Below are 72,089 nucleotides of genomic sequence, written 5' to 3'. Positions count from 1 at the left end.
ATTGGCCACAGATAAAATTACGTCAAATCACATTATATGTACAGTAGCTTTGATTGGATTTAGCTAACAGTCATCATGAATCAAGTTGACAATCTACTGGCAAATCCTTTTTAATCCTTGTGATATGAAGAGAAATAATGAAGAGAAATTATAGATAAAACGTATCGGTGCTCATCGGCCATTGCACATGAACATTACATAACAAGTTGGAAATCACATATTCAACAAGTAGTTGGAAGGTATCAGTGACAGTGGCTGTGAGTTCCAAAATCTGGGATTAAGGGGCTCTTTTCCAAGTTTAAAATTATAAACATTCAACATTGGCCATGCTGTCAATGAAGCATGATTTGTGCCGCGCACAAAACAACTGTTAACTTGGAGGTCCGCCACACCACCTTCCTGTTCAAGTGATCCGAGCACAACGTGAGTCCAAAAATGTCTTGTATGCTGCTTCATAAATGATGTAATATGCCAGGGAGATATGTATACTGTAGCTAAGAAAGTAATACTAAGTGTATGTTGTTTAGTAAGATGTTGGTAGCCCATGTGCTTCACCCTAATAATTTTATCTATTTACCCTTCTTAATTTTGCCTACTGTTCTGACTGTTCTACTGTAGCCTATAACCTGTTTTATATAAATGTAATCGTCGAATAATGTAAGAGCTTTCATTGTCTGCTTATAGTCCCCCTTTATTTATCCTACAGATCTAACTTGGTGTACTGGGAGAGCACTGAAAGAATGGCCCATGTTCTGAACTACGGATTGCCTCTTATCCGCTTGTCGTCCCCTTATGCCATAGTTTGTACATCTCAATTGTCAGTAGAAACCACATTTGTTTAAGCAAGTCAGCCATATTGGGGCAGCAGGTAGCCTAGTGGTTAGAGTGTTGGGCCAGTAACTGAAAGGTTGCTCGGTCAATTCCCTGAGCTGACAAGGTAAAATTCTGTTGTTCTGTCCTTGAACAAGGCAGTTACCTGCTGTCATTGTAAATAAGAAGTTGTTCTTAACTGACTTATCTGGTTAAATAAAAAAATATAGGCTTAACTGAATTAACTGTTTCGTTGCCAGACAAGGCTCCGCTGATAGCCAAGTTGTCACGGATGTCGTATGAAAGAGACCAAGGTGCAGCATGCGTATCGTTCCACATGTTTATTACTATGTGAAACTATGCAAGACAGACAATAAATGATAAAGAAAAACAACAAACCATGACGAAGAGGTGCTACATGTATAAACTCAAAATAGTCTCCCACAAACACTATTGGAAAAAACAACAACTTAAATATGACCCCCAATTAGAGACACCGATGACCAGCTGCCTCTAATTGGGAATCATACGAAAACCCCAACCTAGAAAAAAGAACCTAGAACACAACATATAAAATGTAAACTAGTGTCACGTCCTGACCAGTAATAGGGGTTATTTGTTATTGTAGTTTGGTCAGGACGTGGCAGAGGGTATTTGTTTTATGTGGTTCGGGCTGGTTGTGTTAGTTGTAGGGTGTTTGATTTAGTATTCCGGGTTTTGGGCACTGTTCTATGTTTATGTATTTCTATGTTCAGTCTAGTTATTTGTATTTCTATGTTTAGTTAATTGGGGGTTGAACCCTCAATTGGAGGCAGGTGTTTTCTCATTCTCTCTGATTGAGGGTTCTATAAATAGGTATGTGTTTGTTTTAGTATTTGTGGGAGATTGTGCTGTGTATAGGTCTGTGCCTTACCAGCCTGTTATTTGTCATTGTGTTTTTTGTGTACGTATTTATTTTGGATTACCTTTGTCCGTTTAAATAAAAGAAGATGAGTGCACATTTCCCCGATGCGTCTTGGTCCACTTTACCCTACGACAACCTTGACAACTAGACAAAAACCCCAACATAGAAAAAAGAACCTAGAACACAACATAGAAAATTTAAACTAGACAAAAAACCCAACGTAGAAAAAAAAAACTAGAACCAAACATAGAAATAAATAAACTAGACAAAAAACCCCAGTCACGCCCTGACCGACTCTACCATAGAAAAATACGAGCTCTCTATGGTCAGGACGTGACACAGGTGTAGCAGTGGTAAGGTGTTGGGACTGCTGTTGGGACAGCTTTATGTAGGCCCGAACAGTTTGTGGGCACTGTTTGTCACCGTTATAGTGCAATTAATGTATTGTTTAGTGTTGTGTAGTGGCTTTGCTGGCATGCATTCCACTTTTTAGTTTTTTTGCCCCACCAAGATTTACATGCTAAAATCGCCACTGAAATCACCTATGCTTAGTCTAATACAGTGACTAAAGATACCAAAAACAATTTAGTCCAATCAACGTAAACTAAATATGATTTGGCTGTCCATGGTTCTGATTTCTGTGTGTGTGTGTGTGTGTGTGTGTGTGTGTGTGTGTGTGTGTGTGTGTGTGTGTGTGTGTGTGTGTGTGTGTGTGTGTGTGTGTGTGTGTGTGTGTGTGTGTGTGTGTGTGTGTACGCACGTTCGTACAAGTATAAAAAACATGTTGACTCACTCTACTTGTAGAGAGACGCCAATGCCATCCTCCTCTCTTTCATGTTGACGATACGGTCTATTTCTCTGTCATACAATAAATGCTTTTATTTTTTGTTGTCCAAGGCTACCTGGCTAAAATGCTTGCTTGCTAGCCTAACTTCCTTTCATGAGCAACGTTAGTTAGTAAACATTAGCCTTCTACATCTAGCTACATTTCAACTTCCATCCTCTCAGGCCAGGGGCACAATGTATGAATTAATGGTTGGATCAGAATCGGCGTTATAAATATTTGCCAGTACGGAGAATTAAGTAAAACCACAAGTCCAAATCCCTATCTCCATCCATGACTAATTTAGGAAAGGGATAATTTTAGCTAACTAGCTAGCCTCTATGGGCTAGGTGGGACGCTTGCGTCCCACCTACGTAACAGCCACTGCCAGCCTGTGGCGCGATTTTCAAAACCTTAAAAATCCTATTACTTCAATTTCTCAAACATATGACTATTTTACAGCCATTTAAAGTCAAGACTCTCGTTAATCTAACCACACTGTCCGATTTCAAAAAGGCTTTACAACGAAAGCAAAACATTAGATTATGTCAGCAGAGTACCAAGCCAGAAATAATCAGACACCCATTTTTCAAGCCAGCATATAATGTCACCAAAACCCAGAAGACAGCTAAATGCAGCACTCACCTTTGATGATCTTCATCAGATGACAACCCTAGGACATTATGTTTTACAATACATGCATGTTTTGTTCAATCAAGTTCATATTTATATCAAAAACCAGCTTTTTACATTAGCATGTGACGTTCAGAACTAGCATACTTCCGGGGAATTCGCTAACATTTTACTAAATTACTCACGATAAACGTTCACAAAAAGCATAACAATTATTTTAAGAATTATAGATACAGACCTCCTCTATGCACTCGATATGTCCGATTTTAAAATAGCTTTTTGGTGAAAGCACATTTTGCAATATTCTAAGTACATAGCCCAGGCATCACGGGCTCGCTATTTAGACACCCGGCAAGTTTAGCACTCACCATAATCATATTTACTATTATAAAAGTTTGATTACCTTTTGTTGTCTTCGTCAGAATGCACACCCAGGACTGCTACTTCAATAACAAATGTTGGTTTGGTCCAAAATAATCCATCGTTATATCCGAATAGCGGCGTTTTGTTCGTGCGTTCCAGACACTATCCGAAATAGTAAAGAAGTGTCGCGCACATGGCGCAATTCGTGACAATAAAATTCTAAATATTCCATTACCGTACTTCGAAGCATGTCAACCGCTGTTTAAAATCAATTTTTACGACACTTTTCTCGTAGAAAAGCGATAATATTCCGACAGGGAATCTCCTTTTCGGGAAACAGAGGAAAAAATCCCAAAGGCGGGGGCGGTCGGGGTCACGCGCATAAGGCCAGTGTCCCTTGATCGGCTACTTGAGAAAGGCGATAATGTGTTTCAGCCTGGGGCTGGAATGACGACATTCTGTTTTTTCCCGGGCTCTGAGCGCCTATGGACGACGTGGGAAGTGTCACGTTAGAGCAGAGATCCTTAGTAAATGATAGAGATGGAAAAGAAGTTCAAGAAATGGTCAGACAGGCCACTTCCTGTAAAGGAATCTCTCAGGTTTTGACCTGCCATTTGAGTTCTGTTATACTCACAGACACCATTCAAACAGTTTTAGAAAATTTAGGGTGTTTTCTATCCATATGTAATAAGTATATGCATATTCTAGTTACTGGGTAGGAGTGGTAACCAGATTAAATCGGGTATGTTTTTTATCCAGCCCTGTCAATACTGCCCCCTAGCCCTAACAGGCTAGCCACCGGAGGACCACAACACAACGAGATGCAACAATTCAAGTTAATATTTCCCTTCACTGGAACTAAGGGGCCTAGCCCGAACCATGAAAAACGGCGAGCTTTACTCCACTCCAGCCAACACTTGGCATTGCGCATGGTGATCTTAGGTTTGTGAGCGGCTGCTTGGCCATTGAAACCCATTTCATGAAGCTCCTGACGAACAGTTCTTGTGCTGACGTTGCTTCCAGAGGCAGTTTGGAACTCGGTATTAAGTGTTACAACCGAGGACAGACGTTTTTTAGGCGCTTCAGCACTCGGCAGTCCTGTTCTGTGAGTTTGTGTGGCCTACCACTTCACAGCTGAGCCGTTGTTGCGCCTAAATGTTTCCTCTTCCCAATATCAGCACTTACAGTTTACCGGGGCAGCTCTAGCAGGGCAGAAATTTGACAAACTGACTTGTTGGAAAGGTGACATCCTATGACAGTGCCACATTGAAAGTCACTGAACTCTTCAGTATGGGCCATTCCACTGCCAATGTTTGTCTATGGAGATTGCATGGCTGTCTGCTGTATTTTATACAACTGTCAGCAACGGTGTGGCTGAAATAGCCCAATCCACTAATTTGAAGGGATGTTCACATATTTTTGACCTTGTAGTGTGTATATATACAGTATATATACTAAATAGCCAAAAGTAAGTATATTCAATGTTTACTTTTCCACAAAATCCTCCAACCAGGGGAGAGGGGGATAGGGGCTTAATAAAGTAATAAAAATTTTTAAAAAAGAGGATTAGAATTTATTCAAGTAAAGCTATTTGATAGACTTGAATTCTATCTGCTAATTTCATTAAAAAAACACGTCTCCCATGGTGAAGCCTTTGTTCTAGTTTGGAGACATGAAACTTCCCTCTCCACAATAAAACCCTTTCATCTTAATAAACAACACACAATCACGCCATTCTCTACATCTAACAAGGAGAGAAGTGAAGAAAGTGACGGAGCCCCCCTCACAAGCTGTAGGCGTTACGAAAAAATACATTCTGAAATAAATTAGAAGAGATCACATTATATTACATTATATGAACCTGCTAACCATGTGTATGTGACCAATAAAAATGTATTTGATTTGATGTAGTTTACCCATGCAATGTCCCCTGTGTATGCCAGGAGAATGTAGTGAGTGACACTGAGATAACATGTTGGGCTGCTATAGAAAGGGGGTCAAGTCTCTCCCTGTGGGTATGAACAGTTCAGTCAGTAGAGACACACTGGAGAGAGAGAGAGATTTTCCCTTTTTTACTTTAACTATTTGCACATTGTTACAACACTGTATATAGACATACTATGATATTTGAAATGCCTTTATTATTTTGGAACTTTTGTGAGTGTAGTGTTTACTATTTCACTATTGTTTACGATCTATTTCACTTGCTCTGCAATGTAAAAATATGTTTCCCATGCCAATAAAGCCCCTTGAATAAAATTTAGTTGAGAGAGATGGACATTTTATTTATTTTTATTTTTATTTAACCTTTATTTAACTAGGCAAGTCAGTTAAGAACAAATTCTTATTTACAATGACGACCTACCAAAAGGAAAAAGGCCTCCTGCGAGGACGGGGGCTGGGATTAAAAATACAAAAGTAAATAAAATATAAATATAGGACAAAACACACATCACGACAAGAGAGACAACACAACACTACATAAAGAGAGACATAAGACAACAACATAGCAAGGCAGAAACACATGACAACACAGCATGGTAGCAACACAACATGACAACAACATGGTAGCAACACAACATGGTAGTTGCACAAAACATGGTACAAAGGGCAAGAAAGTAAAGACAACAATACATCATGCAGACAACTATACATCATGTTGGGGGGGTTGGTCTCTCTCTCACCTTCTCTGATTGATCTTGCTGTGTACTGTATATACAGTGCATTCAGAAAGTATTCAGACCCCTTGGCTTTCTCCACATTTTGTTACGTTACAGCCTTATTCTATAATTCAATTAAAAAAAAAAAAAATCAACAATCTACACATAATACCCCATAATGAGAAAGCAAAAAAGGTTTTTAGACATTTTTACACATTTATTAAAAATAAAAAACTGAAATATCACATTTACATAAGTATTCAGACCCTTTACTACAGTGAGGGAAAAAGTATTTGATCCCCTGCTGATTTTGTACGTTTGCCCACTGACAAAGAAATTATCAGTCTATAATTTTAATGGTAGGTTTATTTGAACAGTGAGACAGAATAACAAAAAAATCCAGAAAAACGCATGTCAAAAATGTTATAAATTGATTTGCATTTTAATGAGGGAAATAAGTATTTCACCCCCTCTCAATCAGAAAGATTTCTGGCTCCCAGGTGTCTTTTATACAGGTAACGAGCTGAAATTAGGAGCACACTCTTAAAGGGAGTGCTCCTAATCTCAGTTTGTTACCTGTATAAAAGACACCTGTCCACAGAAGCAATCAATCAATCAGATTCCAAACTCTCCACCATGGCCAAGACCACTGTACTTTTCTGTACTTTGCTCTGTTCATCTTTCCCTCGATCCTGACTGGTCTCCCAGTCCCTACTGCTGAAAAATATCCCCACAGCATGAGGCTACCACCACCATGCTTCACTGTAGGGATAATGCCAGGTTTCCTCCATACGTTACACTTGGCATTCAGGCCAAAGAGTTCAATCTTGTTTTCATCAGACCACAGAATCTTGTTTGTCATGGTCTGAGAGTCCTTTAGGTGCCTTTTGGCAAACTCCAAGTGGGATGTCATTTGCCTTTCACTGAGGAGTGGCTTCCGTCTGGCCACTCTACCATAAAGGTCTGATTGGTGGAGTGCTGCAGTGATGGTTCTCCTTCTGGAAGGTCCTCCCATCACAGAGAAACTCTGGAGCTCTGCCAGAGTGACCATCAGGTTCTTGGTCACCTCCCTGGTTAAGGCCTTTCTCCCTCGATTGCTCAGTTTGGCCGGGCGACCAGCTCTAAGAAGAGTCTTGGTGGTTCCGAACTTCTTCCATTTAAGAATGATGGAGGCCACTGTGTTCTTGGGGACCCTCAATGCTGCAGACATTTTTTGGCCCCCTTCCCCAGATCTGTGCCTTGACACAATCTTGTCTCGGACCTCTACAGACAATTCCTTCAACCTCATCGCTTGGTTTTTGCTCTGACATGCACTGTCAACTGTGGGACCTTATAAAGACAGGTGTGTGCCTTTCCAAATCATGTTCAATCAATTCAATTTACCACAGGTGAACTCCAATCAAGTTGTAGAAACATCTCAAGGATGATCAATGGAAACAGGATGCACCTGAGCTCAATTTCGAGTCTCCTAGCAAATGGTCGGAATACTTATGTAAATAAGGTATTTCTGTTTTTGTTATGTTATACACTTGCCAAAAATTCAGATAAAACTGTTTTCGCTTTGTCATTATGGGGTATTGTGTTTAGATTGATGAGGAAAATGCTTTATTCAATCAATTTTAGAAGATTACTGTGACGTAACAAAATGTGGAAAAAGGGAAGGTGTCTGAACACTTTCCGAATGCACTGTAAGTGGAATTGTGTCAAAAAGGTCATTTTTAAAATTACAAAAGTAATTTTCTCTCCTCTTCTCTCTCTGTCTCTCCTCAATTTCTCTCTTTCCCTTTCTCCTCTCTCTCTCTCTTTTTCACTCCACACTGTCCTCAGTTGTCCTGCTGGGTGGGCTGGCTGACTGAGCATCAGACCAGGGGCATTACTAGGATTTGAAGACATTTGGGGCTTAGCACAAAGCCAGTAGGTGGGTGCAGGGGCATTCTCCCCTGGAAAAAAATGTAGGAATTTCAACATCTAAATGCATGAATTTGGTGCATTTTGAGAATAACATTGATTAGATATTTTTAAGGTAACTTGCACCTTTCCACCTGCTACAGTAGACACTGCCAGTACTCAACTATAGTTGCAACTGTGGATCTCTCTACACTGGAATCATCTCTACTCTCTAACAAATAAAACTACAGTGTATTGCCAAGAACCACTCAACGAATTCAAACATACTCTGACCTGTCCAATGAGCCAAACTGATTAAAGAATCCCACAGTACCAAAACACACTTTCTCTCACAAACATACATCATGCAGTAATTAGAATTCTTAGAACAGCTTTAATTAATAGTCTACTGTGTGTTTTAATAGTAATTTCACAGGCTTTTTCACCTCACGTGTACATTCATTGTAAATAATGTTTTACATTTTCACTGTGTATTTCACTTCTTATAATTTGTGGAAATAAATAAAACGAATTGGAATCTATAGAGCTACTTGAAGTGACACAACTTGAAGAGATAGTCTATTGTGTTCTCACCCTACCTCTCTCCATCTGCTCTCTTCTGTCACTTTCTCTGTGTCTTGTCTGTTGCTGTCTGTGTCTTGTCTGTTGCTGTCTGTGTCTTGTCTGTTGCTGTCTGTGTCATGTTTGTCACTGTCGGTGTCTTGGCTGTTGCTGTCTGTGTCATATCTGTTACTGTCTGTGTCTTGTTTGTTGCTGTCTGTGTCTTGTCTGTTCCTGTCTGCATCTTGTCTGTTACTGTCTGCGTCTTGTCTGTTTCTGTCTGCCTCTTGTCTGTTGCTGTCTCAGGTTCTTGTCTGTTGCTGTCTCAAGTTCTTGTTTGTTACTGTTTCCTTTCTCTATCCTCTTCTGTTATGGCCTGTTATGTTCTCCTGGTGTCTCTCTCCATCATATCCTATTATTCTGTTACTGTCTCTGTGTCTTGTCCGGTGTCTCTCTCCATCACCTACCCTTTTGTTACTGTCTCTGTGTCTTGTCTCATGTCTCTCTCCATCACCTACCCTTTTGTTACTGTCTCTGTGTCTTGTCTCATGTCTCTCTCCATCACCTACCCTTCTGTTACTGTCTCTGTGTCTGGTGTCTCTCTCCATCACCTACTCTTTTTTTACTGTCTCTGTGTCTTGTCCGGTGTCTCTCTCCATCACCTACCCTTTTGTTACTGTCTCTGTGTCTTGTCTGGTGTCTCTCTCCATCACCTACCCTTTTGTTACTGTCTCTGTGTCTTGTCCGGTGTCTCTCTCCATCACCTACCCTTTTGTTACTGTCTCTGTGTCTTGTCTGGTGTCTCTCTCCATCACCTACCCTTTTGTTACTGTCTCTGTGTCTTGTCCGGTGTCTCTCTCCATCACCTACTCTTTTGTTACTGTCTCTGTGTCTTGTCCGGTTTCTCTCTCCATCACCTACCCTTTTGTTACTGTCTCTGTGTCTTGTCCGGTGTCTCTCTCCATCACCTACCCTTTTGTTACTGTCTCTGTGTCTTGTCCGGTGTGTCTCTTTAATTTTGCAATTCAAAATTGTCAACGGCATACTGGAGTAGCGTAACTTGTTTTGGGCCTGTGTCTGAGTCAACTAAATCATCCTCTTCCCTACCAATTGCCCATGGCTGCTGCTGCTCTACTGGCCTGCTGTTCTCATCTGTCCTTCTCCTTGGCTCATCTGAAAGGTAGCAAGGTAGAGGTGCAACATGTCATTAGTTAATTTTAAATGACTGTACTGCCTGATTTTGCCTCGTTTTAGATTTGGCTCATTAAGAAATGCTAGCAACCATGACTAAATTAAAATGTGAGTTGGTTTCGGGGAATGGTTTGATGTGGTTGTCTCGTGTGTGTGTTCGCCGGTGGGACAAGCTAGCCAAAAATATTTAGCCAATTAGTTTCAGCCAGCTGGTGTGCAACCTGACTTTGACTTTGGATAGCGTATCTCCGGGGCTAGTTAGGGACTGTCAATAAATTACACAATGTAAATGAAACAATATTTTCATGATTCCAACCGTCTACTTTTGTCATTAAATGCTTTCAATATTTGTGTATGAATTTCTAGTTTATAGATGGTTTGAGTTTTTTAAACTACTGGAAGTTTTACATATTTAAAAATAAAAATGTATTTCACCTTTATTTACCAGGTAGGCTAGTTGAGAACAAGTTCTCATTTACAACTGCGACCTGGCCAAGATAAATTGTCTCATGTACATTGTGTAATTTACAGATTGTCCCAAACTAACCCCATACGTATATACAAAGTCAACCCAAATTTACCACAGGCATTACGATTGGGTTTTGTGCAGCTGCACTCCGAATTGATGACTACTTGTGTGCTGCCAGCTGTGGGCATGTGGGCAGGATTGAAACAAACCCAACCTTACATTGTGATGAAGTCACGACTATGGGATTATAATGATGACAGAACTACGTGAGTTTGGATTTAGAATTTTGTGGTCGCACATTGCGATTGGTGGTTGCAAATATGATTCGCAAATGTGTCATTTTATTTTGCAAGCTTGTATCATGATGTGTGAAAGATTTAACAATGGTCGCAAACTTGTAACTTCACATTTTAATACATTCTAATACATTCTATAAGATTTGCAAGAATAATTACTTTTCGGAATTATTACAAGTCCATTTATGACTATGAATATTCTGCTGTGACTACAAATATACACTGATTTTGAATCTGTGCACCCTGAGTACTGTCACTGTTACTAAGAGATTCGTAAGCTTGTAGAACGTTTTGTAAGTTTGTAGAAAGACATTTGCAAGTAAACATTTGATTTGAGCCTCTCTGGGTTCATGAGCAAGAGACGATGAGGTAAATAAAACCAAAACAAGGTTTCTAGGGTTCTAGAAATTAAAAACTTTATTTGCTAGCTATATTTTAAAGACTTGATACTGACTTTTGAACACTTTATGTCAAACTACTTCATTCCACTGCCTGTTTATTGATTAATTGGTGCATGAAAAGTTGGCAAGAAAAATGCCCCTCCCAATTTCACTGCAAAAAGACTATTGGTTGAGTATCATTTGGCTGATGTGCACATTTACATTAGTGTTTAATTAGCCAAGTTACTGACTGACTAGACTCATTGTTATTCATGTTTTTGTTATTGCATTTCAGGTGGAGAGGGAGTAAGATCACAAGAAAGCTGCCATACCACCACAGGACCCGAGAGGTATTACAGTCAGTGCTTATCAACTGGATATTGTATGTGAATTGCCCATTTATATCAATGACACTAACAAAATGGTTTGCTTGTTCAGGAACATGTGCAGTAAATGCTAACAAGGCGTTGGTGATGAAAGGTATATCATGTATGTATTGTCATCTCCCTAATAGACCACTGCATGCTGTGACAAGGGCCTGAATGGTGACACACATCTGCTTCAAGCTGCCTGACTGAATACTGCGACCTTCAGTGGTACATTCCCCTTTGATCACAGCATAAGTCTCCTAGTCTCTGTCTCCTAGCCATTTAACATGTACTATATGTAACCACTCACATTCATACAAACTGCTACGAACACAGAACTGACTTATATTCACTTGTCCCTGGCTGCGTTTAGACAGACAGCCCAATTCTGATATTTTTTCACTAATTAGTCTTTTGACCAATCACATCAGATCTTTTTACATAAGATCTTTTTCAGAGCTGATCTAATTGGTCAAAATATCAATTAGTTAAAAAACGATATCAGATATCAGATATCAGTCTTTGACAATTTTTAGGGTCTTCCTCTGACACTGCCTGGTATAGAGGTCCTGGATGGCAGGAAGCTTGGCCCCGGTGATGTACTGGACCGTACGCATTACCCTCTGTAGTGCCTAGCGGTCAGAGGCCGAGCAGTTGCCATAACAGGCAGTGATGCAACTCGTCAGGATGCTCTCGATGGGGCAACTGTAGAACCCTTTGAGGATCTGAGGACCCATGCCAAATCTTTTCAGTCTCCTGAGGGGGAATAGGTTTTGTCATGCCATCTTTACGACTGTCTTGGTGTGCTTGGACCATGTTAGTTTGTTGGTGATGTGGACACCAAGGAACTTGAAGCTCTCAACCTGCTCCACTACAGCCCTGTTGATGAGAATGGGGGCATGCTCAGACCTCCATTTCCTGTAGTCCACAATCATCTCCTTTGTCTTTAGCCCATTAAATGAATCATCTGACTCCATAAGATAAATAGCAATATCCAAGAACACTATAGTTGAGTTACAGTAATATAACACTAGGGTTGAGTTACAGTAAAGAACACTATGGTTGAGTTACAGTAAAGAACACTATAGTTGAGTTACAGTAATATAACACTAGGGTTGAGTTACAGTAAAGAACACTAGGGTTGAGTTACAGTAAAGAACACTACGGTTGAGTTACAGTAATATAACACTACGGTTGAGTTACAGTAATAGAACACTAGGGTTGAGTTACAGTAATAGAACACTATAGTTGAGTTACAGTAATAGAACACTAGAGTTGAGTTACAGTAATATAACACTATGGTTGAGTTACAGTAATAGAACACTAGCGTTGAGTTACAGTAATAGAACACTAGAGTTGAGTTACAGTAATATAACACTAGGGTTGAGTTACAGTAATAGAACACTAGAGTTGAGTTACAGTAATATAACACTATGGTTGAGTTAAAGTAATAGAACACTAGCGTTGAGTTACAGTAATAGAACACTAGAGTTGAGTTACAGTAATATAACACTAGGGTTGAGTTACAGTAATATAACACTAGGGTTGAGTTACAGTAATAGAACACTATAGTTGAGTCACAGTAATAGAACACTATAGTTGAGTTACAGCAATAGGCAATCAAGAAATGTCTGAGAATGGAATCCTAAAGTATATTTAATTACTTTGTAAAATGAATGGATTGACATACAAGCCATGAAGCTTAACATACAAAGCATTAACTAACATGCATTACAAAGCATACTTCTAGGCATATAGTTCCTAAGGTTAACTTAGAAGACAAAGCATGAACAAAGTGATGCCTATTCGGCCAGAGGCCTAGAAGCCTACGAAAGGAGAATTGATCATACAACCTTCCTCCATGTACTGGACACAGGATAAGAGAGGGAAGAAAGGCATTTGATTCCATTTATAACATCTGAAGGTGTAACCGTTCAACCCAAAACCAACCACCATTAACCAATCAAATGATACCAAGTTTACAGTAACCTAACAGTAACCTGAACACTCCCAGGCCCAATCTCCACAGGCATTTAAAGGCTTGTGTGGTGGATGAGACCAATGTAAATAAGACAGAATTTCTAAGACAACAAAACCCATTGAAAAGAGTATTCAGAGTACACCCTGTACAGATACAAATAACCACAAAGATAATACATCCATATAGATATCGTCAGAGTTATCCTCAGTGAACAAGTTTCAGATAGATACCAAACATGGATAATATAGTATTATTTATTCGCTCATTCAATATTAAGTCCTCCGGACACTGTAACTGAGAGATACATTTTGGCCTCTCAGAGGGGGATGGGTTGACTAGTCATTGGGCATTGTCCTTTGTGCTTTCCTTGTGTTCCTGGAACATTTGCCATGCAGCTCCAGGTGACAAAGAACACATAAATTAGGGCCGGGCCTACAAATGCAATGGCTTGTCTGGAGTTCGTCTGAAATGTACCATTATATTTCACATGATAAGCAAACTATTGTCTTGCTTTTTCACAAAATAAATCACTGTACACAGATAAAAGAGACGATTAACTTCAAGTAGACTGTTTTGGTTTTATTTACCTCATCCTCTCTTGCTCATGTGGGTAGCCAATTCCTGAGATTTGACTGATGGAACAATCCAGCCAATGGTTAGGTGGCTGTGGTTTTGGCAGAGGGAACTGATTGGTCAGGAGTAAAAGGTCCTCAACCCAGAACAGCTCAATTCTAATTTTTACTTGCGAATCTCTTTCTACAAATGTACAAAATGTTCCACAAGTTTAGGAATCTCTTGGTAATGTGACACCAGCAACAGAACTCAGAGTGCACGCAGATTCAAAATCTGCAAGTGTATTTTTGATTCACCGCAGAATATTCATAGTCGTAAATGGATTTGTAAGTTACAGTAATACATTTATTTTTTAAATATGCTTGCAAATCTTATTGAATGTATTCAAATGTCCAGTTACAAGTTTGCGACCATTGTTAAATCTTTCACATATCATGATACTTATGCTGAGGGAGACTAGTTAGTTAGCTACCACCAACCCTTATGCCGAGGGAGACTAGCTAGTTAGCTACCACCAACCCTTATGCTGAGGGAGATTAGCTAGTTAGCTACCACCAACCCTTATGCTGAGGGAGACTAGCTAGTTAGCTACCACCAACCCTTATGCTGAGGGAGACTAGCTAGTTAGGTACCACCAACCTTTATGCTGAGGGAGACTAGCTAGTTAGCTACCACCAACCCTTATGCTGAGGGAGTCTAGCTAGTTAGCTACCACCAACCCTTATGCTGAGGGAGACTAGCTAGTTAGCTACCACCAACCCTTATGCTGAGGGAGACTAGCTAGTTAGCTACCACCAACCCTTATGCTGAGGGAGTCTAGCTAGTTAGCTACCACCAACCCTTATGCTGAGGGAGACTAACTAGTTAGCTACCACCAACCCTGCACAAAACATGTGGCTAACTCTGCTGCACTTTGACTTTCTGGCTGTTCTGCTTTTGTTGCCTCTCTTTCAGAAGAAGTTCAGAATATTCATATTTGCTCTTTGCTATGCTGCAGACTCTGACTGAGTGACAGGCGTTTTGCTGAGCGCTGACCTTGACATCTAACTGGTGCTGTAAGAGAGGGGTCAAGGGACGTGAGCGGTCCACTGCGTTGTAAAATCTTGACCAGTCACTCCAGAGGCTTCTTGCAGGGTTTGTGCTCTCCAGGATCCTTTGGATGTCCCTACCCATAGACTTTTCTCTTCTTACAGTGCGTGCTACTGCCTAGCACAGTATATTGTATTGTTTATTTATATTTTGGGGGACCATCAAAAAGTTCAGGGCTGGACCAAAAACATCTGGGTCTGAATGCCTAAAGCCCAGGCCTAATGACGCCACTGCATCAGACTAATCCAGATTCACTCTACTCTCTGCTCCTCCCTCTCTTCCATCTCCTCCCTCTCCTCTCCTCTCCCTCGGTTCTCATCTCCTCTCCCTCGATTCCTCTCTCTTCTCCCTCGGTTCTGCTCACCCTCTCCTCACCCTCTCCTCCTCTCCTCTCTCTCTCTCTCCTCCCCTCCTCTCCCCTTTCTTCCTCTCTCTCGGTTCTCCTCACCCTCTCCTCCTCTCCCCTCTCTCTCTCCTTCCCTCTTCTCCCATTTCTTCCTCTCCCTCGGTTCTCCTCACCCTCTCCTCTCCCCTCTCTCTCTCTCTCTCTCTCTCTCTCTCTCTCTCTCTCTCTCTCTCTCTCTCTCTCCTCCCCTCCTCTCCCCTTTCTTCCTCTCCCTCGGTTCTCCTCACCCTCTCCTCTCCCAGTCCCGTGTTGCATAACATTGCAGCTCTGTAGTATGAGCACAGTAGAGCACACAACACACCACTATATTACACAACATAGAGCAACAAGGTGCACAACACTGGATAGCACAGGACCCAATAGAACAGCACATGATACATAGTGCAACACGTCACAGCATTCCAATCCCCTCACAAAGCTTCAACCAGACAGCAGCCATATACAATATCATCTTGAAAGTCAGTTAGGGTGAAGGGCTGAAAGGGTCAAAGTTATGTTTTTCACATGACTCTTTTTAACAAGAAAGATCCAATTAGTGGCACAGGTTAGATTGTGTTGAAAGGAAAAGAGTCCAAATGTGAAATGTCTATTGTTCCACCTCCACACTGACAAAGGAGAGCAGAGACAGCTCTACAGAGCCTATAGATTCTCTCCATACTGTAGAGGAGTGTGGGGTAAGTTGAGCCATTTTTTACATTCAGCATCACTCCCTCAAGGGAAATATATGATTATTTCTTAAAAATAGATCTATATATGTTTCAGGATGTTGTGTACACCCTGGAAAAAAAATCTGAATTTATGGAAACATTAACAGGTTTGAAAACATAGCTTGTCCCCAAAAAGTGGTATTTTGGCACAACTTACCCCATGGCCATTGGCTCAACTTACCCCAAGGCTATTGGCTCAACTTACCCCAAGGCCATTGGCTCAACTTACCCCAAGGCCATTGGCTCAACTTATCCCAAGGCCATTAGCTCAACTTACCCCAAGGCCATTGGCTCAACTTACCCCAAGACAAACATTTTGACTATATTAGCACACACAGCTTACCGTGCCTTTAGAAATTATTCATACAACTTGACCTATACAATATTTTTTTTGCGTTACATCTTGAATTCAAAATGGATTAAATAGATGTTTTTTCTCACCCATCTACACACAATACCCCATAATGACATCACAATACCCCATAATGACATCACAATACCCTATATTGACATCACAATACCCCATAATGACAAAGTGAACACATGTTTTTAGACATTTGTGCACATTTATTGAATATGAAATACAGAAATATCTAATTTACATAAGTATTCACACCCCTGAGTCAATACATGTTAGAATCACCTTAGGCAGTGATTACAGCTGTATCTTTTTGGGTAAGTCTCTAAGGGCCCGATTCCAACCCGAGTTAAGCATGTGTAAATGGAGCATAATTCCCTTTTTATGCACTTTTCTCTCTGTGCATATTCTGACCTTGAACTTAAGCATAAGAATAGCGTGCTGTTCACATGCTATTCATTTTGGGTGGAGAATGAATAAATGAAGGTGTGGCGGAGGTGTGTCTATAGATACGTCGTATTCTGACCTCGACTTAATTCCCTAATAATTTCACCACCTTTACGCACTAGGAAACGATTAATAAGGTCGAGTGAACCTATTGGGTTTCAAGTGGAAAAAGCATCTACTTTATTTTTCTCAGATAGAAATAACACCATTCTCCATGCATTTACAACTTGATAAGAGCTATTGATAAGAATTAGGTTAATGAGTAATCCGTTTGGATAAGGTCATTGATATAAGGTCATAGATATATTTTACCTTATAATCACTGAAGACAAATGTGAAACCAGTCAAATGGCAGAAAACTGAAGATATCAACGCATCAACTTTTCCACAGTAAAGTTTGAAATGCTGTGCCAATATGCATAATTTTAATTGTACAGCATATTAACTTGCAGGGATGGGCAGTCTCAAATGTCTTAATTATAGGCTACCCCGACTTTCTTATTTCTATCAGGTTAAATATTATCCACTGTCCGTATCGACCGTCAGTAGGTGTAATAACAACACATAGCCAATTTACTGTTAGTTCCCTTCAGTTGGTTTAGCCTACATTATAATTCCATTTAATTCCATTGTTTCCTTTAACTTCATTTGCTTCCTCTGTAAACGCCGTCACGGCCATGTGGTTTTTGCAGAAAATCATTAGTAACAGTTAATCATAAAAAAAAAAAAAGACATAAGCTAATTAAATCGTTACGGAGCGGAGCGCAGACCAAGCCATAACTGTTTGAACCGAACTCATGGCGCAGTTCTTGGCTGTCATCACACAGTTCCATGGTTAGTGCAGGTAATAGAAGAGAGCCTACTATTGTATTATCCCTACTATAATTCAATGTAAACTATTCTTCTTACATTCCCATGGGTTTTAGAACTGAATATGGCAATTTTCAAAATGAATCATACCACTGTTTTCTTTCTTTCATACATTTTTTCTTTCGTACTGTTTTTTATGAGTCATAAATACTTTCCTAGCCCTAAGTAATCTACAAATTGGTGCTGAAACTGAGATTAATATACATATATTTAGATGGCTCTCTTTCACTAATCCTTAATATTCTGAACCTGTCGAGGGAGGTTCTGTCGACATGATCCTAACTTAAAAGGTACACCGTATTTAAAGGGATGGCTTAAGATAAATGTACTGAAAACCCCATTGTATGAAAACACCACAATAAAATCTGTTTGCCTGCAAGTGGAAGGGTTTTCAGCTGTTGAATTACATTTATTCAGCACGTGCTGCACGCCTGCAAAGCCCATTATGCACCTTAATGAGGTAAGTCTGAATACCAACTACTGAGAAGTGCGTAGGAAAGGCGTGTGTAAGAATTTCCTAAATTGGAATCAGCCCTAAGAGCTTTGCACAACTGGATTTTACAATATTTGCACATTACTCTTTCTACAATTCTTCAAACTCTGTCAAGTTGGTTGTTGATCATTGCTAGATAGCCATTTTCAAATCTTGCTATAGACTTTCAAGATGATTTAAATCAAAACTGTAACAAGGCCACTCAGGAACACTCAATGTCTTCTTGGTAAGCAACTCCAGTGTACACTGAGCGTACAAAACATTAAGAACACCTGTTCTTTCCATGACATAGACTGACCAGGTGTATCCAGGTGGAAGCTATGATCAATTATTGATGTCAACTGTATAATCCGCTTCAATCAGCATAGATGAAGGGGAGGAGACAGGTTAAAGAATAATTGTTAAGCTTTGAGACAATTGAGACATGGATTGTGTAGGTGTGGCATTCAGAGGGTGAATGGGCAAGACAAAAGATTTAAGTGCATTTGAACCGGGTTTAGTAGTAGGTGTCAGGCGCACCGGTTTGAGTGTGTTAAGAACTGCAACGCTGCTGGGGTTTTCACACTCAACAGTTTCCCAAGAATGGTCCACCACCAAAAGGACATCCAGCCAACAGTAGGCCAGTGGCCGAAAATGGGTTATTGTCCTGCTGAAAGTTGAATTTGTCTCCCACTGTCTGTTGGAAAGGAGACTGAACCAGGTTTTCCTCTAGCATTTTGCCTGTGCTTAACTCTATTTAGACCTAAAAAAAACTCTAGTCCGTGCTGTTGACAAGCATACCCATAACATGATGCAGTCACCACCATGCTTGAAAATATGAATTAAACATTTTTTTGTCACATTTTTTGCAGTTTTACTTTAGTGCCTTACTGTAGACAGGATGCGTGTTTTGGAGTATTTTTATTCTGTACAGGCTTCCTTCTTTTCACTCTGTCATTTAGGTTAGTATTGTGGAGTAACTACAATGTTGTTGATCCATCCTCAGTTCTCCTATCACAGCCATTAAACTCTGTAACTTTTTAATGTCACCATTGGCCTCTTGGTGAAATCTCAGGAAGGAAGGATGCCTGTGTCTTTGTAGTGACTGGGTGTATTGATACACCCTCCAATGTGCAATTAATAACTTAACAATTAAATGTATATTTAGTGTAGTGGCGTGTTTTCATGGATGCCAAGGATAGCCAGGCTTTGCCAAATATTTCACCAATATTTTTTTTTATAAGACTGTATATTTCGTCTCTCTCTGTGTTTTCAGAATTTTCCCTCAATTCGCAAGTGGCTGAATCTTTGTCATAATCTTCGTCTTCTGAGGAGTAAGAAATATCGGACCAATACGCAGCGTGGTAAGTGTCCATACTTATACTTTTATTTTTTAAACGTGAACACTGAACAAAATGAACGACAGTCCTGTAAGGCTACACAGCTATACAAAGAAACAACTACCAACAGAACCCATGGAAAAACACCCCTACTAAATAGGACCTTCAATTAGAGGCAACGAGGAACAGCTGCCTCCAATTGAAGGTCAACCCAATAAACTAAACATAGAAATAGAAGAACTAGAACAAGCATAGAAGTATATTAACATAGAACATAACCCCCAAAAAACTAAACACCCAAAACAAACAACACCCCTGCCACATCCTGACCAACTACAATAATAAAATGACCCCTTTACTGGTCAGGACGTGACAGTACCCCCCCCCCCGCCCCAAAGGTGCAGACACCGAATGCACCTTACCATAAGACACAAACAAACAAAAAAACACAACAAAAAACACAAAACTACAGGGAGGGAAGGGAGGATGGCCACCGTCGGCGACGGTTCCTGTGCAAACACCCCCCCTTCCCCAAACTCCCCCCTATGGAGGTGGCTCTGGTTCTGGCCCTAGTCCCCAACCTAACCTGTCCGCTGAAGGCTCTGGGCTGAGGAGCGACTCTGGCTGCGCCGGACCGGCGGCCGACTCTGGCTGCGCCGGACCGGCGGGCCGACTCTGGCTGCGTTGTCGAGGGTGCAACAAGTCAGTAACACAAGAGTAAGTGTCAGTTGGCTTTTTCATAGCCAATCTTTGAGAGTATCTCTACCGCTCCTGCTGTCTCTAGAGAGTTGAAAACAGCAGGTCTGGGACAGGTAGCATGTCCGGTGAATAGGTCAGGGTTCCAGCAGGTCTGGGACAACAGGTCTGGGACAGGTAGCACATCCGGTGAACAGGTCAGGGTTCCATAGCTGCAGGCAGAACAGTTGGAACTGGAGCAGCAGCACGGCCAGGTGAACTGGGGACAGCAAGGAGTCATCAAGCCAGGTAGTCCTGAGGCATGGTCCTAGGGCTCAGGTCCTCCGAGAGAGAGAAAGGGACAGAGAGAATTAGAGAGAGAATATTTAAATTCACACAGGACACCGGAAAAGACAAGAAAAATATCCAGATGTGACAGACTGACCCTAGCCCCCCGACACATAAACTACTGCCGCATAAATACTGGAGGCTGAGACAGGAGGGGTCAGGAGACACTGTGGCCCCATCCGATGAAACCCCCGGACAGGGCCAAACAGGTAGGATATAACCCCACCCACTTTGCCAAAGCACAGCCTCCACACCACTGGAGGGATATCTCCAACCACCGACATACCATCCCGGGACAAGGCCGAGTATAGCCCACAAAGATCTCCTCCACGGCACATCCCAAAGGGGGGCACCAACCCAGACAGGAAGACCACGTCAGTGACTCAACCCACTCAAGTGACGCACCCCTCCCAGGGACGGCATGGAAGAACACCAGTAAGCCAGTGACTCAGTCGCCGTAATAGGTGTAGAGGCAGAGAATCCCAATGGAAAGAGGGGAAACCGGCCAGGCAGAGACAGCAAGGGCGGTTCGTTGCTCCAGCCTTTCCGTTCACCTTCACACCCCTGGGCCAGACTACACTTAATCATAGGACCTACTGAAGAGATATGTCTTCAGTAACGACTTAAAGGTTGAGACTGAGTCTGAGTCTCTCACATGGGTAGGCAGACTATTCCATAAAAATGGAGCTCTATAGGAGAAAGCCCTGCCTCCAGCTGTTTGCTTAGAAATTCTAGGAACAATTAGGAGGCCCGCATCTTATGACCGTAGCGTACGTGTAGGTATGTACGGCAGGGCCAAATCGGAAAGATAGGTAGGAGCAAGCCCATGTAATGCTTTGTAGGTTAGCAGTAAAACCTTGAAATCAGTCCTTGCCTTAACAGGAAGCCAGTGTAGGGAGGCTAGCACTGGAGTAATATGATCAAATGTTTTGGTTCTAGTCAGGATTCTAGCAGCCGTATTTAGCACTAACTGAAGTTTATTTAGTGCTTTATCCGGGTAGCCGGAAAGTAGAGCATTGCAGTAGTCCAGCCTAGAAGTAACAAAGGCATGGATTAATTTTTCTGGGTCATTTTTGGACAGAAAGTTTCTGATTTTTGCAATGTTACGTAGATGGAAAAAGCTGTCCTTGAAACAGTCTTGATATGTTCTTCAAAAGAGAGATCAGGGTCCAGAGTAACGCCGAGGTCCTTCACAGTTTTATTTGAGACGACTGTACAACCATCCAGATTAATTGTCAGATTCAACAGTAGATCTCTTTGTTTCTTGGGACCTAGAACAAGCATCTCTGTTTTGTCCGAGTTTAAGAGTAGAACGTTTGCAGCCATCCACTTCCTTATGTCTGAGACACAGGCTTCTAGCGAGAGCAATTTTGGGGCTTCACCATGTTTCATTGAAATGTACAGCTGTGTGTCATCCGCATAGCAGTGAAATTTAACATTATGTTTTCGAATGACATCCCCAAGAGGTAAAATATATAGTGAAAACAATAGTGGTCCTAAAACGGAACCTTGAGGAACACCGAAATTTACAGTTGATTTGTCAGAGGACAAACCATTCACAGAGACAAACTGATATCTTTCCGACAGATAAGACCTAAACCAGGCCAGAACTTGTCCATGTAGACCAATTTGGGTTTCCAATCTCTCCAAAAGAATGTGGTGATCGATGGTATCAAAAGCAGCACTAAGATCTAGGAGCACGAGGACAGATGCAGAACCTCGGTCTGACGTCATTAAAAGGTCATTTACCACCTTCACAAGTGCAGTCTCAGTGCTATGATGGGGTCTAAAACCAGACTGAAGCGTTTCGTGTACATTGTTTGTCTTCAGGAAGGCAGTGAGTTGCTGCGCAACAGCTTTTTCTAAAATTTTTGAGAGGAATGGAAGATTCGATATAGGCCGATAGTTTTTTATAATTTCTGGGTCAAGATTTATTTTTTTCAAGAGAGGCTTTATTACTGCCACTTTTAGTGAGTTTGGTACACATCCGGTGGATAGAGAGCCGTTTATTATGTTCAACATAGGAGGGCCAAGCACAGGAAGCAGCTCTTTCAGTAGTTTAGTTGGAATAGGGTCCAGTATGCAGCTTGAAGTTTTAGAGGCCATGATTATTTTCATCATTGTGTCAAGAGATATAGTACTAAAACACTTTAGTGTCTCCCTTGATCCTAGGTCCTGGCAGGGTTGTGCAGACTCAGGACAACGGAGCTTTGGAGGAATACGCAGATTTAAAGAGGAGTCCGTAATTTGCTTTCTAATGATCATGATCTTTTCCACAATGAAGTTCATGAATTCATCATTGCTGAAGTGAGAGCCATCCTCTCCTGGGGAATGCTGCTTTTTAGTTAACTTTGCGACAGTATCAAAAAGAAATTTCGGATTGTTCTTATTTTCCTCAATTAAGTTGGAAAAATAGGATGATCGAGCAGCAGTGAGGGCTCTTCGATACTTTTTCTTCAACAACAAATGTTGTTTTGGTTCCAAATAATCCATAGTTATGTCCAAATACCTCCGTTTTGTTTGTGCGTTCAGGTCACTATCCAAAGGGTAACGCGCGAGTGCATTTCGTGACAAAACATTTCAAAATGTTCCATTACCGTACTTAGAAGCATGTCAAACGCTGTTTAAAATCCATTTTTATGCTATTTTTCTTGTAAAATAGCGATAATATTCCAACCGGACAATGTTGTATTCATTCAAAGAGGGAAAGAAAAAAATGGCGAGGTCACGTGAACGCGCATCTCCAGTCTCTCTGTCACCAGGCAGTCCACTGACAAACTGTGCTGCTGTTATCTGCCCAGAGACAGGAGACGCGTCAATCCGGTTTCTGAAGGCTTTAGAGAGCCAATGGAAGCCTTAGAAAGTGTCACGTAACAGCACAGATACTGTAATTTCGATAGAGATGCAACAGAAGGACTACAAATTGTCAGACAGGCCACTTCCTGCTTGGAATCTTCTCAGGTTTTTGCCTGCCATATGAGTTCTGTTATACTCACAGACACCATTCAAACAGTTTTAGAAACTTTAGAGTGTTTTCTATCCAAATCTACTAATAATATGCATATTCTCGTTTCTGGGCAAGAGTAGTAACCAGTTTAAATCGGGTACGTTTTTTATCCGGCTGTGAAAATTCTGCCCCCTATCCCAGATAGGTTAACCTTGTTCTGAACACCTCCAAAACAAAGGTCAGGTGGTTTTGTAAGAAGAATGCCCTTCTCTGGAGCTTGAGGTAGTTACCTCATACAAGTACTTGGGAGTATGCCTAGATGGTACACTGTCCTTCTCTCAGCACATATCAAAGCTGCACGCTGAGGTTAAATCTAGACTCGGTTTCCTCTATCGTAATCACTCCTCTTTCACCCCAGCTGCCAAACTAACCCTGATTCAGATAACCATCCAACCCATGCTAGATTACAGAGACTACAGAGATTACAGAGTAATGTATAGATTGGCAGGTAAGGGTGCTCTCGAGGGGCTAGATTGCCTTTACCATTCGGCCATCAGATTTGCCACCAATGCTCCTTATTGGACACCTCACTGCACTCTATACTCCTCTGTAAACTGGTCATCTCTGTATAGCCGTCGCAAGACCCAGTGGTTGATGCTTATTTATAAAACTCTTCTAAGCTTCACTACCCCCATCTGAGATACCTACTGCAGCCCTCATCCTCCCATACAACACCCGTTCTGCCAGTCACCTTAAGTTAAAGGTCCCCAAATCACACACATCCCTGGGTCGCTCATCTTTTCAGTTCACTGCGGCTAGTGACTGGAACGAGCTGCAACAAACACTCAAACTGGACAATTTTATCTCCATCTCTTCATTCAAAGACTCAATCATGGACACTCTTACTGACAGTTGTGGCTGCTTCGCGTGATGTATTGTTGTCTCTTGCCCTTTGTGCTGTTGTCTGTGCCCAATTATGTTTGTATCATCTTGTGCTGCTGCCATGTTGTGTTGCTCCCATGTCGTTGTCATGTTGTGTTGCCAACATGCTGTGTTGTCATGTGTTGCTGCCATGCAGTGTTGTTGTCTTAGGTCTCTCTTAATGTATTGTTGTGGTGTATTTCGTTGTGATGTGTGTTTTGTCCTTGTCACGTCCTGACCAGTATAGGGGTTATTGGTTATGGTAGTTTGGTCAGGACGTGGCAGAGGGTATTTGTTTTATATGGTTCGGGGGGTTATGTGTATGTAGATGGGAATTGTATTTATGTGTTTCTGGGTTCAGGAACAGCTGTACACCGTTGTTCCTGATTGGGAGTCATACTTAGGGAGCTTGTTTTCACCTGTCTGTTTGTGGGTAGTTGTTTTTGCACTGCTTTTAGTTAGCCTGCAAAACTGTTCCTGTCGTTCTTTGTTTTCTTGTTTTTTCCCGTGTTTTCATATAAATAAATTATAAAGAGCACGCAACCTGCTGCGCCTTGGTCTTTACATTACGACACCCGTGACAGTCCTACTTTTAATTTTACATTTTTATTTTTAATCCTAGCCCCGTCCGCGCAGGAGGCCTTTTGGTAGGACGTCATTGTAAATAAGAATTTTTTTATTTACTTGCCTAGTTAAATAAAATAAAAATAAAATAGGCTGTTCTCTCTGCTACCGCATGAAAAGCGATACTGGAGCACCAAGTCTAGGTCCAAAAGGCTCCTTAATAGCTTCTACCCTCAAGCCATTAGACTGCTGAACAATTAATCAAATGGCTTCCTGGACTATTTGCATTGCCCCTCTTTTTTTATGCTGCTGCTACTTGCTGTTTATTATCTATGCATAGTCAACCCTACCTACATGTACATATTACCTCATAACCTGTACCACCACACATTGAATTGGTACCGGTACCCCCTGTATATAACCTTGTGTATAATAGTCCCACTAAGCGCAAACCAAATGGGATGGTGTATTGGTGCAGAATGCTGGTTAAGTGTCCCTTGAATTCTAAATAAATCAGCAACAGTGTCATCAGCAAAGCACCCCCACACCATCACACCTCCTCCTCCATGCTTCACGGTGGGAACCACACATGCGGTGATCATCCGTTCACCTGCTCTGTGTCTCACAAAGACACGGCGGTTGGAACTAAAAATCTCAAATTTTAACTCATCAGACCAAAGGACAGACTTCCACTAATGTCCATTGCTTGTGTTTCTTTGCCCAAGGAAGTATCTTCTTATTATTGGTGTCCTTTAGTAGTGGTTTCTTTGCAGCAATTCAACCATGATGGCCTGATTCATGTAGTCTCCTCTGGACAGTTGATGTTGAGATGTGTCTGTTACTTGAACTCTGAAGCATATATTTGGGCAATTTCTGAGGCTGGTAACTCTAATGAACTTATCGTCTGCATCAGAGGTAAGTCTGGGTCTTACATTCCTGTGGCAGATACTTCTGTGGGGTACAGAGATGAGGTATTCATAAAAAAATCATGTTAAACACTATTTCACACAGAGTGAGTCCATACAACTTAAGTGACTTGTTAAGCACATTTTTACTCCTGAACTTATTTAGGCTTGCCATAACAAAAGGAGTTGAATACTTATTGACTCAACACATTTAACATTTTCATTTATAATTAGTAAACATTTCTAAAAACATAATTTCACTTTGACATTATGGCGATTTGGGCGTTGGCCAGTGACACAAAATCTAAATTTAATCAATCTTAAATTCAGGCTGTAATACAACACAATGGGGTGTGAATCGTTTTTGTAGGCATTGTACAAGGATACACTTTCATGCTAGGTTTAGGACGTCATATTGAAGTTTACCGAGACCCCAACTGATATATAGAACAATCTTAAAAAAATCTACTTTGGTTCAGATACAACCATCATGAAACCTATTACACAATTAATGAATTTGACTTGGTGAAAATCTTTTTTTTTTATCTAACTTGCTTACCACTTTTTCCATGCGGTTTCTTCCTTCACAGACTCCATGAAATGAAGACCTCTTCCTAAATATTTGGTCAAATAATGAATTTTGTGTATGGTTTCCTTGAAACAAGGGTGGCTCAACTTACCACTCTCTCCCCTACTGTCTGTATCTTACATAAAAGGTAAAGCAACGTTCCTTTGTGCTCCACTGAAGAATGTCAAACAGTGACCCCAAGTGGCCATAATAGGACAGACAGATGTTATTTTTTATCCCACAGACATCATCAGTAATGTGTCGAGCCAGTTTCTTTGTTCCAGTAATTCGTAATTAATTTCCAGGACAAATAAGACCAGACTACAACCAACTAATTTAACTCAAACACACACATCCTAGCTCCCATAATAAAAAAAAACACATTCCAATGTAAGATCATTAGACTTGCTCGAGATTTTACAGTCCATTCACATGCAAATAACTGCTGTGGTGCTGTGATTGGGCAGAGGGAACCAGGGGGCCAACCATCCTGAACCCAACAAGCTTTCAATGTCTCTGGTCAGAATTAGACATTCATCTATGTATCTCAAATGTCACATTTCTAAGTTGTTCCAAACATCACATTTTGAAGTATTTAAGGTTGAGTTTAGGCATTAACTCAGAATTCTTAAAGGTTAGGCATCAACTCAGAATGGTTAAGGTAAGGGTTATGGTTTGGGATAGGCTTAAAACAAAAATATCATAAACAACTTTCTATCGCTGGATTCAAACAGACAACCTTTAGAACCAGATGCAGATGTTCACGCCCATCTGTCATCCCGTCCACAATGCCATAGCAAAACCCAAACCTATTTGAAGATAGAAGCACTCAGTTGCCCTTAGTTGCCGGTTTCCACGTTCTCTCCCAACGTCCTCAGACATGGATGGATATCTAATAGTACTTGTATCACGTGTGACCTGCCTGCCAGAACCGACCCCACTCCACCCCCACCTCCGCGTCCCCAGAATACCCACTGAACATAATCACACAAGATTGTTTCTCCCTCCAATCTCCCCAGGTTAATGAGGGTTTGCCTCACCAAACACTGAAGTGGATACATGAAGACGAGAGAAGAAGAGATGATAGGGGAGGGAGGAGGACAGGGGTGTTGGAAGAGCATTTAGTCCCATTCAGGGAGAGGATAGACCAACACAGAGAAGAAAGAAGGGCCCTCTCTGGGCCCTATACTGGTGGCCCCTGCAGTCCCATGAGAGGTTCCTTCATTGGATCAAACACCATCTAATACCTTAAAGACCATCCATTCCTACAGAGACTACAACACAACCTACAGGACCAACATGAAGGCTGTCTCTAAAGAGAGAAAAAAACCCATTGACAGCATACAAGGACCCTCTCAGTAGGGAATACAGACAAGCAGGCCGTACTACAGAGGCCTGACCAAAACTAACAAGGATAGCTCTGTGTGTCAATAGAGAGAGAGAGAGAGATGGAGATAGGGATAGAGGGAAGGAGAGAGAGGGGGGAGAGGGAGAAAAAGAGAAAAAATGAGAGACAGGGAAAGGTGGTGGGGGGGGCAGTATTCCTGCGCTGGTATTCATTAACCACAGGACCTCATGACAGTGGAGGGAACGTTGGAACTCTCCAGCAGGATTCCAAGATTCCACACAGCTGCCGGAACAGAACTCCAGAGTCGACATCCCTCTGATGGACAGATGCACTAAGAGTGGCAGGGTCAAACGGAGGTTAAATAGGACTCAAATATTACACATTCTTACACCTATCACATTAAACCATGTTAGTGTAACAGATGTGATCTTACTTCCTAACTGTCTTACGTTGTGTTTTTAAAGAAAGGAATGCCCAGCCAGCGGTCCCACATGATTGGTGTCTATTCTGACGATTGACACAAGGATGTACTTTAGATGTGCAGGACAGCAGTATGTTGATGGCTGTAGATTTGTGATTTGTTTTTTAGCATGGGAGCTAATGCGACCATTACAACTGGAGCATGCTAGCTAACTCACTCTTACAGCAATAACATACAAAAGCGCATCTGAGGAAGCCCCCAATACCTAACAGGTACTGTACACACACACGTACACACTTATATACAGTATACTGTATATACGGTGCATTCAGAAAGAATTCAGACCCCTTGACCTTTTGCACATTTTGTTACGTTACAGCCTTATTCTAAAATGGATACAATTATTTTTTCCACTCATCAATCTACACACAATACGCCATATTGACGAAGCAAAAACAGGTTTTAGAAATTTTTGCAAATGTACAAATAAAAAATACATAATATCTAATTTACATAAGTATTCAGACCATTTGCTGTAAGACTCAAAATTGAACTCAGGTGCATCCTGTTTCCATTGATCATCCTTGAGATGTTTGTACAACTTGGAGTCCACCTGTGGTAAATTCAATTGATTGTACATTATTTGGAAAGGCACACAGCTGTGTATATAAACACCCTGGTAGGTTGATTAACCAGTGTCTGTAATCTGGTTCAGGTTATGAATCAACCTACAAGGATGTTAACAAATACTATGATTTCTTGTTCCACAGGGATACCCACAGGGATGTTGGTCCCTGCTGACACGATGGCATCACGCAGATGCTGTAGATCGGACGGCGGTATATTCATACTGCGAACAGCCCGTTCCATCTCATCCGAAAGACGCTCTATTGGCTTTGGTGAGCAACAATGCTCAGATACGATGTTGTGTTCAATCGTTGCTTTGTTGGTATTACCACCTCCACCAGCCTGTACCGTTGACACCAGCAGGATGGGTCCATGGACTCATGCTGCTTATGCCAAATCCTGACTCTGCCATCAGCATGACTCAACAGGAACTGGGATTCGTCGGACCAGGCCCTGCACCGATGATCATACCACGCTCAAAGTCACTTAGGTCACACGTTTTGCCCATTCTAACATTCAATCGAACAGTAACTGAATGCCTCGATGCCAGTCTGCTTTATATAGCAAGCCACGGCCACGTGACTCACTGTCTGAAGAAGCTATCCATTTTTGTGAACGGGGTGGTGTACCTAATAAACTGGGCAGTGAGTGAATATAAAAACAGTACCAGTCAAAAGTTTGGACACACTCACTCATTCAAGGGTTTTTCATAATTTTTTTAAACAATTTTATACATTTTAGAATAATAGTGAAGACATCAAAACTATGAAATAACACGTGGAATCATGAAGTAACCAAAAAAGTGTGAAACAAATCTAAATATATTTTATATTTTATATTCTTCAAAGTAGCCACCCTTTGCCTTGATGACAGCTTTGCACACTCTTGGCATTCTCTCAACCAGCTTCATGAGGTTGTCACCTGGAATGCATTTCAATTAACCTGTTAGGGCTAGGGGGCAGTATTGACACGGCTGGATAAAAAACGTACCCGATTTAATCTGGTTACCACTCCTACCCAGTAACTAGAATATGCATATACTTATTGCATATGGATAGAAAACACCCTAAAGTTTCTAAAACTGTTTGAATGGTGTCTGTGAGTATAACAGAACTCAAATGGCAGGTCAAAACCTGAGAGATTCCTTTACAGGAAGTGGCCTGTCTGACCATTTCTGGAACTTCTTTGCCATCTCTATCTTTTACTAAGGATCTCTGCTCTAACGTGACACTTCCTACGTCGTCCATAGGCGCTCAGAGCCCGGGAAAAACCTGAATGTCGTCATCCCAGCCCCAGGCTGAAACACATTATCGCCTTTCTCAAGTGGCCGATCAAGGGACTCTGGGCTTAGGCGCGTGACCTGACCGCCCCCGTCTTTGTGATTTTTTTTCCTCTGTTTGCCGAAAAGGAGATTCCCGGTCGGAATATTATCGCTTTTCTACGAGAAAAATGGCATAAAAATTGATTTTAAACAGCGGTTGACATGCTTCGAAGTACGGTAATGGAATATTTAGAATTTTTTTGTCACGAATTGCGCCATGCGCACGACCCTTCTTTACCATTTCGGATAGTGTCTGGGACGCACGAACAAAACGCCGCTATTCGGATATAACGATGGATTATTTTGGACCAAACCAACATTTGTTATTGAAGTAGCAGTCCTGGGAGTGCATTCTGACGAAGACAACAAAAGGTAATCAAACTTTTATAATAGTAAATATGATTATGGTGAGTGCTAAACTTGGGGAGAGAGAGCCGGAGCTCCTCCTCGACCCTCCCACCGAGCCGTCCTGGTCTGCACTTAGGGGGACGAAGGCCGCACGGTGGCGGCCTGCGACTACCCCAGCCGCGGAAACCCTGAGGTTTCCGATTGATGATAAAGCGACCCTCAGACAGACGTAGCCCCAGGAGGAACCTGGGGCCGCAAAGTGCGTTCGAAGTGTCGATGATCAATGTGTCCTGCAATTCACATTAGTTCTCGCAGCTAGCTGCGTTCTTCATCGACGCACGAGCCGAGTGATCCACCGCTAAGAGTTGTACTCTTTTTGTCCAGTTTTACGCAGAGGCTATAGGCTAAGGCAGAGATGGGAGGTTGCCCTCCGTTCCTCTGCCCGCCCTTCGCCAGAGCATCTAAATAGCTAGCCCGTGATGCCTGGGCTATGTACTTAGAATATTGCAAAATGTGCTTTCACCAAAAAGCTATTTTAAAATCGGACATATCGAGTGCATAGAGGAGGTCTGTATCTATAATTCTTAAGGTTAGTGTTGCATTTAGCTGTCTTCTGGGTTTTTGTGACATTATATGCTAGCTTGAAAAATGGGTGTCTGATTATTTCTGGCTTGGTACTCTGCTGACATAATCTAATGTTTTGCTTTCGTTGTAAAGCCTTTTTGAAATCGGACAGTGTGGTTAGATTAACGAGAGTCTTGTCTTTAAATAGCTGTAAAATAGTCATATGTTTGAGAAATTGAAGTAATAGGATTTTTAAGGTTTTGAAAATCGCGCCACAGGCTTCAAGTGGCTGTTACGTAGGTGGGACGAATTCGTCCCGCCTAGCCCATAGAGGTTAACAAGTGTGCCTTGTTAAAAGTAAATTTGTGGAATTTCTTTCCTTCTTAATACGTTTGAGCCAATCAGTTGGGTTGTGATAAGGTAGGGATGGTATACAGAAGATAACCCTATTTAGTAAAAGACCAAGTCCATATTATGGCAAGAACAGCACAATTAAGCAAAGAAAAATTACAGTCCATCATTACTTTAAGTCATGAAGGTCAGTCAATCTGGAAAATGTCAAGAACTTTAAAAGTTTATTCAAGTGCAGTTGCAAAATCATCAAGCGCTATGATGAAACTGGCTCTCATGAGGACCGCCACAAGAAGAAGACCCAGAGGATAAGTTCATTAGAGTTAACTGCACCTCAGATTTCAGCCCACATAAATGCTTCACAGAGTTCAAGTAACAGACACATCTCAACATCAACTGTCCAGAGGAGACTACGTGAATCAGACCATCATAGTCGAATTGCTGCAAAGAAACCACTACGAAAGGACACCAATAAGAAGAAGATACTTGCTTTGGCCAAGAAACACGAGCAATGGACATTAGACTGGTGGAAGTCTGTCCTTTGGTCTCATGAGTCCAAATTTGAGATTTTTGGTTCTAACCGCTGTGTCTTTGTGAGACGCAGAGTAAGTGAACAGATGATCTCCGCATGTGTGGTTCCCACCGTGAAGCATGGAAGAGGAGGTGTGATAGTGTGGGGGTGCTTTGCTGGTGACACAGTAGGTGATTTATTTAGAATTCAAGGGACACTTAACCAGCATGGCTACAACAGCATTGTGCAGCGATACGCCGTCCCATCTGGTTTGCACTTAGTGGGACTATAATTTGTTTTTCAACAGGACAATGACCCAGAACACACCACCAGGCTGTGTAAGGGCTATTTGACTAAGGAAATTGATGGAGTGCTGCATCAGATGACCTGGCCTCCACAATCACCCGACCTTAACCCAAGTGAGATGGTTTGGGATGAGTTGGACCGCAGAGTGAAGCAAAATCAGCCAACAAGTGCTTAACATATTTGAGAACTCCTTCAAGACTGTTGAAAAGCATTCCTCATGAAGCTGGTTGAGAGAATGCCAAGAGTGTGCAAAGCTGTCATCAAGGCAAAGGGTGGCTACTTTGAAGAATGTAACATCTAAAATATTTGTTTAACACTTTTTTGGTTACTATATGATTCCATATGTGTTATTTATAGTTTTGATGTCTTTAACTATTAATCTACAATGTAGAAAATAGTGAAAATAAAGAAAAGCCCTTGAATGAGTAAGTGTGTCCAAACTTTTGACTGGTACTGTATATACAGTTGAAGTCAGAAGTTTACATACTCTTAGGTTGGAGTCATTAAAACTCGTTTTTCAACCACTCCACAAATTTCTTGTTAACAAATTATAGTTTTGGCAAGTCAGTTAGGACATCTACTTTGTGCATGACACAAGTCATTTTTCCAACAATTGTTTACAGACAGATTATTTCATTTATAATTCACTGTATCACAATTAGAGTGTGTCAGAAGTTTATCTACACTAAGTTGACTGTGCCTTTAAACAGCTTTGAAAATTCCAGAAAATTATGTGGCTTTAGAAGCTTCTGATAGGCTAATTGACATCATTTGAGTCAATTGGAGGTTTACCTGTGGATGTATTTCAAGGCCTACCTTCAAACTCAGTGCCTCTTTGCTTGACATCATGGGAAAATCAAAAGAAATCAGCCAAGACCTCAGAAAAACAATTGTAGACCTCCACAAGTCTGGTTCATCCTTGGGAGCAATTTCCAAATGCCTGAAGGTACCACGTTCATCTGTACAAACAATAGTACGCAAGCAACATCTCAAGACATCAGTCAGGAAGTTAAAGCTTGGTCCAAATGGGTCTTCCAAATGGACAATGACCCCAAGCATACTTCCAAAGTTGTGGCAAAATGGCTTAAGGATAACAAAGTCAAGGTATTGGAGTGGCCATCACAAAGCCCTGACCTCAATCCCATAGAAAAGTTGTGGGCAGAACTGAAAAAGCGTGTGCGAGCAAGGAGGCCTACAAACCTGACTCAGTTACACCAGCTCTGTCAGGAGGAATGGGCCAAAATTCACCCAACTTATTGTGGGAAGCTTGTAGAAGGCTACCCGAAAAGTTTGACCCAAGTTAAACAATTTCAAACACAATGCTACCATATACTAATTGAGTGTATGTAAAACTTCTGACCCACTGGGAATGTGATGAAAGAAATAAAAGCTGAAATAAATCATTCTCTCTACTGTTATTCTGATATTTCACATTCTTCAAATAAAGTGGTGATCCTAACTGACCAAAGACAGGGAATTTTTACTCGGATTAAATGTCAGGAATTGTGAAAGTTTAAATGTATTTGGCTAAGGTGTATGTAAACTTCCGACTTCAACTGTATAATTAAATCTACTTAGAAAATACTTTTGTGATCTCCCCTTATCTGCAAGCATGTCCAATGGCAACCACATACACCTTATTGATATGTAAATGAAACCAACCAACAGGAATACATAAACATCAAATACATATTTCTGCAGTGGCAAGTGGAAACATAAACAACCCTGTTACATTAACATACATTAGTGTACAATGTAACCCATGTTGGAGGGAGAAACGCCAAGTAGCGTTTACATTTCTCTGTGTATGATTTCTGAGAGTCTTCATGGTCCTTCCTCCTTACACTGTTCTAATGGGATGTGATGTGACCTATACTAGCTGTGAAAAGATCACTGCTCCCCTCCTGTATACGAGATTCCTGTTCTGTCACTGTGTGATAGTATATGTGTAATCCTTTCCACCGTGGTGACAGAGATGGCAGAGAGGTCCAGGAGTCACTTACAGAGAACCACTTAAAACTCACCTCACGTAAGAGCAACAAGCTTGAAGAGCAACGGGCATGAATAATCACCACGCTGCTGATGGTTGTGAATCATTGGAAAAGACACACACAAAGCAAATGTGAATATGAATTGGATGCACACACATATGCACACACACACACATATGCACACACACGTACAGACACACACACCACGCACACACAAATCCCGCAAAGATCCACCATTACATTCTAAAAGAAAACCCCTGCCACTTTGATTCCATTTTCCATTGTGTAATAAACAAATCATGGCTGACCTCTGCCAGCCCTGTCTTAATGGTTATCGCCATTCCTCTCTGTGCAGGTGCATGGGGACCAGGGATGATATTTACACAAAGGAAGCTGCTCTCTGGTTTCCTCTCTACGCTCTCCTCTCCTAGCTATGCAGCCAGTCAGCCAGCCATGCAGGGAGCCAGCCAGCCAACCAGCCTGCCATGCAGCCAGTCAGTCAGCCAGCCAGCGGGAGACCTCAGAGATACAGGCTCTCCATAAAAACACCTGGGCCTGGGTTACCGATAGCGATGGAACTTAGGCTTACAAGTGTTTTAACGATGCATCTTTCCTACAACAGCCGGACATGTAACACGTGTTTCCCAAAACACCACGCAGAGAGAACGTTCACTAAGTGAGTGGTTGAGGCAGGTGTCGACACTGATAGGATGGAAAGAAAGGCAGCGCTGCTCTCAGATCAACTTTCTCCAGTCAAATCTTACCCTCACATTACAATTATTCCACAATACTGACGACTGATCAACTCCTAGAAAGATATTATCACCTAATCGCCAAGAATATTATTGTAATGCTTGCCCTACAGTAATGCACTCAATCCCAGATTCATTTGGCACATCATTGTGCACATGCTGTTACATTTCAAGAAATATATTGAGGCAAAAATGACAAACAGTGTAGCCTACAAATAGAACTAATATGACTGAACATGACATTTATTTCAATAGGATTTAAATATGTAGGCCTATGTAGACTTTAGAATTACTGTATTTATGATTTAATCTCGCTTTTCATTTTAAGCATTTTTTTATCCATCACTTTTTCATTTGGAAAGGTATTGGCATTTGTAGTCAACGTCATTCCCAAATGATCAGAGGTCATAGAGAGACGGATAAACATCTTGATTATATGTTTAGCGGAGATCTTCTGTGTATAAAGTGATGCAGAAGGGCAAAAAAGCATCTAACGACACACTTAGCTGTTCTACGAGTGGTCTGAGGCAGTCTGTAAATAACGAGAGTTTTCAAGTGCAACTTTAATAGAGATTGTTTTGAGAAACAGATAGGAGATTTAACGATGCTCCTATGAAGGTTCTAACGAGCCTTAAGACACTTTTGGGAAACCGGGCCCAGATGTGCTTTGTTTAGGGGTGACCACATTCTCTCTCCACATTATATCCTCCCATATCTGCAGAGCAGGCTGAAACAAAGGGTTGGGTTCGATGCCGTAGACAACAAAACAGCTTGGAACGACAGCCTAGAGTAGCATATTACCCTTTAAACACATGCAAGCTCGCACACACGCACGCACGCACGCACCACACACACACACACACACACACACACACACACACACACACACACACACACACACACACACACACACACACACACACACACACACACACACACACACACACACACACACACACACACACACACACACACACACACACACACACCCTCCTCTAGGCTAGTTATGTGCTGCAGTAAGCCATTCGTCTGGATAATGAAGCCTATGTTGTGTCTGTTAGTGATGGCACATATACCTTGGCCCGGCTGGCAGATGCATCTGCTCAGAGGAAGACACGCGGCGTGTGATGGGCTGAGTCAGCAGCGCCACCTGACAGATACATAGATAGCCGTCTCCAAACTAATACATACATAGACGTGTGTGTGGACACATAGAAATGCACATGCACGCACACACACACACACACACACACCACACACACACACACACACACACACACACACACACACACACACACACACACACACACACACACACACACACACACACACACACACACACACACACACACCAAGCAGAGCCAAGAGGAAACTCATCTCTCACAGCTACAAGAAAGGTCATAAAGAACCAAAGAAAATATATGGGGGATTGGAAATGATGCAGACGATTACATTGATAGAAGCCACAATCTATCTGAAATATTAAAGCTGATCTACCCCCTAAAAATGTAAATAATAATACAAATAAAGAAGTAATGAAGATGTGAAGGGAAAGAGAGGGAAGAACAGAGGAAAATAAAACAGGTGAGAGAGATGTATTGTTATAGGAGAGAGACAAGACATGGAGGATATGAGAGGAATATAGGGAAGGCTGAGAGGGATGCAGGCCATTGTTACAGGAGAGAGAGAGAAGACATGGAGGACAAAGATAAGGTAGGCACCTCCTCTCTGCTGCACGGTAGCCCATCAAGCTAGGCTGCTATCACACAGCTCATCTCCTCTCTGCTGCGTGGTAACCTATCAAGCTAGGCTGCTATCACACAGCTCATCTCCTCTCTGCTGCACGGTAACCTATCAAGCTAGGCTGCTATCACACAGCTCATCTCCTCTCTGCTGCGTGGTAACCTATCAAGCTAGGCTGCTATCACACAGCTCATCACCTCTCTGCTGCACGGTAACCTATCAAGCTAGGCTGCTATCACACAGCTCATCTCCTCTCTGCTGCACGGTAACCTATCAAGCTAGGCTGCTATCACACAGCTCATCTCCTCTCTGCTGCACGGTAACCTATCAAGCTAGGCTGCTATCACACAGCTCATCACCTCTCTGCTGCACGGTAACCTATCAAGCTAGGCTGCTATCACACAGCTCATCTCCTCTCTGCTGCACGGTAACCTATCAAGCTAGGCTGCTATCACACAGCTCATCACCTCTCTGCTGCACGGTAACCTATCAAGCTAGGCTGCTAAAACACAGCTCATCACCTCTCTGCTGCACGGTAACCTATCAAGATTGTCTGAAGACACTGAAGGGAGAGACATTATGCCAGAGAAGAGGCAACCCAACTCCCTTTCCTCCCTCCATCATCTCCACCACTTCATCTCTCTGTCATGCCTTGGCACTGCCATCCCTTTTGGGCTTGATGACACCCATTCATTACCACAGGGGTTTGTGTGTGCGACCGTGTGTGTGTGCTTGTGCATGTGCGTGTATGTTTTGTGTGTGTAAGCGGTTGCATGCATTTTCGTATGCGGCCACACTACCTTGCAATCACCTCCACGGTTTCCCAATTACCTCCTGTCTAATTGATGTTGGACATATTAAAGGTAATGAGGCGTCCGCCCATCTGTTGAGTTAGAGTTACAGAGCTGTACAGAGCAGTTCCTATGAGGGAATTATCATTGAGAGGGTGAGCCAAGACAAAGCTGCAAGGACAGAGCCATAGAAAGACTAAGGAGAGAGGGAGGGAGAGAGAGAGAGAGAGAGAGAGAGAGAGAGAGAGAGAGAGAGAGAGAGAGAGAGAAAGACAGATGAAGGATAAAGAGAGAGAGAGGGGGATAGAGATAGCGAGAGAGATCATGAGAGAGAAAAGAGAGAGAGAGAGAGAGAGAGAGAGATGGGGAAAGACTGAGGAATGAGAGGGAAAGAGAGACAAAGAAGCGAACTGTTACCGCCAAGCCAACTCTCTCTCCCTCTCTCTCTCTGTTGATCTCACTCTCTCTGCTTCTCTTTTTCTCTCCCTGCAATCAAAGACAAGCCTTCGCGTCATGTCACTCTATTTTCTTCTCCCATACATCTTGCATCTCTTTTATGGCAGTCATATTTCAACTATATGGCTCGATATATGGCAGGTATATATATATATATATATATATATATATATATATATATATATATATATATATATATATATATATATACTGGATAACATATGATTAACGGGGCTCAACCAGCTCTGTACATCGAATAAATTATAAATATATATATATTTTATAGACTTATAACTCCCCAGTGCCAGTTTTATTTGAGATGGCAGTTGGTTGGTTGCTGCTGGCCAGCGTTAGTGGTTTTGAGTAAGCAGGCGCCAGTGGAGTCTAGTTACAGCTCTCGTCTCCCTTTGTTGTGGCTTCATCCCCAGTGACTTATCAAAGGGAGAGCCTTTAGACAGAACCAAAGTCACAGCGTGTGTGTGTTGTGTGTATAAGTGTGTATGAGTGTGTACATGTGCGTGTGTCCTCTTTGCCTATATGTGCCTTTGAGTTTGTACTTATGAAAGTGTGTGTGTGTGTGTGTGTGTGTGCGTGCGTGCGTGCGTGTATACATTTTACTATACTTGTTAGTACCAGAAGTCCTCACAACAATAGTAAACCAACTAAAATTCTGAGAAGGGAGGACATTTTGCCGGTCCTCACTTGTAAAAAGGCTATTTTCACTTAGGGTTAAGGCTTAGGGGTTAGGTTTAGGGTTGGGGTTAGGGGTTAGTTTAGGGGTTAGGTTTAGGGTTAGGGTTAGGGGTACGGCTTAGGGGTTAGGTTTAGGAGTTAGGTTTAGGGTTAGTGTTAGGGGTAAGGCTTAGGGGTTAGGTTTAGAGGTAAGGCTTAGGGGTTAGGTTTAGGGTTAGGGTTAGGGGTAAGGCTTAGGGGTTAGGTTTAGGGGTAAGGCTTAGGGGTTAGGTTTAGGGGTAAGGCTAAGGGGTTACGTTTAGGGTTAGGATTAGGGGTTAGGTTTAGGGTTAGAATTAGGATTCGGGGTTAGGGTTCGGGTTAGGGGTTAGGTTTAGAGTTAGTGTTGGGGTTAGAATTAGGGTTAGGAGTTAGGGTTAGGAGTTAGGAGTTAGGGGGTTAAGGTTAAGGTGTTAGGGAAAATAGGCTTTTGAATGGGAATCAATTGTTGGTCCCTAAAAAGTCCTCACAAGTATAGTAAGACGTGTGTGCGTGTATCTGTCTGTGTGTGTGTGTGTGTGTGTGTGTGTGTGTGTGTGTGTGTGTGTGTGTGTGTGTGTGTGTGTGTGTGTGTGTGGTGTGTGTGTGTGTGTGTGTGTGCTTGTGCGTGTGTGTTTGTGTGTACCTCTGTGCATATATCCACTCATGTCTGTTAGAGTTGAATGTCATCTAGTCCCTGTGTGTGATGCTGTGCCATGTGGTGCTCTGCCGTTCCGTGCCGTGCTCTGCCGTTCCGTGTTCTGCCGTTCCGTGCCGTGCTCTGCGATGCTCTGCGGTGCTCTGCTGTGCTCTGCCGTGCTCTGCGGTGCTCTGTGGTGCTCTGCTGTGCTTGGTGGTGCTCTGCCGTGCTCTTCTGTGCTCTGCTGTGCTCGGTGATGCTCTGCTGTGCTCGGTGGTGCTCTGCTGTGCTCAGTGGTGCTCTGCTGTGCTCAGTGGTGCTCTGCTGTGCTCGGTGGTGCTCTGCTGTGCTCAGTGGTGCTCTGTTGTGCTCTGCTGTGCTCGGTGGTGCTCTGCTGTGCTCGGTGGTGCTCTGCTGTTCTCAGTGGTGCTCTGCTGTGCTCGGTGGTCCTCTGCTGTGTTCTGCTGTGCTCAGGGGTGCTCTGATGTGTTCTGATGTGCTCTGCAGTGCTCTGCTGTGCTCTGCTGGGCTCTGCTGGGCTCTGCTGTGCTCAGTGGTGCGGTGCGCTATAGGTAATTACTCTCTGGGGTCTCCTGCCTCCCTCCCTGATCTCTGTAACTCCACTCAGACAACAGTCCACTATTTTTGACCAGATCTCCCTATGTACTATATAGGGAATAGGGTGCTGTTAGTGACTCCCAGGTGATAGCTACCCCTACAGAGCCACCAATCAAAAGCCATTATCCAAACTGTTTCACGAATGCAGGTTTTAAACACAGTATGCTGTTCAGTATTTTTAAGAGGAAAATACAGATACAGAAAAACAGCACTACTATAACTCTACAATGTTCAAAGCTGTTCTGAGGGGTCATTCTCTGATACAAGGTGACATCAGGGTCTCTTTTGCGTTACCCTGCTTAACAATAACCACGTGTGAGTGAGGGAGGGTGCCTTTGAACTGTAAAGTGAAGTAATGTTGTTCCATATGGATGGGTAGATGCATAGTAAATCGTGCTCCGGGATATGGGAGGAGGCGGGTCAGTTCCCAGAAAGCACTTCTGGATGCCACGTGGATGAGATTAGCCCCTTCACCTCTGAACCCATGGTTAAAAGACAGGCAGGGAGAGAAGGATAAGTGGCGAAAGAGTGAAAGCGGGAGAGAGAGGGAGAGACAGACAATGACTAAGGGGGCAGGAAGAAAGAGATGGAAAGGGGTAATGAAAGAGAGGAAGATTAGAGTGATAGAGGGGGGTAGAGAAAGGTGGAGGGAGGAGAAGGGGTGGGAGGTAGAGATGGGGTGGGAGGCAATGAGCCAGAAATCCACAGCTTCAAAGCTGATCAAATTTTACAGTTGAGTTATCCCTTTCTCAGTGCCTTGAAATAGCCAAACAATTTTACAATCATCCAACACATTAACCTTTCGCAAGTCAGAGTGAGTCACTGTCCATAATGGTTCGATGAGGCGCTTTGCATGCCTGATCAAATGACGGAAGATAATTGCTCTTTCAGGGGGCGAGACAAAAAAAGGAAAGAGGAAGAGAGGGCGGGAGGGAGGAAGGGAGGAAAGGAAGGAGAGGAGTGATGTGGTTGCCCATTGTACTCCTCCCTGGGCTCTGCCCATCACTGTGAGGTATGATAGAGTTAGTGGTTCCTGGGCCCATACTTAACATTTCCTCAGGTGAGAAGTGAGCGGGGGAGCACGTTAGACGGATGTGGAGGAGCAGAGAGAGAGACAGAGAGAGAGCGAGAGAGTGAGTCTGACAGACAAACCAACCTACACATGTCCTCTATGCCATTGTTATTGTTATTGTCTATTGTATGGTTACGTCATGCCAATAAAGCAATTTGAATTGAATTGCGAGAGAGAGAGACAGAGAGAGAGATAGTAAACACATTCTTAACAGATGATGTGGCTTAAATGAAAGCTTTTAACCACATGGGGAATTGGTGTTTCTGTGTTCACAGCGTTAGTGAACTGTAATCTGTTAAGGTTAACAGGCATTTGTAGCAATCGTATTAGGTTTGAGTTACTCTAATTATCAGAATAGGAAATGCAATTACTGCCACATAGATAGATTGAGAGAGGGATGGAGAATGAAAAATACAGAGAGGAATGTAGGGACAGGGAGGGCTGTAGAGAGAGAGAGATTAACAGGGGTATGGAGAATGAGCAAGAGAAACAGAGCACGATAAAGGAGAGAAAGGAAGCATAGAAAGGAGGCCTCTTTTAGCTAATTAGCCAGGCCACTAAGGGTCCTGGGAGAATTCCCCCTTCCCCTCTCTGCTACACCATACAGACCCATGGGCCATAGGTGAAATAATATGTATGGCCATAAGGCTCATAACCAAGGCATGTCATACCACACCATGTCATCAGTCACAGAACAAAGGACACACAGGTCAGAGGCTGAGCTCCGCTCTCGCTCTCCACTGTCCCCTCTGCTTGCTCCGCTCGCTCTCTGCTCTGCTTGCTCCGCTCGCTCTCTGCTCTGCTTGCTCCGCTTGCTCTCTGCTCTGCTTGCTCCGCTTGCTCTCTGCTCTGTTCTCTGCTCTGCTTGCTCCGCTTGCTCTCTGCTCTGCTTGCTCCGCTTGCTCTCTGCTCTGCTCTCTGCTCTGCTTGCTCTCTGCTCTGCTTGCTCCGCTCGCTCTCTGCTCATTCTCCGCTCGCTCTCTGCTCTGCTCTCTGCTCTGCTTGCTCTCCACTCTGCTTTGCTACACTACACGCTTTTCTCAGAATTCTCGTCCGTTTCATATAGATCCTTGTTGCATCGCCTTCCTCTGCTCTTCCTCCCTCTTCCTCTTCTTCTTCTTCTTCCAGTGATGTAATGGTACCCCCTCTTCTTCTCTCGCTCTCTCTTTCCCCTTCTCCTCTCCTCCCGTCTCTGTCATAAACAGCTTTCCCTTTGTGTGTGAGTCAATTAGAGAGCCCTTTGGTTTGATTTATAGAGCCAGCTTCCATTGGTCTAATGGATTGCTGTGAATTAATATGCATTTTCTCATGTGTGTGATAAATTATAGAGTTGGGAGACAATAGAGGTCACAGTAGTAGAGTCCTGGTGTTTAGTCAGCTCCACCAGCAATAATAGGACTGAGCTAGGCTCATTGAGCTCTTTCAATATTTTTCCCATTGAGTAGACAAGAAGGAGAGGTTAATGCAGATGGATTGGAACTACTGATTACGACCGTCCCATGCACGAAAGAATATTGTATGTGGGCTATTCCACGAAAACAGTGACACTGAGACTCAGATTTGTCCATTTAAAATGTATCTCAAGTAAAAAATGATGATTGCAAAGTTAAACAAATCAAGTTTATGCACAAGGACTACTTTTAACTATTTTCACCAAACATTTCACAAAAACACATTTCTACTGAAAGTGTTACAAATATATATTTACTTGAAGAACAGTGCAGATGCAAAGTTTGGTAACAGAATGACGATTTGTGCCGTCATTCTCTTCCCAAACTTTGCATCGGCACTTTTCTTCAAATAAATGTGTTTTTCTTTGACATAAACATTTTAAAGTGCAAACTCTGAGTGTCAGTGTCACCGGTGTTACCGTGGAAATTCCCCATATCGGAATTAGATAAAAAAAACTCTTGATGGTACTGTTCCAGTCATTTGCTTTGAAAAACCAGGGTGTAATTCAAACCCCCTGACACCAAGTGGAGCCGACTAGACCTGGACCTACAGGGTCGTGAAACCACTACATCATCACATTATTGTTTCACTCCAACCTCTATTTTGGTTGCTTCTCATTAGGTGTCACGATGCCACTTCCGGTGTCTTGTAATTCATGAGGTCAGCCATACCTTACCCTTTCCTTCCTGCTCATAGGCTACACCATTAAAAACATTTCCATTCCTGGGAGATATGGACTAATGACAACAGGCCCTCTGGTGGTGCAGGTCCACTTAGCGTTAGCTGCAGCGGTAGCGCTTAATGGCAGAGCCGAGATGTATTACCCCGTCTCCGTTACCCTGGAGAGTCAGAGATAATTCTCAGTCTGGCCCATCTCATCAAGGTACCCGCTTTTTACGCTTTTTGTACGCTGAAACCCCCGGTAGATCTCGCCAGCTCATCACGTCCCGCCATCCGCCGCCAACCGCCCCACCGTGATGAAAAAGCCCACCTCTAATCATTACGGCACGGTCAGTAGTATCAACTGGTTTAATAGCTAAGGAAGCCTGACAGGTGCTCTTCTTGCTGAGATTGAGGAGTGTGGGATTAATGAGGGTATTGCTGAGATTGAGGAGTGTGGGATTAATGAGGGTATTGCTGAGATTGTCATAACTCACAAAAGGACCATTAAAGTGATATTACGGGAGAAGGCTCGATCAGATATGTTTTCAACTCCAGCAAGGTGGCATTGGGCGGCACGTCATTTTTCACTGAGATTTGTAATGCCTGCGGGTCTTCCGTGCCTCTCCACCACCAGAAATGTATAGAGAATCTAAAAAACACTGCTGATAAGAGAAGAGAAAGAGGAAAACACACAGAGAGAGAGAGAGAGAGAGAGAGAGAGAGAGAGAGAGAGAGAGAGACATGACAGATAGAGACAGAGACAGCGAGACAAAGAGAGTAGATAGAGAGAGATAAATAGGGGTGGGGGTGTGAGAGGTGCTGCTGAGGAGTCTTTTCTCCGTTCATGCAGGCCTAAGAAAGGACTAGTTCACACATTTTGTGGAGAAAACACAATATATGTTAAAAAAAATATGTAAGGCGGTGCTGCAGCTACCCCCAGCACCCCTACTTCCTGAGGCGATGCCCACCACCATAATGCTGTGAGGGACAAACATTCTACAGATCTTTTCAGATCCTCCTCCCGATGGACAAGGAAGACCAGTGGAGTGCTTCTGCTTACTGGGACTAGACTACTTACTGAAGATAAATTCTTATTGAAATTCTTCATTATTTTCTGACCAACTGTCCAATCCGTTTTAACAGATCATCTATCTCCTTTCTCAACAATTTACCTAATTACCCTCACCTGGTGATGCAAGCCCTAAATCAGGAGGAGCATGTCCAAATCCAAACCCATGGACCAAGCCTAGCAGGCCTTCGCTATGTGAACAATGTCCATCCTTGACTGGTTTGAAAAGAAAACTGCACGTCAAAGAAAGGCGCATGCATTCCTTTACCGAGGGAACATTGATCAACACTAGTGCACAGACCACCAGACTCTATCCTGCAGAACACTACAGCCCTCTACTGGTAGGAAGTGGTACTCAATTTTACATCCACGGGACAATGCTCATAGGAGAACAAAGGACCAGCCAAGCTCATCACTGAAGATAAGCAAAAGATTGTGCAGGAAAACAGCAACTAAACAACACTGATACTTCAAATTCACTTCAAATGAGTCCTTCAATTGGGGGATGTTCAGCAAGATGGTTCAGACGTGAAATGACTGAATTCATTTGGACAGCCTCTTGTTCATTCATTCATTCATTCATTCATTCATTCATTCATTCATTCATTCATTCATTCATTCATTCATTCAACCAAGGAGGTAATTCAACCAAAGAATCACGTCAGTTTGGCATAGAACCTCAACACTAGATTAGCAGCCTGGTGTAGATGTATATCATTCCCCACAGTGTGTGATGATTATACACTATACCCCTATGCTATATAGGTGACAGTAGATTAGCAGCCTGGAGTAGACATGGATCTGCACGGTATGTAATAATTGTACAATATAACCATTATTTGTTACATTAGATTAGTTTACAGTTGACACTGATGATATACACTGAATCTACAAAACATTAAGAACACCTGTTTAATGACATGGACTGGCCAGGTGAATCCAGTTGGAAGCTATGATCCCTTATTGATGTCACCTGTTAAATCCACTTCAATCAGTGTAGATGGTTAAAGAAGGATAAATTAGACAATTGAGACATGGATTGTGTATGTGTGCCATTCAGACGGTGAATGGGCAAGACAAAATATTTAAGTGACTTTGAACAGGGTATGGTAGTAGGTTCCTTGTGCACCGTTTTGTGTCAAGAACTGCAGTGCTGCTGGGTTTTTCCACACGCAACAGTTTCTTATGTGTATCGGGAATGGTCCACCACCCAAAGGACATCCAGTCAACTTGACACAACTGTTGGATGGCCAGCATCCCAATGGAATGCTCTTTTGACACCTTGTGCAACTCAATATTAGGAAGGTGTTCTTAATGTTTTGTGCACTCAGTGTACATGGGGTACCAGTACCAAGTCAATGTGCAGTGGTACGTGGTAATTGAGGTAGATACAACATGTACTGGACATACACTACCGTTCAAAAGTTTGGGGTCACTTAGAAATGTTCTTGTTTTTGAAAGAAAAAACTTTTTTTTTTGTCCATTAAAATAACATCAAATTAATCAGAAATACAGTGTAGACATTGTTAATGTTGTAAATGGCTATTGTAGCTGGAAACGGCTAATTTTTTATGGAATATCTACATAGGCATACAGAGGCCCATTATCAGCAACCATCACTCCTGTGTTCCAATGGCACGTTGTGTTAGCTAATCCAAGTTTATCATTTTAAAAGGCTAATTGATCATTAGAAAACCTGCAATTATGTTAGCACAGCTGAAAACTGTTGTCCTGATTAAAGAAGCAGTAAAACTGGCCTTCTTTAGACTAGTTGAGTATCTGGAGCATCAGCATTTGTGGGTTCGATTACAGGCTCAAAATGGCCAGAAACAAAGAACTTTCTTCCGAAACTCGTCAGTCTATTCTTGTTATGAGAAATGAATTCTATTCCATGAGAGAAATTGGCAAGAAACTGAAGATCTCGGACAACGCTGTGTACTACTCCCTTCACAGAACAGCGCAAACTGGCTCTAACCAGAAGAGAAAGAGGAGTGGGAGGCCCCGTGGCGCAACTGAGCAAGAGGACAAGTACATTAGAGTGTCTAGTTTGAGAAACAGACGCCTCACAAGTCCTCAACTGGCAACTTCATTAAATAGCACCTGCAAAACACCAGTCTCAATGTCAGCAGTGAAGAGGTGACTCTGGGATGCTGGCCTTCTAGGCAGAGTTCCACTGTTCAGTGTCTGTGTTCCTTTGCCCATCTTAATCTTTTATTTTTATTGGCCAGTCTGAGATATACTGTAGGTAGGGGTAAAGTAACTAGGCAACAGGATAGATCATTAACAGTAGCAGCAGTATACTGTAGGTAGGGGTAAAGTAACTAGGCAACAGGATAGATCATTAACAGTAGCAGCAGTATACTGTAGGTAGGGGTAAAGTAACTAGGCAACAGGATAGATAATAGACAGTAACAGCAGTATACAGTAGGTAGGGGTAAAGTAACTAGGCAACAGGCTAGATAATAGACAGTAACAGCAGTATACAGTAGGTAGGGGTAAAGTAGCTAGGCAACAGGATAGATAATAGACAGTAGCAGCAGCAATGTCATGAGTCAAAATAGTTAGTGCAAAGAGGGTCAATGCAGATAGTACGGGTAGCTATTTGGTTAACTATTTAGTAGTCTTATTTCTTGGGGGTGTGCTCGGGCCTCCATTTTCATGTAGTCCATGATTAGCAATGACAATGACAATGAAGGAGTTATCGTGGCACCACACTGCCAGGTCACTGACCTCCTCTCTGTAGGCAGTCTCATTGTTGTTGGTGTCAAGCTTACCACCGTCATGTTGTCAGAAAACTTAATGAAGGTGTTGCCCTAGTGCACGCAGTCGTGGGTGAACAGGGAGAACAGGCGGGGACTATGCACGCACCCTGAAGGGCCCCCATGTTGAGGGTCAGCGTGGCTGATGTGTTGGTGACTACTCTCACCACCAGGATCCATTTGCAGAGGGAGTTGTTCATTCCCAGGGTCCTGAGCTTAGTGATTAGCTTGTAGGGCACTATGGTGTTGAACGCTGTAGTCAATAAACAGCATTTTCACATAGGTATTCCTTTTATCTAGGTGGGTGAGGGCAGTGTGGAGAGAAATAGAGATCGCATAATCTGTGGATCTATTGGGGCGGTATGCAAATTAGAGTGGGGCAGGGTGTCTGGGATGATGGTGTTGATGTGAGCCAACCTTTCAAAGCGTTTTAGGGCTACAGATGCGAGTGCTACAGGACGATAGTCATTTAAACAGGTTACCTTGGCGTTCTTGGGCACATGGACTATGATGTTCTGCTTGAAACGTAGGTCTTACAGACTAGGTCAGGGAGAGATTGAACATGTCAGTGAAGACACTCGCCAGCTGGTCAGCGCATGCTCTGAGTACGTGTCCTCTTAATCCATCTGAATGTTGACCTGCTTGAAGGTCCTACTCACAAAGGCTACAGAGAGAGAGATCACACTGCTGGTGCTCTCATACATGGTTCAGTGTTGCATGCCTCGAGGTAAGCATAGAAGCAATTTAGCTTGTCTGGTAGGCTCTCGTCACTGGGCAGCTCATGGCTGGGTTTCCCTTTGTAATCTGTGATAGTTTGCAAGCCCTGCCACATCCGACGAGCGTCAGAGCCGGCGTAGTAGGATTCGATCTTAGTTTTGACGCTTTGCCTGTTTGATGGCTCATCGGCGGTCATAGCAGGATTTCTTATAAGTGTCCGGATTAGTGTCCCACTCCTTGAAAGCGGTAGCTCCCTCACTAACCTTACATCACCATCTTCACTCCTATCAGTCTGCCCATCTTTAGCTCAGTGCGGATGTTGCATGTAATACATGGGTTTCGGTTGGGATATGAATGCACAATGTCATCAATGCACTTATTAATGAAGCCGGTGACTGATGTGGTAAACTCCTCAATGTTATCGGAGGAATCCCGGAACACAATCCACTTTGTGCTAGTGAAGCAGTCCTGTAGCTTAGCATCGCTTCATCGGACCAATTCCGTATTGAGTGCATCACTGGCACTTCCTGTTTGAGTTTTTGTTTGTAAGTAGGAATGGTCAGATTTGCCAAATGGAGGGCAAGGGAGGGCCTTGTTTTTGTGTGTGGAGTAAAGGTAATCTAAAGTTGTGTTGCTTCTAGTTGTACAGGTGACATTCTGGTAAAAAATTAGGTGAAACGGATTTCAGTTTCCCTGCATTAAAATCCCCCGCCCATGAGAAGCGTCGCCTCTGGATGAGCATTTTCTTGTTTGCTTATGGCCTTATACAGCTCGTTGAGTGAGGTTTTAGTGTCAGCATCGGTTTGTGGCGGTAAATAGACAGCTACGAAAAATACAGATGAAAATGTTTGGTAAATAATATGGTCTGCAGCTTATCATGAGGTGAGCAAAAACCCGAGACTTCCTTAACTTTAGAGATCGCGTACCAGCTGTTGTTAACAAAGAGACACACCCCTCCCACTCTCAGTTTACCCAAGGCTGCCGACCAATCTTGACCATGCATGGAAAAACCAGTGAGGTGTATATTATCCATGTCCTTACTCAGCCACGACTCTGAGAAACAGGATATTACAGATCTTTAGGTCCCATTGATAGGATAGTCTCGAACGGAGCTTGTCCAGTTTGTTCTCTTGGGATTGTACATTCGGCAACAAAACCGAGGGCAATCTAGATGCTTGCCGACGTAGTCTAATCATGACGCCACTTTGCTTGCCTCTTTTTCGCTGCTGCGGATCGGGACCTAGTACGGGGTAAGCATAACATCCAGAGCTGTCGACTCGTTGAAGTAAAATCTTAATCCAAATCGAGGTTAGTGACTGCTGTTCTGATGTCTAGAAGCTGTTTTTGGTCATTGGAAACAATGCCGGAAACATTATTTTACAAAAAAAGTTAAGATTAGTGTAAAAAAAAACATACAAAATAATGGTCAGGAGCCTGTAATACGGCAGCTATCCACTGCAGCACCATCTTTGTTTTTAGGTTTGTTATGGGCAGCAGGTAGCCTAGCGGTTAGAGCGTTAACCCAGTAACCAAAAGGTTGCTGGTTCGTACACCCTTCGCTGACAAGGTATACATCTGTCGATGTGCTGTTGAGCAAGGCACTTAACCCTAATTTGCTCCAGGGACGCCGTACTACTATGGCTGACCCTGTAAAACAACACATTGATTCAACCAGTTTGTGCCCAGTGGGATACTAATATCTGCACAGTATGGTGAGGATTATGCAATATAAACCTATGGCGTACAGGTGACACTGTAGATTCACAACCTGGAGCAAATGTATGGCTATAAATCTGGACAGAGTGTAATGATAATATTATACACAGATTATTTGTTACAACAGAATAGTTTACAGGTGACACTAGACTTGTACCTGTGTGTCCCCTCTCTGTCTCTACTGTGTTTATACCTGCAGGGGTCAGGCAGAGACTGTGACCTGAGACACACACACAGCACTCAGTCCCCGCAGTCTGTTCATCTGTCACCTGGCTGAGAGTCACCTGTACCTGTCCTGGCCACACCCAGTCCACCCTGAGGGCATCAGAGTATTCCTCCTCACTCTGACACAGCAGTACAAGTCAACCTGAACTGGTATACCTGATCACAGACACCATCACTCACTCACCCCTGAGAGACGCCATCCATACACACACGCCCACAGTTACCTGTTCTGAACACCTGGCTGTACAACACACCTGGACCCCTTGTTTCTTTCTAAAGGATCCTCTGCAGTACTGAAGAGAGCCCTGGTCTGCCGGAGAACAAAGCATCTCTCTGGGACCTAAAAGACACCACACTGGTAGCAGTCATCTCCTGGGTATATCTCTTTAAGGCACACAGGCAGTCTCTACAACACAGGTGGGTTTCATATGTTTAGATCACTGTAGAAAGATCACTGTTGTTGAGCCTGTTAAATCTGTGACTGACTACTTTGGTTTCTCTGTTTGTGTTCAACTAGCTTTTGATCACCAGGATGCATTGTTGGTACAATCATTTCACAGCGAGTGATTTTAAATGGCGGGAGACGGACCAGAATGTATAAATATATGCATTTTAGAAGCTCATTGAGTGTGAGAGAGAGGTAGGGAGAAGTAAGCAGCGGCATCATTTATGTTCTCTTTATTACAGATTAAAATGGCATGCTTCACATTCTTCAAATGTATGATGGTCTTGTTCAACTTGCTTATCCTTGTGAGTATGTTTCTCTTTTGATTGCATACATGCACATGGGTGGGGGTGTGTGTGGGGGGGGGGGGGGGGGGGGGGGGGTCGGGGGGGGGGCTAGCGAGGGGAGAGTAATTGCATTTGTTAATTTATTACATTAAATCTTTATGAGTCCTGTGTGAATGAAACAACAAACAATGGCTTTTAATGCATAGAAAAGTATTTTCTCTCGCTGTCCCCCACCTCTCCCTCAGCACCATGAACTCAACAACATATCAACGATGTTACACAAATACCACAAATCACTGAGAGGAAGCTAAAATGATACTCTTAAGTCTCTCTCTCTCTGTCTCTCTCTCAGCAGTTCTCGTCATTAACTTTAAACTCTCTAATTTTGCTACCTATGTTTTCCACCTAGCGTTTATAACTAATGATGTTTGTGAAATGGAGGGGGACTTTGGCATTGGTAAGCTGAATTTTCATTACACTTTGCTGCTCCCGTTTAAATGATCGTTGAAGTGTAAGTCCTTTTCTACTGGGTTTTCATTAGTGCCTGAGCCAAGTTATTTAATAAACCTACACCATACAATATGATACACTATCATGTCTTAATAAAGTCATGTTATGCATGCTTATTTGGATCTGGGAAGAACAGTTAGATGCAGTCTTTTGACAAGGTCATAATGCTCTATCTCAGTGCCTGTTCACACCATTCGACTTATTCCACATTTTGCTGTGGTACAGCCTGAATTTAAAATGGATTATGTTGAGATTTTGTGCAACTGATCTACACACATTACCCCATAATGTCAAAGTAGAATATTGTTTGTAGAAGTTTTTACAAATTAATACAAAATGAAAAGATGAAATGTCTTGAGTCAAATATTCAACCCCTTTGTTATGGCAAGCCTAAATATGTTCAGGAGTAAAAATTTGCTCAACAAATTGCATTGTAAATTGCATGGACTCATTCTGTGTTCAATAAAAGTGTTTAAAATTATTTTAGAATGACTACCTCATCTCTGTACCCCACGCATGCAATTATCTGTAAGGTCCCTCAATAGAGTAGTGCATTTCAAGCACAGGTTCAACCACAAAGACCAGGGCAGTTTTTCAATGCCTCACAAAGAAGGGCACCGATTGGTAGATGTGTAAAAAAAAATACAAATAAAGCAGACGCTGAATGTCCCTTTGAGCATGGTGAAGTTATTAATTAGGCTTTGGATGGTGTATCAATACACCCAGTCACTACAAAGATACAGACGTCTTTCCTAACTCAGTTGCCGGGGAGAGCAAGGAAATTGCTCAGGGATTTCACCATGAGGCCAATGGTGACTTTAAAACAGTTACAGAGTTTAATGGTTGTGATATGAGAAAACTGAGCATGGTTCAACAACATTGTAGTTACTCCACAATATTAACCTAAGTGACAGAATGAAAGAAGGAAGCCTGCACAGAATAGCACAGAATTTTTAAAAATCCAAAACGTCCATCCTGTTTACAACAAGGCACTTAACAACAAAAAAATCCAAGAAATGTACTTTTTGTCATTATGTTTGGGGAAAATCCAACACAGCACATCACTTAGTACCACTCTTCATATTTTCAAGCATGGTAGTGGCTGTACCATGTTATAGGTATGCTTGTCATCGGCTAGGACTAGGGAGTTTTTCAGGATAAAGAAATAAAATACACCTATAAGCACAGGCAAAATCCTAGAGGAAAACCCGGTTCAGTCTGTTTTCCAACAGACACCTGGGAGAAGAATTCACCTTTCAGCAGGACAATAACCTAAAACACAAGGCCATATCTACATGGGAGTTGCTTACCAAGACAACAGTGAATGTTCCTGAGTGGCCTAGTTACAGTTTTGACCTATATCGGCTTTGTCACAAGATGCTAGGAGTGGTGGTAGGAGTCAGGCGCAGAGAGCAGAGGTAAGGTAATAATGAATTTATTCTTCCCGGTACAAAACGGTCAACGCCAACACAACGGGCGCGTGAAACAAAACGACCAACCCAGTAACAACGGGCACACAGTCCGGAGAGAGAATACACGGCGAAATAACCAGCACATCCAAAAAACTCAATGACAGAAAATAATCCCGCACAAACCTGGGCGGGCTAAGCAGGCTTAAATAAACACAAATCAAGACACACAATAGGGAACAGGTGCAACCAATAAGACATTACAAACAGAAAAGGAAAAAGGGATCAGCGGTGGCTAGTAGGCCGGCGACGACAACCGCCGAGCGCCGCCCGAGCAGGCAGGGGAGCCACCTTCGGTGGGATTCGTGACAGGCTTAAAAATCTATGGGAAGTCCTGAAAATGGCTGTACGGCAATGATCAACAACCAATTTGACAGAGCTTGAATAATTTTTCAAGAATAAATGGGCAAATATTGTACAATCCAGGTGTGTAAAGCTCTTGGAGACTCACCCAGAAAGACTCAGCTGTAATCACCGCCAGAGGTGCCTCTACAAAATTTTCACTGTCATTATTGGGTATTATGTGTAGATGGGTGAGAAAATAAAAATATTGAATCCATTTTGAATTCAGGCTGTAACACAACCAGTGACAATTTTAGAATGTACATCCTGTAGAAGCAAACTCCACTCAATTTTTGGGGGACGCATGCCAGCCAAGCCACTACACGACACAACACTAAACAATACATTAATTGCACTATAACAGTGGCAAACGGTGCCCACAAACTGTTCGGGCCTACATAAAGCTGTCCCAACAGCAGAGTCCCAACACCTTACCACTGCTACACCTGGCTATCAGAGGAGCCTTGTCTGGCAGCAAAACAGTTCAATCAGCCTCATTTACTGCCTTTAAAAAAACATAGCTGACTTGCTTAAACGTGGTTTCAACTGACACTTGAGATGTACAAACTATGGCATCGGGGACGACGAGCGGATAAGAGGCAATCCGTATTTTTGATTTAGACAATAATGTGAGAGCTAGGACAGACGTCAATATAACTATTTGTTCAGCACTTTGAAATGTATAGCAACAGAATTCAGAAAATGGGCCGTTCTTACAGTGTTCTCTCTGTACACCAAATCAGAACCATAGGATAAATAAAGAGGGCATATAAGCAGACAATGAAAGCTCTAACAATATTCAATGATTACATTTCTCTAAAACAGGCTATAGGCTACATGTGCATCACCATGTCAGAACAGTCAGTGAAATTATGAGGAGAAAAGGGACCAAATTATTAGGGTGAGGCACATGAGCTACCAACATCTTACTGCACAACGTAGACTTAGTATTACTTTCTTAGCTACAGTATACATATCTCCCTGGCATATTACATAATTTATGCAGCAGCATACAAGACATTTTTGGACTCACCTTGTGGTGCTGTGCTCACTTGAACAGGAAGGTGACGCGGCGGTCCTTCATGGGCCAATTTTGTCATCAAAGTCTGGCATTCTCTGGATTTATAGTGCTTTCAAGACAACTGTTAACTTGGAAAAAAACAAAGTTGAATCATGATGACGTCAGTGATCTTCAGGTCAGAGCTCTAGCAAGAAGCCCAAGTTCCCAACTTGCAATTACAAGTTGGATGACCGTTCAAAACGTATATTTTCGCAGTCGAAGATTGTTTTTTTCAGAGTTCCTAGTTGTTTTGAACTCACTGAAGTCAGATTTCCCAGTTCTGAGTTTCCAGTTGTCTTGAGCTCGGCAGAAGTCATGCTGGAATGACAGCATGGCCAATGTTGAATGTTTATCCTTTCAAGCTTGGAAAAGAGACCCTTAAACCCAGAATTGGAACCACACACCCACTCCACTGAATAGTAGGCTAATGATTGCTTTGCAATGCTTGCAGTTAACCACAGATTCCTTCCCAACCACTCATTGTTGAATTTGTGAATTCTAACTTGTTGTGTAATGTTTTTGTCCAATGGCCGATGAGCACCGATAGGTTTTATCTATACTTTCTCTTAATTATTTATCTTCATATGACATGGATTAAAAAGGATTTGCCAGTAGATTGTTGACTTGATTCATGATGATGACTGTTAGCTTGCTGGCTACGATTTTGAAAGTCCAATCAAAGCTACTGTAGATATAACGTGATTTGACATCATTGTATCTGTGGCCAATGACCTTGAGCCTTCTTGGATGGGCACTTCTAATGTAACTCTATGGCAGCACCCAAGGGGGTTGATTTTTGAGCTCTACGCTTAGATTTGGCGGTGACGTAGTGTCACCATGAGTGACAGAACTCTGAGCCAATCACGGCGCAACTAGAGAACATTTTCAATCCCTACGCTCTGTATTTTCCGCTGGCTTCCCCACCACCATAGAGAGCACTGCGCTAGGCTGAAACACCTGCATTTTGTAGCTGCCTAACTCAAGAAAGCAAAAAAGAGACCATGATTGTATGAAGGCTTTATTGACTCAAGTATTATAATTATTATTGTTATTATTATTATTTTTACATTGTTTGCAAACTGATATGTGACACGTATTAATGGCAAAATATCATGGAAAACAAGAAAAAATGTGTATACTTATATACAGCACCAGTCAAAAGTTTGGACACACCTACTCATTCCAGGGTTTTTCTTTATTTTTACTATTTTCTACATTGCAGAATAATAGTAAAGACATCAAAACGATAAAATAACACATGGAATCATGTAGTAACCAAAAAAGTGTTAAATAAATCAAAGTATATTTTTTAGTTGTGATTCTTCAAAGTTGCTACGCTTTGCCTTGATGACAGCTTTGCACACTCTTGGCATTCTCTCAACCAGCTTCAGCTGGAATGCATTTCCAACAGTATTCATTCATCTATTCACCCATCCCCCTCTCCAGAGGTCTATATGGCTCTGTTCAGGAGTCTCCTATTCAATCCCTCCAGCCCTAATATCTTTCATTTATCCCTTCCATATTGTACTCACCTATCCCATTTACCAAGTTGACCTCTAGTCCTAACCTGATTTCCATGTGATCTATGACAGGTCTCGTGGTGTCTGACAGGGCATCCCAGGCAGGTGGCATTCCATCTACCACATTAGCCTGCAAAAAAATAAAAGAGAAAGCCAACCACAATTAGATCAGGGAGAGGGAAAACGCTGCCAGACAAGGAGTTAGGGGGAATATGGTTGTCGTATCACATTTACCGAGCAGGGCGTTCATCACTGAGAACAGGTGGAGGAAGAAATAAAAGACAAGATACCCTGAGGAGAAAGGAGAGGGGGAAGAGGGGAGGAGAGGAAGACAGGGGGAGATTATTCTCATGTGCAAGACATCAGGGCTGATGGGGAGGATGGTGGCAGGCAGACAGACTGGCAGGCCTAGTTTCATGTGCAGCTGACAGAAAGCAGAAGGCCTCCTGTATATGACTGACATAGCTCTGATTGGAGACGACAGACAATATCAGGTTTCAGATGCTTTCTGTTCTGTGGGGAGGAGAGAAGGAATAGCATAGTCTAACATCCACCCACTCTCTCACTGATCTGACCTACAGAGAAAGAAAGAGAGAGAGAGAGAGAGCGCAGATGAGATCCACCCACTCTCTCACTGATCTGACCTACAGAGAAAGAAAGAGAGAGAGAGAGAGAGAGAGAGAGAGAGAGAGAGAGAGAGAGAGAGCGCAGATGAGATCCATCCACTCTCTCACTGATCTGACCTACAGAGAAAGAAAGAGAGAGAGAGAGAGCGAGAGAGAGCGCAGATGAGATCCACCCACTCTCTCACTGATCTGACCTACAGAGAGAGAGAAAGAGAGAGAGAGAGAGAGAGAGAGAGAGAGAGAGAGAGAGAGAGAGAGAGAGAGAGAGAGCGAGAGAGAGAGAGAGAGAGCGCAGATGAGATCCAATGGTAAAGAAAAGCATTAGATCTGTCAGACCAGGCGTTTGGTATATACAGTTCAGTATAGTGCCTTCAGAAAGTATTCACACCCTTCACTATTTCCCACATTTTGTTGTGATACAGTCTGAATTTAAAATGGATTAAATTGAGATTTATTGGCACTGGTCTACACACAATACCCCTTAATTGCAAAGTGGAATTATGTTTTTAGAAATGTTTACAAATAAATAAAAAATTTAAATCTTAAATGTCTTTAGTCAATAAGAATTCAACCCCTTTGTTATGGCGAGCCTAAATAATGGCAAGCCTAAATAAGTAAAAATAGTAAAAATGTGCTTAACAAGTCATGTAATAAGTTATATGGACTCACTCTGTGTGCAATAATAGTCTTTAACATGATTTTTGAATGACTACCTCATCTCTGTACCCCCAACAATTCAATTATCTGTAAAGTCCCTCTGTCAAGCTGTGAATTTCAAACAGATTCAATCACAAAGACCAGGGAGGTTTTCCAATGCCTCGCAAAAAGGAACCCTATTGGTAGAAGGGTACAAATAAAACAAGCAGACATTGAATATCCCTTTGAGCATGGTGAAGTTATTAATGATACTTTCAGCAGGACAATAACCTATGAAACCTTTCTGAAGGCACTGTATATGTTTAAAAATAAAATATATTGCCCCACATCTCCCGTATAAAATAAATAATCCTTCCATTACATGAATCAATGTGTGAAGTAGGTATCTACATTTGTACATAAAATAAAAATTATTTAGAGCTAGACCAGAGTTCCCGATTAGACCTAAAGAGCTAGAGTTGGTTCTCCAGCAGTCCTATGACATCATCAGGCAGAGCCGAGTAGAAATATAATGTTCTCCTCCTGGCCAATCAGACAATAGATAGATACCTCCTGACGATCCCTCCATTACATTATAATCCAGATATAATTCCATGGTTGACTTCTGCATGTCACACAGAAAGAACAGGTCAAGATGATCACTAAGTGGATCCCTGCCTATTAAGCTGTTGGGTATTGGTGGAGAGAGAAAAAGGTCAAGTGCTCTTTGGCTGGTATATAACAGAAGCCTCGGGCTGAAAGAATAAATTAATCTTCTTCTCTCCCTGACCCCCTCTTAACCTTTTTACTGCAGTAGGCTAAATCAGGGTCACACAGAGTGTTTCTGGGTAGTCTTAAACATATCTACTTTGAAACAAAGTATACACCTCATACACATGGTTATGGGCTTAAACAAGAAGACACCTGTACCATGTCAGATATAGTGTGCTGTTTGTTTTTAGCATTAATCATATTCATTAATTTCCTAGACAAAGAACACTGACATTTCAATAATGTATATAAACGCAACATAAAAATACATTAAAATATAAACGCAACATGAGCTGAAACAAAATATCCCAGAAATGTTCCAAATACTTATTTTCCACCATAATTTCCACATAAATTCATTAAAAATCCTACAATGTGATTTTCTGGATTTTTTTCTCTCATTTTGTCTGTCATAGTTGACGTGTACCTATGATGAAAATTACAGGCCTCTCTCATCTTTTTAAGTGGGAGAACTTGCACAATTGGTGGCTGACTAAATACTTTTTTCCCCCACTGTATATATTAATTATGAAATTATGAAAAATATGAATAACATTCCACCCATGAGGCCAAAGGGGGTGCTTTTGGTCATTGACACCAGGAAAAAGCTACACAGCAGATGATGTGACACAACACACTTATTACCTCATGAAAGAGCTGTTGTCCCAGCAGATAAAACTGCTAAATCAAGTGGCTGTTTTAGTTCAGCAACAATGTCTTTGTTCTCCAATAAAAGTAAATGTGAAATTCAGTTCAGTCCCAAAACAAGGCAAGAAATCCCCCCAAAAAAGCTACAAAATACAGATAATCCAGCCGCAAGAAATGAAATAAGGCTTGATTTTACAAGCTCAGTTGTAGACCCTAGCAATAGCCTTCCAAACTTTGGTCTGCAGAGAAAACTTCTCCTGACAATCGATACAATATCGTTAAACAAGTCTTTAAGAATGTTATCACTTGTATAGAATGAGAAAACTAGGCTTTAAAACTATAAACAGTTTCCTAGTTACCAAACTTTTCTGACCACAATATGTAGTCAAGATGGCTTCCCTCTTCCTGACACACTCACTTCCTATTTCATTCAAACTAGGAAGTAACTATGGGTTTTATTTTTATTTTGTATTTTTTTTATTGAACCTTTATTTAACTAAGTAGCTATGGGTGTGGCTATGGAGTGACCAGGGAAGAGCACACAGCCTATACACATCTCAAGGAACCATTGAACCTTGTGGGTTGCAAGTGTCTTTGTGTCTATTGACCCATGTGTATCCCGTGTGTGTGTGTGTGTGTGTGTGTGTGTGTGTGTGTGTGTGTGTGTGTGTGTGTGTGTGTGTTTGTTTCCAGCTGGGGGGTCTGACCCTGCTGGGTGTGGGGATTTGGGTGAGTGTGGATAAGGGTTTGTTCCTACAGGTGCTGAGTCCCTTCACCCTCGACGTGCAATATGTCAAGGTGGGCTTCTTCTGCATCGCTATTGGAGGAGTGCTGGTTCTACTGGGTGTACTGGGCTGCTGTGGAGCCCACAAGGGGAGCAAGTGTCTTCTGCTACTGGTAGGTACAGTCCAGAGTACGGGCTCACTGTTGAAACCAACCAATTAACTTACACTAACTGCTATGCTGAACACAGCCAATTAACTTACATTAACTGCTATGCTGAACACAGCCAATTAACTTACACTAACTGCTATGCTGAACAGAGCCAATTAACTTACATTAACTGCTATGCTGAACACAACCAACTAACTTACACTAACTGCTATGCTGAACACAACCAACTAACTTACTCTAACTGCTATACTCACAATTGTGATCTAACTCAACATAACTACAAAAGCATAAGGTACATTATTAACTATATCTGCAGTATATAATTCATGACCGTATTATAGACCTTAGATACCCACTTCTCCACACTCCCAATTAATCTATCTACACAGTTCACAAAACAAGCTACCATGTCCATGATGGACTATCTTTCTCCAGTGTAGTCCTGAAGAGGGTGTGTTAATGTTCATTAACAATGTGGCTAACTACCCCAGAGTCCATTTCATTAATAATGAGTAGCACAGTTAGGACATTTTCCCCATAAGCACCATCACATACTAAGTCGTTCATTACTCAGACTGATAGAGTCTAACGGATAGTAGTCCATATAGGATACATTACTGTTTACAGCTCACAGCCAGGAGAAGATGCTTATCGGTTGTTTCAGCGTTCACATTAAACCACTTCCCTGTTCTCCTTTGTCTAATCAACGGTTAGCTGTCCTTTATCGAAGGGCCTTTACAATAACATGACAGGACAAAGGCTGATTACGAAGCCCTGAGGAGTGTAGGAGTTGTGTTGTGGTTGGATAGGGGTTGTTTAGTTGTTGTGGTTGGATAAGGGTTGTTTAGTTGTTGTGGTTGGATAGGGGTTGTTTAGTTGTTGTTTAGTTGTTGTGGTTGGATAGGGGTTGTTTAGTTGTTGTTTAGTTGTTGTGGTTGGATAAGGGTTGTTTAGTTGTTGTGGTTGGATAGGGGTTGTTTAGTTGTTGTTTAGTTGTTGTGGTTGGATAGGGGTTGTTTAGTTGTTGTTTAGTTGTTGTGGTTGGATAGGGGTTGTTTAGTTGTTGTTTAGTTGTTGTTTAGTTGTTGTGGTTGGATAGGGGTTGTTTAGTTGTTGTTTAGTTGTTGTTTAGTTGTTGTGGTTGGATAGGGGTTGTTTAGTTGTTGTTTAGTTGTTGTGGTTGGATAGGGGTTGTTTAGTTGTTGTTTAGTTGTTGTGGTTGGATAGGGGTTGTTTAGTTGTTGTTTAGTTGTTGTTTAGTTGTTGTGGTTGGATAGGGGTTGTTTAGTTGTTGTTTAGTTGTTGTTTAGTTGTTGTGGTTGGATAGGGGTTGTTTAGTTGTTGTGGTTGGATAAGGGTTGTTTAGTTGTTGTGGTTGGATAGGGGTTGTTTAGTTGTTGTTTAGTTGTTGTGGTTGGATAGGGGTTGTTTAGGTGTTGTGGTTGGATAGGGGTTGTTTAGTTGTTGTTTAGTTGTTGTGGTTGGATAAGGGTTGTTTAGTTGTTGTGGTTGGATAGGGGTTGTTTAGTTGTTGTGGTTGGATAAGGGTTGTTTAGTTGTTGTTTAGTTGTTGTGGTTGGATAGGGGTTATTTAGTTGTTGTGGTTGGATAGGGGTTGTTTAGTTGTTGTTTAGTTGTTGTGGTTGGATAGGGGTTGTTTAGTTGTTGTTTAGTTGTTGTGGTTGGATAAGGGTTGTTTAGTTGTTGTTTAGTTGTTGTGGTTGGATAGGGGTTGTTTAGTTGTTGTGGTTGGATAGGGGTTGTTTAGGTGTTGTGGTTGGATAGGGGTTGTTTAGTTGTTGTGGTTGGATAGGGGTTGTTTAGTTGTTGTGGTTGGATAGGGGTTGTTTAGTTGTTGCGTTTGCATTGTATTTGTGTGTTGTGTGTTGTGTTGTGGTATGGTGTGATGGTTGGTTTGTGAACTTGTGGTTGTGTTATGTTGTGTTATGGTTGTGTTTGTGAACTTGTGGTTGTGTTATAGTTGTGTTGTTTGTGAACTTGTGGTTGTGTTATGCTTGTGTTTGTGAACTTGTGGTTGTGTTATAGTTGTGTTGTTTGTGAACTTGTGGTTGTGTTATAGTTGTGTTGTTTGTGAACTTGTGGTTGTGTTATGGTTGTGTTATGGTTGTGTTATGCTTGTGTTTGTGAACTTGTGGTTGTGTTATAGTTGTGTTGTTTTGTGAACTTGTGGTTGTGTTATGGTTGTGTTATGGTTGCGTTCTGGTTATTTTGTGAACTTGTGGTTGTGTTATGGTTGTGGTTAAGGTTGCAGTCAGCTACTCTAATCTAAAGCCAAGTCCTTTTTCTTTGTCTTGTTCTATTAAGTTTTTCTCCATCATCCTGATTATTTTCATCGCTGAAGTGGCAGCCGGAACGGTGGCCCTCGCCTACTCTTCATTTGTAAGTCTCACTCTCTCTCTCCACTTCTGACTCAAACCTCCCTCCCTCTCTCTTTCTCTCTCTCTTTGTATCATCTCTCCTTATGTCTCTCTCTCCCTCCCCCTCCTCCCTCTCTTGCTCCAGCTTTCACTCCCATTCTCGATTTTTATCTCCATGTAAATTTTCCTTCATAGCCTGGCCATCATTGAATTACTGGGCTTTATGTCCACTTCAGTACATTTGGCCCTTTAATGACTCCCAGATTGCCTGGGGCTATGTGCGACGCCTCTCACTTTGAGCAATTTATTACTCTGGAATATTGAAGTTAAAGCATTTTATATGCAAAACAGACTATTTACATATATAGGTCCCGCTCCTGCTCTTTCTCCAGTCCCGTTCAGTAAAATACTAGCGGGACACCCTGTCCTTTCGGACGGTAAATCATTGGAAATGAATCATTTTATTTAACGAAATTCTCTCCTCCTGCAAATCAAAAATGTGTTTATCTGTTCTGCATTTTGGTCTCTGGATATACCAATATTCTCAAATCCGGAGCATTTAAAAATCTCCCATAGGCCTATTTCCTGTGGGATCATGGCACTTGCTTTCTCTTTCAAATCCAATGTTGGCCCCATGTTATCTATATATATTTAAAAAACAGTATAGGAATGCTCCAGACTTAGATTTATTCAAGAAATACGTTGTTTCATCCAACATGTCCAAGCAGGAATGCAAAATAAAGATATTTTGATGCAAAACATGTAAACCAGTGATTGGCATGAATTTTGGGTTGACAATTAGGCTATTTTTCTATAATTGTACTGTCAAAATAGGGCTCCAGAATTTCTGTTTATTTTGTTCAATAGAGATACATTTTCATACATCTTTTAGAGAACAAACAGGCTATCATATACTGTAGGCGAATTCACTTGGGGCTAATCACTGAGGAAGGGGAAACTCGAAAACAAAACCACAACAGTAGCCTACTTATTTTTCCAGCCAATCCGGTCTCATAGAGTAGACGTAACACAGTACAGCCAGCTTCGTGCAAATGTGATTTTCTCTTCCTCCCCTTCTCTTCATCTAGTCTACTCGGGGGGCACAGAGAGAAACAGGGGCAGCAGGGAAAACACCTTGATGCAGGAATCAGGATGTTACCGTTTGATCAAATCATGGTTTTAGCTGCTCCAAAAATAGAATGTTTTGAGTAAAGTGACCAGCTAAAATTTGGAACTCGCACCGATGTGACCACATCCAAGCGTGTAATTGTAATTTCCACCTCTCTAATGTCTACCAGCTCACGTTTCTTTCCTATGTTTTAGGTCAAGAGCTTATTTGACTTGTTACATACCTTGCTTTATTTGACAGCATTATTTGAAGGGATTTGAGAATTACTTTAAGTGTTGGGGAAAACAGGGAAGCGGGTCATGATGAGATGTTGTTTAAGATTTTACACGTGGGCCCGTCAGACTATAAGCACATCAGCGCAGTTGATTTGGAATTTCCAGTCAATTAGCATTATGGGCAATAGGCCTAGTCATTCTATGACAGCATCATCTCCCGTAGTAACGGTGTCATTCCAAACACAAAAACCTTGAAAATAATCGTCAAAGTTAGTCAAAAGTCCTCATTTGTATTTTTTTTATCTGATTTAAACCTGTCCCTAATCTTAACCACACTGATAACCTTTTGCCTATCCCTAACCTTAACCAAACTGCTAACCTTTTGCCTATCCCTAACCTTAACCACACTGATAACCTTTTGCCTATCCCTAACCTTAACCACACTGATAACCTTTTGCCTATCCCTAACCTTAACCACACTGATAACCTTTTGCCTATCCCTAACCTTAACCACACTGCTAACCTTTTGCCTATCCCTAACCTTAACCACACTGATAACCTTTTGCCTAACCCTAACCTTAACCACACTAATAACCTTTCGCCTAACCCTAACCTTAACCACACTGATAACCTTTTGCCTAACCCTAACCTTAGCCACACTGCTAACCTTTTGCCTAACCCTAACCTTAACCACACTGCTAACCTTTTGCCTAACCCTAACCTTAAATTTGGAGCAAAAATAAAAAACAATATACAATATATTTTGACTTTGTGACTGTGGTAACTAGTGACAACTTCTTGATCTTGACATGATTATTACACCTCTGAAATTTACACACCCTAACTAACCAAACCTGGCAATCCTACCTGCATCTGCTCGCAAATCAAGTGTGTGTGTGTGTGTGTGTGTGTGTGTGTGTGTGTGTGTGTGTGTGTGTGTGTGTGTGTGTGTGTGTGTGTGTGTGTGTGTGTGTATTTTTGTGTGTCTTTGTCGAGGGCCAGAAGAGATCCTAGGCGTGTATCATAGATTCTCATTGTTACTTAATTAGATATGCTTATAGTCAATCTATTGTGCTGCTTTTTAGCATTAATCCTATTAATTCATTACCTAGACAAAGAACACTGCCATTTCGATAATGTATTTGGCAGTCTCCGAGCATCTGCCCATCCCCGGCTTTTGATGACACAGTATCATTGCAATTATTAATATGGATTGGGTAGTAATATACATAGCCATCCATGAACATATTAACTCTCCGAAATATACCTCTGAAACAATGAAATGGGCAATACATATAGGGTGTTGATCTATTTCCTACTACTTTATCTACCACATAAATCTCTCTTTCCCCATCGGGCCTACGTCCTAATCTAACCAAAAAGCCATGACCCGATGGAATCTAAATAACTCTGATTTAATAACCAATTTTAGGGAGCGTTATACATGCGTTATATGACTGCTTGATAGTTCTTCTAAAAGACATTCAGAGGAGACACGTGACGCTTATATGATGTAAAAATGTAAAACAACACTAAGTTACTACAGGGCCTTAATAAGAGATTAAAACAGAGAGGTGGTTGTTTCTGTCGGTAAGAGCTACTCTGCAATAGAGCTTCCTCTGTTTCTTACAATGAAATAATGTCAGATAATTAACACTTTCATGATTTATATTTAAAGAGATATTATTTATAAACAGTATATACAGTTGAAGTCAGAAGTTTACATACACCTTAGCCAAATACATTTAAATTCACTTTTTCACAATTCCTGACATTTAATCCTAGTAAAAATTCCCTGTCTTAGGTCAGTTAGGATCACCACTTTATTTTAAGAATGTGAAAGGTCAGAATAATAGTAGAGAGAATGATTTATTTCAGTTTTTATTTCTTTCATCACATTCCCAGTGGGTCAGAAGTTTACATACACTCAGTTAGTATTTGGTAGCATTGCCTTTAAATTATTTAACTTGGGTCAAACATTTTGGGTAGCCTTCCAAAAGCTTTTGGCCCATTCCTCCTGACAGAGCTGGTGTAACTGAGTCAGGTTTGTAGGCCTCTTTGCTCACACACGCTTTTTCAGTTCTGCACACACATTTTCTGTAGGGTTGAGGTCAGGGCTTTGTGATGGCCACTCCAAAATCTTGACTTTGTTGTCCTTAAGCCATTTTGCCACAACTTTGGAAGTATGCTTGGGGTCATTGTCCATTTGGAAGACCCATTTGCGACCAGGCTTTAACTTCCTGACTGATGTCTTGAGATATTGCTTCAATAAATCCACATAATTTTTCTTCCTCATGATACCATCTAGTTTGTGATGTGTACCAGTCCCTCCTTGTAACGCGGGTCGTATAAAGGGGACCAAGGCGCAGCGTGTAGAGTGCTCATATTTCCTTTTAATGAATATACTTTTATACAAAACAACAAAACGACCGACAACAGTTCTGTCAGGTGAACTACACTAAACAGAAAACAACCACCCACAAAACCCAGGAAGAAAAACCCCTACTTAAATATGATCTCTAATCAGAGGCAATGAGGATCAGCTGCCTCCAATTAGAGATCAACCCCAAACAATCCCAACATAGAAATAGACAAATTAGAACCTAAACATAGAAATAGAAAACATAGATAAACCAAAAACACCCCCTGTCACGCCCTGCCCTACTCTACTATAGAAAATGACATCTTACTAGGGACAGGACGTGACACTCCTGCAGCAAAGCACCTCCACAATATGATGCTGCCGCCCCGTGCTTCACAGTTGGGATGGTGTTCTTCAGCTTGCAAGCCTCCCCCTTTTTCCTCCAAACATAACGATGGTCATTATGGCCAAACAGTTCTATTTTTGTTTCATCAGACCAGAGGACATTTCCCAAAAAGTAGAATCTTTGTCCCCATGTGCAGTTGCAAACCATAGTCTGGCTTTTTTATGGCGGTTTTGGAGCAGTGGCTTCTTCCTTGCTGAGCGGCCTTTCAGGTTATGTTAATATAGGACTCGTTTTACTGTCGATATAGATACTTTTGTACCTGTTTCCTCCAGCATCTTCACAAGGTCCTTTGTTGTTGTTCTGGGATTGATTTGCACTTTTTGCATCAAAGTACGTTCATCTCTAGGAGACAGAACGCGTCTCCTTCCTGAGCGGTATGACGGCTGCGTGGTCCCATGGTGTTTATACTTACGTACTATTGTTTGTACAGATGAACGTGATACCTTCAGGCATTTGGAAATTGCTCCCAAGGATGAACAACACTTGTGGAGGTCTACAATTGTTTTTCTGAGGTCTTGGCTGATTTCTTTTGATTTTCCCATGATGTCAAGCAAAGAGGCACTGAGTTTGAAGGTAGGCCTTGAAATACATCCACAGGTACACCTCCAATTGACTCAAATGATGTCAATTAGTCTATCAGAATTTTCAACGCTGTTTCAAGGCACAGTCTACTTAGTGTATGTAAACTTCTGACCCACTGGAATTGTGATACAGTGAATTATACGTGAAATAATCTGTCTGTAAACAAATGTTGCAAAAATTACTTGTGTCACGCACAAAGTAGATGTCCTAACCGACTTGCGAAAACTATCGTTTTTTAACAAGAAATTTGTGGAGTGGTTGAAAAACCAGTTTTAATGACTCCAACCTAAGTGTATTTAAACTTCCGACTTCAACTGTATATACAGTACCAGTCAAAAGTTTGGACACACCTACTCATTCAAGGGTTTTCCTTTATTTTTACTCTTTTCTACATTGTAAAATAATAGTGAAGAAATCAAAACTATGAAATAACATGTGGAATCATGTAGTAACCAAAAAAGTGTTAAATAGACTTTGAAGTATCTAAAATCTAAAATATATATTGATTTGTTTAACGCTTTTTTGGTTACTACATTATTCCACGTGTTATTTCATAGTTTTGATGTCTTCGATATTATTCTACAATGTAGAAGATTGATCAATAACACTCAACGGCATATAGCCTAATATCCTCCACAACTCTCCTCTCCTTGTACAGTTTAGTTGATACAGTCGGTACATTATCCCCTCCTGGCTCAGTGCCCAGTGTGTTGGATGTTTAGGCCTTTTTCCTGTCCACAGTGTATATGTGAGTGTGTGCGTGTGTATGAGTGTGTGTGAGGGAATGCAGTGTAGCGAGGGGCATGCAGGGCAGGCAACCAGGCAGGCAGAGTGACAGTGATGAATTAGCTAGCTGGTAATAACCCCTCTGATCTGAGCCCCTCTTCCCGCTTCTTGGGGGGCACTTTTAATTGTAGCATGTCTCCACGTCCCCTCAGGCTACTCTCTCCCTGAACATACACACATACACTCGCTCCCCTGAGTCTTTGTGTGACTGTACGCCAAGGGCTTATTAATCAAAATGGAAAAAACGGGGACACACTGAGTGGAAGGGAGGTAGGGAGGGAGGGAGGTAGAGGGAGGGAGGGAGGTAGGGAGGTAGAGAGGTAAAGAGAGGGAGGAAGGTAGAGAATGGGAGGGAGGTAGGGAGGTAGAGAGGTAAAGAGAGGGAGGGAAGTAGAGAGTGGGAGGGGGGAGAGAGGGAGGTAGAGAGAGACGGGGGAGAGAGAGGGAGAGAAAGGGAGAGGGAGGTAGGTAGGTAGAGAGGTAGAGAGAGGGAGGGAGGTAGAGAGTGGGAGGGGGAGAGGGGGAGGTAGAGAGAGAAGGGGAGGGAGGGAGGGAGGGAGGGAGGTAGAGAGAAGGGGGAAGAGAGGGAGAGGGAGGGTGGTGAAAGAAAGAAAGCAAGCCTGTATGTCATATAGGAATTCACTCTCTCTACAATAACTGGAGCTCTGGCATGAACGTATTCCTTTGTATTATATAGATATGTTCTCTCTGTATGAAATAAATATGGTATGAAACACAATAGGAGAAAGTGTCCTGACCGAACAAACAGGAGCATCAATATATATGTAAATGTGACCACTTACAATCACAAAGGAGAAAATGGAGAAAAATGTCCCAGTCATCTTCTCAGGGACAGGCTATGGGTTTTATTTCCCAGGTGCTTTGTTTGGTTCAGATAGACATTTATTTCATTATTGATGCATAGCTGACTGCCTGAGCTGTACACTCTGTCAAAACAGACTATATGTTGTAGGTTTGTTCAGTGACCTTGTGTGTGTGTGTGTGTGTGTGTGTGTGTGTAGAGGTCATTGATGTTAGGAGCTTAGTGGCCCTATTTGCTATGGTGCGTGTATATGCACCCGGGGATTGTCATGTGTGTGTGTGTGTGTGTGTGTGTGTGTGTGTGTGTGTATGGTCTCCAGGCCGAGGGGATTCTTAAAGCATGGGCCACTTTTGTCTTGAAGAACCAGTATGGCAGCGATCCGGTGGTCACCAAGATCTGGAACAGCACCATGACCGAGGTATGGCTACCTCAAGTTACCAATATTTCTCCACTATCCAGGAGAAAGACAGGTGCCGTTGTTCATAGACAATGGTGAGCCTGAACCATCCAATTCCGTGGCTAGCCCTCCTGAGTCCTGACTAACCCTATCTGCGATATTTAATCCCATACGGTATGGGCCATAACTGCTGAGTTTGTCATGCTCTATCTATCACATGTCAATCACATTCTACCCTGTAAAAGTTTAGAATGGTAATGACATGGCTTTGACTCTTTGTATTGTATAGCTTCTGTATTGTGCCTTACCGTGTTTTAAGTTGCATACAATTCTACATTTCTGCCATTGCTCAGCTCTCCTTATCATGCTTGATACATTCAAAGACCTTGACTTGTGAACCTCTCTCTCTGCTAAAAGCATGTCAATACATCATGTACCTCTCTGGAACCATAGCCACCATCTTTAAGTAGCCTACAGGCTAGAAAGTACAGAGGAATACAAATCAATAACCTAAGTAGAATGCCAAAGAAAAGCTGTTTGTTACATAACCGTCCATGTTGTGTTGCTTTTTATTGAATGGTAAATCAATAACTAAATGAAATGCCTTTATTTTGGTGAACATTTGCCAGTGTGTTCGTCCATCTCCAACACATTGTTGTTAGCATGTCACTCAAGTGTTACAAGGGAATGCTGTGAGAATACTACAACATTGCACATTTTCTCTCTTTCTCTCCGTGTCCTTGAAGCTGAACTGCTGTGGCTTCACCAACTACACAGACTTTACTGACTCGTACTACTCTGAGCAGAGTGAGGGCAGCTACCCACCCAGCTGCTGCCAGCTAGACACTGCCCCCTGCAGCCAGCAGCAGGCATGGCACAGTGCTGTTCAGGTGAGACCACGGCTGCCAATGGCTCCCTATTTTGAATGATCAAAGTTCTATGTATATTGAGCAGTGCATGACTCTTCTGGTAACATTAGTTCAATGGGCTTTCTCCATTTTGATGGTTTCATACTCAACCAAACAAGGACAAAACTGACAAAGAAGTAGTCCAATTTGTAGAACTTTCTTTTATTTATTTAGCACTGTTTTCAAAATATTATTAGAGACGGTATCGTCTCTGGTCAAAAGTAGTGCACTATATAGAAAATAGGGTGTCATTTGGGACGAATGCCATAGACTGGGTGAGACACCCACAGAGTGACACTGTTTCCCACAGGAACAACCATAAGTCTCCTTGTTTACACTCAAATGTATCATAAACTAAACATCTTCAACAACCTTCACTTGATCTAGAGAAAAACACGTGCAAATGTGTAACAAATCTGACCCAATGCCTTTAATGACCTTGTGTTTTAAAACCACTTAGACGTGTACAACAATTGTCCTATTAATAATGAATGTTCTGTACACGTTCCTCTCCAGGGCTGTTTTGAACAGCTGTTGGAGGCCCTTCAGAAGCATGCCAACATCGTAGGTGGAATAGCCGTAGGCATCGGAGGGCTAGAGGTAAAATCAACAGGTCATAAATGATACCGTGTGGCTCAGTTGGTAGAGCGTGGCACTTCTGACATGTGGGTTCAATTCCCATGGGGGGACCAGTATGAAAAGTGTATACTCTAAGTTGCTCTGGAAAATGTGTCTGTGAAAATGTGACTGTGCATTGTTCAGTGCAGGAGTATCACTGTGTACCATGTCTATCAACCTCTAGTTGCAGGATGAGTAAAAGCCATTGATTTGCATGTACTGAACATCTAGTGGTGATGCTTTGAGGAATCTGATCTACAATCTGATCATAATGTTACAAAGTGACTCATTCGCAGTCAGGAAGAGATGATAGGGTAGGTTTAGGTAGGAACCGAACCGTACCGTCCAGGACTAGGAAGTTTTTGCTATGGCGATGGTCAGGTCATCGTGTCAGGACAAACTCCCGGCCATAATGACAGCTAGTGTTGGATACAGGAGCTGTTACAGTGCCTTCAGAAAGTATTCATACCCCTTGACTTATTCCACAATTTGTTGTCTTACAGCCTGAATTCAAATGTTTATTTTCTTTTTTATATATAAAAGCATAATTCCACTTTGACATTATGGGGTGTTGTGTGTAGGCCAGTGACACAAAATCTCAATTGAATCCATTTTAAATTCAGGTTGTAACACAACAAAATGTGAATACTTTCTGAAGCCACTGTACATGTTATTAAAGCCATATTATTGTAGTTGTAATCTAGATAATCCTAACACAAGTTTCTCTCTCCTAGGTGGCAGCGATGCTGGTATCCATGTACCTGTACTGTTATCTGGACAACAATGTCAGCTGAGACTTTTTATTGTACAGACAATATGTTGTTATGTATGGTGAAAGGTTAATAATAGTGATTGTAGTGCCATCATATCTGATCGGTTGCCTTGATGTTATTATCTACAAATGTATATCAGTTATCCATTATTTCACGTTTACTAATCAAATGAGATATCTTTTTAATTTTAGCACACAAAAGCCAAAACATAGTACTGTGTGTAATGTTGCTTTAGATATTGTCACATTTATTTACTGTAAATACACTTTATATTTACAATAAATTTCAGCTACCAACATGTCTGGATGTTTTACAACAAAATCACACATTTAAAGTTCCTACATACACTAAGTGTTCAAAACATCAAGGACACCTTCCTAATATTGAGTGGTACCCCCCCTTTTTGCCCTCAGAACAGCCTGAATTTGTCAGGGCATGGACTCTACAAGGTGTTGAAAGCTTTCCACAGGGATGCTGGCCCATGTTGACTCTAATGCTTCCCACAGTTGTGTCAAGTTGGCTGGATGTCCTTTGGGTAGTGGACCATACTTGATGAACACGGGAAACTGTTGAGCATGAAAAACCCAGCAGCGTTGCAGTTCTTGACACAAACCGGTGGGCCTGGCATCTACTACCATACCCTGTTCAAAGGCACTTCAATATTTTGTCTTGCCCATTCACCCTCTGAATGGCACACATACAATCCATGTCTCAATTGTCTCAAGGCTTGAAAATCCTTCTTTAACCTGCCTCCTCATCGTCAGTCTATGTCATGGAAAGAGCAGGTGTCTTTAATGTTTTTCTACTCTCAGTGTATACTGTAATATGAATTTTAGATATATTAAATGAGCAGTGAGCAACAACACACTGCATTGTAATAATTCAAACCCAGATATATTACATGAGCAACAACACATTGCATTGTACTGTGTGTCACATAATAGTACTGTGTACAGATGGGGCGGCAGGTAGCCTAGTGGTTAGAGTGTTGGACTAGTAACCGAAAGGTTGCAAGATCAAATCCCCGAGCTGACAAAGTAAACCCACTGTTCTTAGACCGTCATTGAAAATAAGAATTTGTTGTTAAGTAAAGACGAATGGAATACTGTACATTTTTTGTCTTTGTTCTATTACCACACTGTCCACAGATGTTACAGTAAATATTGACCAATCGTGGGCTTCTGAAACATAGAAAGCAGGAATGGAGAGAGAGCGTGAAATAGGGTATTGTTCAAGCCTCGTATACCATGCCTCTGGCTATTGCACCTGAATTAGTGGAATCATCATCTTAAATCCCTGTTCAAACACTGAACGCCAAGCAAATGTTGTTGTTCCCCTTTGACGGTCTGTTTAAGTGAACCTGGCTGGCATTCTCACTGCTCAGGGAGAGAGGGGTGGGGGCAAGACCATATACCATTCTAGCCAATCAGACCTCAGAGAGGTATTTAGAGCTAAATCTCTCTCTCTCTCTCTCTCTCTCTCTCTCTCTCTCTCTCTCTCTCTCTCTCTCTCTCTCTCTCTCTCTCTCTCTCTCTCTCTCTCTCTCTCTCTCTCTCTCTCTCTCTCTCTCTCTCTCTCTCTCTCTCTCTCTCTCTCTCTCTCTCTCTCTCTCTCTCTCTCTCTCTCTCTCTCTCTCTCTCTCTCTCTCTCTCTCTCTCTCTCTCTCTCTCTCTCTCTCTCTCTCTCTCTCTCTCTCTCTCTCTCTCTCTCTCTCTCTCTCTCTCTCTCTCTCTCTCTCTCTCTCTCTCTCTCTCTCTCTCTCTCTCTCTCTCTCTCTCTCTCTCTCTCTCTCTCTCTCTCTCTCTCTCTCTCTCCC

General features: G+C 42.0%; 1 protein-coding gene and 1 non-coding gene across 2 annotated transcripts; one reads left to right on the top strand and one right to left on the bottom strand.

The window, feature by feature from the left end:
- Positions 1-30,794: 30,794 nt before the first annotated feature.
- Positions 30,795-30,948, bottom strand: LOC123724649 (5.8S ribosomal RNA). Its single transcript, XR_006757190.1, has one exon. It is a non-coding gene; the product is annotated as a 5.8S ribosomal RNA (ribosomal RNA).
- An 18,879-nt stretch (positions 30,949-49,827) lies between these two features.
- Positions 49,828-70,569, top strand: tspan1 (tetraspanin 1). Its single transcript, XM_014123501.3, has 8 exons — positions 49,828-50,105; positions 50,376-50,438; positions 58,696-58,899; positions 61,222-61,296; positions 67,897-67,995; positions 68,721-68,864; positions 69,399-69,482; positions 70,235-70,569. Exons 2-8 carry the CDS (start codon positions 50,382-50,384, stop codon positions 70,292-70,294), a joined length of 723 nt encoding a protein of 240 aa, XP_013978976.1. The 5' UTR covers positions 49,828-50,105; positions 50,376-50,381; the 3' UTR covers positions 70,295-70,569.
- Positions 70,570-72,089: the final 1,520 nt, after the last annotated feature.

Source organism: Salmo salar, chromosome 10, assembly GCF_965601325.2.
Source record: "Salmo salar chromosome 10, fSalSal1, whole genome shotgun sequence".
Lineage (NCBI taxonomy): Eukaryota > Metazoa > Chordata > Actinopteri > Salmoniformes > Salmonidae > Salmo > Salmo salar.
This window is presented reverse-complemented; position numbering and strand designations above follow the sequence as displayed.

What these genes read in the sequence shown, in the direction of transcription:
- tspan1 (XM_014123501.3), top strand. Translation starts at nt 50,382, where the DNA reads ATGGCATGCTTCACATTCTTCAAATGTATGATGGTCTTGTTCAACTTG. An exon ending in GCAAGTGTCTTCTGCTACTG is followed by an intron (nt 58,900 to 61,221) that starts GTAGGTACAGTC and finishes TGTTCTATTAAG; the next exon opens with TTTTTCTCCATCATCCTGAT. An exon ending in CCCTCGCCTACTCTTCATTT is followed by an intron (nt 61,297 to 67,896) that starts GTAAGTCTCACT and finishes TATGGTCTCCAG; the next exon opens with GCCGAGGGGATTCTTAAAGC.